Raw genomic sequence first — 72,089 nt, 5'->3', positions numbered from 1 at the left:
GTTTTTGCAAAATCTGCAGGCTGCAGCAGTAACCTGCAAAATGGAAGGAAAATATAAATACCTTTAAAAAATCTATATCTTAAACTAAAAATCCCAGGAACTTGGGGGTGCCTGGGATGGCTTGAGGCCATCCCTGCCATGCCCCCAGATCCACTTTGAGGTGCCCTGCCACCCAAATGGGGGTTCAGGGCAGCCCCAAATCCCCATTACTCCCTATGGGTTTTTTTTTAAAATCCCTGTTAATATTAGGGGCACCCAATTGCCTTGGGGTTTGGTGGGTGGTAGGCACCTCTGGGTGCCTACCACCCACCCACCCTGTTGTGCCCCTGGGCACTCCACAAAGGGAATAATGGACAATAATAATAAAATTTCAAAAATTCATAAAAAGTTGTTGGAGTGTCCGATTGCTTTGGGGGTTGGATGGTGGTTGGCACCCATGGGTGCCTACCACCCAAACCAGTTTTGGAGGCTCAAAATAGCTTGAAACAGTTTGAAATGGGTCAAAACAGTTCAAAGCTTGTTCGAATTAGAACCGAACTGGGGGTGGGGGTTGAGCAAAACCAAAACCGAACCACCCCACCCTGGTTCAAACCTGGTTCAAATTCAAACTGAACTGGGCAAACCCATTTTGTGCACACCCCTAGCCCCATCTACCTTAGCTACACCCCTGAGCCACCTCCTTCACAAAGTGGAACCAGTACACACAATATGAAAAACAATAGTTTTACCAACTGCCAGGAGGGGGAAAATGCATAATATCAAATCCTCTGCCCTTCTATGCCTGTGATGTCGGCCTGTTTTGGATTACGTGGCCACTAGCATTGCAATGTTCTGTCACCTTATCGGACTGTACCCAAGTGTTCTGCTCCTTTCCCACTAAAAGAGACTTAATGCCCTCTCCCTTACTTACATTCCTCTTTAAAAAGAACAAACTGCCCTCCAAGATGGGCTTGCAGCTTTGAGCAGCTCACTTCAGTATTCTAATTCTCATACTGCATATATTATAGTTACTTATTTTCTGTCCTGCTCTTCCTTTAGAAAACTCAGCACTGATCCGGTGGGTCACAGGTCCTCCACTTCCCAGCACTGTAAGACTAGGTGCTGTCAGATCATCCTGTGGGTCCAGTTGTTTTTGCTTGTGTCTGCTGGTGACAGAGTATTGGTGACAGTGACAGAGTATTACAGCTCATAAACAGACAATGAAGGCAAAGCTGTGGTAGACCTTTCCCTCACAATCTGTGTTTTGTGCAAAGCAAACACACACACAAACACACCCCTGCATGTTTCTTTTATGTTGGTTCAGTCCTCATGTCTCCCTTTAAGGTTACACCTAGGGCCAGCCCTGCAATAGCCTGAAGATATCCTTGGGAGTAGTGCTGAAGAGCAATCAGAGATCTAGCTCACAATTCCTTCTGCTTGTATGTTGTCCTGGTGGTGTTGGGACTAAGGTTCCCAGGCCCTGCTGCTGCTGGAGTCCTGGGTCCATGATCTCTGTTGTCTTACAATCCTGTATTAGAAGCATGGGTCCTGGGGGCATTCTGCCAGGCTGGTGAGCTGACAGATAGGCTGTGAAATGACTGCACACACAATTGTGCAGCCGCATCATCACTGGGAGAGATTTAGAAGTGGGTCAATGTCAATGACACACTGGTGCCACTAGACTGCTGCTTCTCCCCACCTGTGCCTTTTTAGCAAGTGCGTCACTTGCCAAGTCCAGAGTAATAGATGGTACCCCTCCGATGTGTGCTCTTGGTCATACGCAATCCCCTCTGCCTGGCAGGGCTTTTACCCCTACCAGCCTGGGGAGCAGGCACCATCGCCGCAGGGGAACAGCAGGCAGGAGTGTAGGTGGGACGCTTCACATCAGCCCTCAGCCTGCTGCCTCATCCCCCAAAGCAGCATAAATCCCCACTGACTTTGCCCCTCCTGGCACCTTGTGGCAAGTTGGGCACCTGGGCCCTTAACTCTTCAGGGCTGTGCTTCTGTTACAGGGATTGGTCCTCCACTGCAGTCTGTGGGCAGTGGGGCAACCTTGCCTTCTCCACCTTGGAGGAGCAGAACAGGAAGAGTTAGGGTGGGTCCTGTTGACCAGCATCCAAGGGGGTCTCATTCAGATGGGCCAACAGAAGGATGATTCAACAAGGTCCATTTAAGGCAGCCATGAACCCCCCCATATCAGTCCTCAATAGTCCTTGTATACCTCCTGCCCAGCCAGCTTCAGATAATAACAGGAAGAACCCGTTGCCATTGGGCCATAGTAGGAACTGGGGGGCTTTCATTCCTTTATTGGCTGTTGTGAACAGGGGTCTAGTTGCTGCTGCTGCTGCTGCTGCCGCCAGCTGCATACCAGCTGAAATTCCTGCAAGTGTGACCTGTCATAACGAGTGGGGGCACTGGGTGCTGAAAAAGATGCAGCTGTCTCCAATTCCTGGCAGCTCCATTGCTCTTCTCTCTCTCTCTCATTCTGCCTTTTCTCCAGTAAATGAGAGCTGCACTGCTATAGGCTGCCTATTCATCAGGTAGAGCTGTGTGGGCTGGTCAATGACTGGTCAGCCTGCAAGCACCACAGTTCTCATTAACGCCAGAGCAGGGCGAAATGAGAAAGAAAGGAGCTTTGGAGCTGCCAGGATCCGGAGGCAGCTGTGTCTTGTTCAGTCTCCACCCCACCCCAGCTCATTAGGATGGGCTGCCCTTGGATTCAGGGGCATATTGGTTTAATGTATTCAGGTTTGCTTTACACTAGTATGATTAGGTCACAGCTGATAGGTTCAACATGAAGAAGGAGAAGGAGAAGGAGAAGGAGGAGTACCCTGTCCATTGTACCCTCTACCAATTTCAAAAAAATTTCATAGAGAATAATGGGGATGTCAGCAGCCCCATAACTCTGCATGAGGGGCACTAGGGTAGCCCTGAGCAGATTGTGCTGGGTGCTGGGTGCTGGGTGGTAGTGCCCAATGGGTAGAAGGAATCGACAACACAATTTTTTGAAGTTTGAAGTTTTTGAAGTTTGCCCATCTTTAAGCTTTTTTTCATAGGAAAAAGAGGATTGTGTCCAGAGAAGGTTGTGGTGTAGTGCACAGGGGTTCCAACCACCCCCAAAACTACAAACCACCAAAGATGATGGATGAACAAAGATGAACAAAGATGTTCATCATCTCTGTTCACTATACCACATCATCTCTGTTCACTACACCACAACCCACTCTGGACCACCCAGGTGCCTCCCCATGGAGTTATGGGGCTGCTGAAATTCCCATTACTCCCCATGGGGGAAAGCTTAAAGATATGCAAACATCAGAAATTTGTTTAAAAACCACCCCTTGGCCAATTTCTCTGAAATTTGGGTGGTAGCTTCCTTTAACCCATTGGGCACTAGTACCACCACCCACCAATCTATTCTGGGCCATCCTGGTGCCTGCCACATGGAGTTATGAGGTTGCTGATATCCCCATTATTCCCTATGAGAAAAAGCTTAAAGATGTGCAAACTTCAAAAATTTGTTAAAAATAACCCTTTTGCTCAATTTCTTTGACATTTGGGTGGTAGCTTCCACCTATTGGGCACTATCACCCACCCCACTCTTTCCCCATCAGAACCCCCCTTTTTGCCCCAAATCAATTCAGACTTTTTGTTTTTGCTGCTGTTTTTTGTTTGGGGCCCAGATCCTGCTGGCTGGCCCTTTCATCACCCACCGCCAGCATGGGGCGTAATGTTAGGGCAGCCTGGCAAGTCAGGGCACCACTGTGGGCTCCTCCAAGCAGGCTGCCCATGCCATTGCTGCCACTCCTCTGGCCTGTTCGTAGCGAGCGAGTGGAAAAGATCTATTTATATCAGGCTATTTATATCAGGCCAGAGCTCCAGGATTGCTTTCAAGAGTCACCGGGGAGTTATTCACACATGGTTTCTTGCTGCGGGGTAAATGTTGAGCGAAACCTCTTCGAAGTACACTCATGGCATTGAGGGAAGCAGCCCCTCCCCTCCCCTCTGCTCTCGGGTTTGCTTTTGATACGAGTTCACGTGTTTTCCTTCTAGCCAATGGCGGTAGTGGGGAGAGGGAGAGAGTACTGAAGACCTACATCTGTATTTGTAAAGAGAGTATCCGTCTTATCATGCTAATGAGTCTATGTCAGTGCCTCTCCCTATTTAGACTGGCATTTTCAGAAAAAGCTTAAAACCAGCATTTTAAAAAACCGGAAATACCTCAAGATAAGCTAGAATTCGCAAGACAAAGCCTGACGTGTTTGGGGTGGGTCTAAGGATCTTGAGGGATCACTGGAGCAGGGGCCGATTTATGTCTGGGTTAAAAAAAACCCCCACTTTTTGCATCTTTTGTGGGTGGGGGCTAATTTGAATTTTGAGTAAAGCCTGTTGTCTGGAAAAAGCTCCTGGAGATTGGTGCTGATTCTCAGGTACTCCAGATCAGTGTTCGCTTTAAGAGGGATTTCCAGGTTTGTTGACATCAACTCCCATAATCCCCAGCCAAAGGCCTCTGCAGCTGCACAATGTGGGAGTTATAGTCAACAACATCTGGGAATCTCCTTTACAGGGAACACTGCTCCAGATCAATCCTGGAGGTCTGACAACCATAATTACTAGCAGTAGTATTTGGGAAGAAGGAAAGAGTTCTCATTATTCAGCACATGGGGCATTTCTGCAAGAGAGGCTCAAATCAATCATTAAGATGAACCAAAACTGTATGTAAGTTTCCTGTCACTGAGAAATAATATGAATATGTGCTACAGAAAGCAAAAAAGCATGAAAAGATGCTCCCCCAAGAACCAGCTCCCTTGTCCTCAGAGTAGTGATGCTGTATACATTGTATCTATTTTATTGTTGTGAGCTGCCCCGAGCAGGGGTGTACTGGAGGGAGGGACAGGGTATAAATATTTATCATCATCATCATCATCATCATCATCATCATCATCATCATTGTACAAACCAACATGAGATTACTAAAAAAGAAGAAGTCATAAAAATGGGGAATGGCAAGAGTGAAGGTTGATTTTGAATTGTAATAAAAAACCTCTTGAAATTAAGTTCTCTTAATATTACATCCGTCTTCATCTGCACTCTTAATATACAGATTATCAGAACAAAAGTCCCAATCAGAGCAACAGCTATATTCAAAACTTTGTCCAGGTCCTGGAAGTTCCCCTTTTGTTCCACATATCATGTAAGTGAAGCCGACTGGTCTGAAACATGGGGGGATGGTAGAAGTGAAGGGTAAGAAAGAAAAAGCCCCCTCCCCCAAGGAAACAACTCTTGAAATTTAATAAATTTTGAATTTTAATAAAACCTTTTTGAAATTAAGTTCACTTAATATTACATCTGTCTTCATCCGCACTTTCAGTCTACAGATTATCAGAACAAAAGTCCCAATCAGAACAACAGAAATATTCATAATTGTATTCAAGCTTTGGAGAGATCCCTACCTTTCCACATTTCTTGTATTTGTGATCATAACAGCTCATTTCTTTAATATGCAGAATATGACCTAGAATTAGGAAGAGAAAGGTGCCTGGTTATTAAACAGGGGGAAAGCAACTGCTGTCAGGACCACACAAGACTACTTGAGCTGGGTTGCCAAATGTCCCCTTTCCCGCTCAGTGGTACACAATGCCTTGCCATAGCCCATCCCACACAACAGTGTACAGCACATGGATGTCCCCACTCCCACCCAGTGGCCTAAGTGCTGACTAGCCAAGACTGCCACCCTTCCTACCATGCTCCCTCTGTTATTTGATTCCTTTAATGAGAGAATACAGGAGGGAGAGTGAACGAGGAGAGGAGAGGACTAGCACATCTCCTGGGACACACTCTAGTCCCCTCCTCTCTTCTCCTCCATACACCCTCTTCCATTCATTCAGAAGGGGAAGGAGCAGCAGCAGAGGCAATGGGCAGACGTAGCCAATGATGGCAGTAACAGCTCTAACCCAACATATCCATCACCTAAGGTGACTTCGTCAGCCATCCAGCTTCAGGATGGAATAGGCCCACCCTGATTATTGTGACAAAAGGTACGGTATGACCTCCATTTAACACGTCCCCTTTCTGTCAGCAAGGAAAAGGCCATTTTGATCTTTGACTCTTCCACTCTCTTCTTTTGCTAGGATTCTTCAGTTGTTCTGCTGGTTTTAATGATTCTTTGTTTTCATTGTTTACTGCTGTTTTAATTTGTAATCCTTTCTGGAAGTCTATGGATTGGAGAATGGGATAGTCAATGATTGGAATAAACCCACCAGTGACAGGGCTGAAGGGCAGGATTTGACCAGCGCAATAATGATCCCAGCTGATGTGCTCTACATTCCCCCACAGAAATAGAATGAGAAATGCTGTCCTTTATGGGAGAAAGCCAAGAAGTGAACACAGGAACACCACTGGGAAGGGAGGAATTCAAAGCTGGTGCCCATCCCTGTGGTGGCCTCGCCCATTAAGGACCAAGCTTGCTCCTATAACATGCATTGCATAGTCCTGATCAGTTTCTTGGTCGCACATTATCTGACGGAATGTTAGGAGCCAATCTGTGTACTGTGTGATCATTTGCATTGTGCTGGGGTGAATTTGAACTTGGACTCTTTAAAACTCTTTAAAAAACCTATTAAATACCTATTCACTTAGAAACTGAATCGAAAGTAGCAAGCATGACTTGTCCCCTCCCTTAGCTAAGTGGAGTCCACCCTCCTGGTTGCATATGAATGGGAGACTAGGGGGCTATTCTCATGAGCAGCGAAAATCGGGCTAGGAGAGCCTAGCCTGATTTTCGCTGAGCGTGTAAACCACTGGGGGCTTACAAGCAGCTAGCCCGCTTTTGTAGCCCTCCCCTAAGCCTGGGTTTGCGGAGCGAGCGCTCCGCAAACCTGGGCTTCCCAATCATGAGTAGCCACAGTGCGGCTCCACGCTAAGGCTACTCACTAGTAGACACCCAGAGGGGAAATGAAAAGCTGCCTCCCGGCTTCGAGGGTCTCCCCAGTATGCCCTGCATGCTTGCACAGGGCATACTGGAGCTTCTGGGAGGCGTGCGGCCCCCCGGGCTCCCCAGCACCCGCTGGCTCTGTCACGGAGCTGGCAATCGTGTAGGCAGCCGATCTGGCCTCGCAAGGTTCCCTCTCTGATCGTGAGCGGGGAGAGTGGGCTTAGCCCTATGTACTCCTATGTACACTTTTGAAGGAGGAAGTCTCATTGAATTTTGAGACATTTCCCCCAACTTTGCGTGCTTATAATATGCAGTGAATACCACAATTTCCTCTATTATTATTTTTAAAAGTTGTTACTATTATTACTGTCATTATTTCTATTCTGCTTTTCAAAGTGGTCCACGTAGAAGAAGAAGAAATTGTTTCCTGTTCACAAAGGGCTCAGCTCTGAAATCTGCTCTGTCAGAAAACACCTCTGAATCCCAGATAGCAACACACCCCTTAAGGAGGCAGAATCATTCTAAAGCATGAGTCTGACAGACCTTGCAGTCAGTGCTGGCCTTCAAATATACCCCCTCACCCTTGAATTTCTAGAACTGGCAACTCCTCCTTAACTATCTTTGCTGTGTGCTTAAATATGTGAAGCTATCTAAAAGGAATCCAAATACTTAATGTAATATTAGTAATAAAACCTTGTGATTGAAAACTATCCAAATTGTTTTTAGATTGTGAGCCCTTTGGGGACAGGGATCCATCTTATTTATTTATTTTTCTATGTAAACCGCTTTTAAAGGTTTTTTTTGGGGGGGGGAAACTGCACTGTTATTTGAGGGTGATTAAAAACTGCACTGTTATTTGAGGGTGATTAATCTCCCTTCGTTTCAGTCTGCTATGCTTTTTGCAATTGGCTTAATAAAGTTGTGGCCTTTTCACCCAAAGTTATGTCTCTATGTCTTTTGGGGCTGGGGGCTGGGGACAATAACCAGACACTTTTCTCTTCCTAATTCTAGGTTTTATGCCGCAGATTAAAGTGATGGGCTATTATGATCACAAATACAAGCAATGTGGAAAGAAATGGGTATTTCCAATGATAGCAGTACGTTTGGAATATACCTGTTGTTCTGGTCGGGACTTCTGTTCGGATAATCTGTAGACTGAGAGTGCAGATGAAGACGGATGTAATATTAAGAGAACTTCATTTCAAGAAGGTTTTATTAAAATGCAAAATTTATTACATTTCAAGAGTTGTTTCTTTGCGGGGTGCTTTTTCTTTGCTTTCCATTCCAATTGAAATGACTGTCATTTGCTTAGCAAACTGAACACTGGCTAAATCTTCACTTTTGCCATCACCTCATGTTTCAGACTTTAAAAAAAAAGTAATCTCATGTTGCTGTGTATGATGATGATAAAATATTTATACCCTGTCCCTCCCTCCAGTACACCACTGCTCGGGGCAGCTCACAACAATAAAATAGATACAATGTATACAGCATAACTATTCAGAAGACCAGGGAGCTGTTTATTGGGAGAGCATCTTTTCATGCTTTTTTGCTTTCTGTAGCGCATATTCATATTATTTCTCAGCGACAGGAAACTTATATACAGTTTTGGTTCATCTTATAGATTGATTTGAGCCTCTCCTGCAGAAATGCCGCATGTGCTGAATAATGAGAACCCTTCCCTTCTTCGTAAATACTACTGCTAGTAATTATGGTTGCCAGACCTCCAGGATTGATCTGGAGCAGTGTTCCCTGTAAGGGAGTTTCCCAGATGTTGTTGACTAGAACTCCCACATTGTGTAGCTGCAGAGGCCTTTGGCTGGGGATTATGGGAGTTGTAGTCAACAAATCTGGAAATCCCTCTTACAGCGAACACTGATCTGGAGTACCTGAGAATCAGCACCAATCTCCAGGAGCTTTTTCCAGACAACAGGCTTTACTGTGAGTTCAAATTTGCCCCCCACCCCCAAAACAATGCAAAAAGTGGGATTCTTTTTACCCCAGACATAAGTCAGGCCCCACTCCAATGAGCAATGAAAAACCCGAATTATGTATGAAATTGCTTCCCAATATCTCGCATGGACTCGGTGTCAATCTGGCCAATGTGTGAACACACATGCTTCATTCCAGCGGAGAAGCAAACAAAAAGTCCTCTCTGGTAATGCTCCTGCAAGCTTTACAGACAGGCTTCTACCTCGAATTGCCTTCGGGAGAGAGTGTGTGAATGTTCACACAACAGCCAAACTTACACCGAGGTCCCTTCGAGATCCTTGGACCCGCTCCACACACAAGTCGGGCTTTGTCTTGCGAATTCTAGGTTATCTCGAGGTATTTCCAGGTTTTTAAAATGCTGGTTTTAAGCTACTTTTTCTGAAAATGTCAGCCTAAATAGGGAGAGACACTGATGTAGAATCATTAGCATGATAATAAGGTTACTCTCTTTACAAATGCAGATGTAGCTCTTCAGTACTCTTATCCCTTTTCCACCCCCCCCACCCCCCCCCCCGCCATTGGCTAGAAGGAAAACCCGTTAACTTGCATCAAAAGCAAACCTGAGAGCGGAGGGGAGGGGCTGCTTCCCTCTATGCCAGGAGTGTTCTTCAAAGTGGCTTCACCCAACATTTAACCCGCAGCAAGAAGCCATGCGCGAATAACTCCCAGGTGGCTCTTGAAAGCAATTCTGGAGAGCTTAATGGCCTGATATAAATAGATCTTTTCTGCTTGCTAGCTACGAAGGGGCCAGAGCAGCGGCGGCAATGGCATGGGCAGCCTGCTTGGAGGAGTCCCCAGTGGTGCCCTGACTCACCAGGCTGCCTTAACATCACGCCCGGTGCTGGACGAGGGAGATGAAAGGGCCAGCCCGCAGGATCTCGGCCCCAAACAAAAACAGCAGCAAAAACAAAACAAAAAAGTCGGTGGTGCTCAGTGGGTCCCCACAGCCTCTGAATGGTATGGCGGGGAGAGCGCCACGTTGCAATGGACAGAAAATATGAATGGCCACCATCCTACAATGAAGCATTGAACAATCCTTAACTCTGTTTGAGACCCTTGCACTATTCTGTTTCACTTTGTGATGCTTTCGAATTAGCCCCCGCCCAAAAATGATGCAAAAAGTGGGGTTTTTAACCTCCAAAATAAATCAGGCCACACTCCAGTGCACAATGAAAACCGCAAAGCATGTGTGAAGTGCACCCCAATATCTCGCACAGACTTTGGCATGAATCCGGCCAATGTGCAAACACACACGCTCCATTGTGGAGAAGGAGCTAAAAGGGCCCTCTGAGAATTCTCCTGGTGACTCTTGAAAGCAATTCTAGAGGTTTTAATATATCTCCATTATCATCTTAATTTAAAAAGCAAGTGCAATAGGTATGGAGAGAGAGAGATATTTCCATCTGCTCTCTAAGAGGAAAGGAAGGGATTCTGACTCACTCCAAGAAATGCCTGAGGAGTCATCTCAGGGGTCATAGAGTAGAGACAGTTAGGAAGAGCTAAGGAGACCCTTACTCACTATCTCTACTCCCAATGCTCCTAGTGGGCATCAGGATAGTTGGTGCAAAAGGTTGATGCACTGGAACTCCATCGCCAACACTTCCACCTCTTGACAGTATGATATTCTGGGAATGAATCAACAGATTCAATCTTTTTAGTAGGGATGTGCAGACTGGTCCGGCAGTCCGGCAGTCCAGTCCAGGGGTTCGGGGGTTCAGGGTCAAACCGAACCACGCTCCCAGTTCCGTCGGACCGGAACTGGACCGCTGGGTCCGGCCTGGCCAGTTTGCAAACCTTTTGGGTTTTTTTTTTTTTTAAAAAAATTTAAATTACCTTTAGCCCCTTCAGGGGGCTTGCTGAGGTTCCCTCCCACCCCACCGGCCTTCTTCATCATCGCCGTGGCCCGCCATCGCCGGGTAAATGAACAATTTTTGCCCTTTTGGGCCTCAGTAGGAGTGTGCGGCGGCTGCCAGAATGGTACAACGTACATTTACCCAGCTGCGGCGGGCCACGGCAGTGATGAAGAAGGCTGGCAGGGGGAGAGGGAACCCGCACGGCCCCCCCCCCACGGCCTCAGGAAGCCCCCCAAAGGGGCTAAAGGTAATTAAAAAATAATTTATTTATTTTTTAAAAAATCTGTGGACCGGACTGGGAAATGCACCGGCTTCAATGGGGGGCCGGACCGAACCGGGCCAGATGGTTCCATGCACACCCCTACTTTTTAGTTGGATATACAGGGACTATTCTTATGAGATCCTATTGATCATTTTTCATGAACTTTGTTATGATGTATGGATCTATTTTATCAATCTTGATTAATTATATTTAATACAACTACTACAACAAATATTTATATACCACTTTTCATCAAAACTTTCCGATGTGGTTTACATAGAGAAATAATGAATAAATAAGATGGATCCCTGTCCCCAAAGGGCTCACAATCTAAAAACAATTGGGATAGTTTTCAATCACAAGGTTTTATTACTAATATTACATTAAAACATTAATATATAGCATTTGGATTCCTTTTAGATAGCTTCACATATTTAACAACACAGGAGGAGTTGCCAGTTCTAGAAAATCAAGGGTGAGTGGGTATATTTGAAGGCCAGCACTAGCTGAAAGACTATCGGCCTATGCTTTAGAATGATTCTGCCTCCTTAAGAGATGTGTTGAAATCTGGAATTTAGGGGTGTTTTCTGAGAGCGTTTTAAGAGAGCAGGGGTCATGAACCAAGAAACTTCCCACACCAGGCTTTTAGCGTGCATCTCCTCCAGCATGGAGCAGGCGCATTCACATATGGGGCAGATTTACCCCGAAGATATACATACACACACACACACACACACACTTTTTGCATCGGGTTTTTAAAAATAGTGTTGACTTTGCAGTAAAGCCTCACAGAAAGCCTGCTATGTGGAGAAGTCCCAGCTGGCTCCGGCAGCAGAACAGAGGGACCTTTGTCCCTGCACTTCCAAGACCATTATCGAGCAGAAGGAACTGTGAGATCTTTGATGATCTTGAACATTTCCCCGAAGATGCCTGCAGCTTATTGCAGCTCCAAAGTGTAGCAGGAGCAGGTGATATGAGGAACCAATAAGATCCCAGATGCATGTGGGGTGATTTGTATGACTGAACAAATTCTTCCTTGAAATTCATTGGGCTGTTAAAGGCCGCTTGCCTGTCTTCCTTTGCTGAACTGTCAGTCAGTCTGAACAAGGAATAGAAGCCAAAGGACTCATTGACGAGAGGTCAGTCCTGTGCCAAAAGGCTAACCCAGTGAGGCACAGATTCTTCCAGAGTCCACAGATGGCTCAGGCTTGGCCCCTTGCAGTTTGTGTTTTCTTCCGCCTCAGACCAGGAGGTAAGTCCTCACTGCCAGATCTAAGGAGATGATTTGAGGGATTCAGCAGTGGTAGGGCACCCACTTAGAAGATGCAGAAGATACCATGTTCAGTCCCCAGCATCTCCAGGACACTTTCCAGATTAAACCCTACAATGATGTCACTACGTGTCTGCTAAGTGTGCTTCCATAGTTCCTGTGTTGTGACACCACAGCTGACAGCAATGTGCCAGTCCCATTTCCGATGCCTTCTTTGGGATTTTATCTTTGTGATATAGTGCTACATTTTTGAAGGGCGATATACAAAATAAATAAATAAATAAATAACAAAAACAAAAGGGTACAGCCTCTGTCAGCCTTTAAGATGCTATAAGACTCCCCCTCCCCTGGGCCTCATGCTGAGGGGAGGGAGTTTGTCCCATGCCCTGCCCTGCATGAGGCCAAGAAGCGAGCCGATTGGCTGCTTTACTTTTGGGGGTGTGGTTTCGGCCGTGATCGGCCAATCCATGCCCCAGACTTATCAGTCTGGCTCAGGCTTTCGGCCAGGAAGGCGCTCTGTAGTGGGCTCCTTCCTGGGAAACGCTTTGGGTGGGGGTCACCCGATAGGGGCGAAGGCAGTATTCGGTGGTCCTTCGGGTCCCCCGCGGTCCTCAGAAGGGGGCGACGGTGGTGGCGGCGGCAGTGGCAGAGTTCGGCGGACGGAGCAGCGCTCGGGCGCTCGGCCATTTCTGCTGCGGGGGATCAATCCTCTCCTCCCTCCCTGCACACCTTCCGTCCCCCCCCCCTTTGCGGGCCTGTGCCTTTCGTCGGGGCTTTAGCCCTTCAGTTCGTTGCCTCACCCCCCCCCCACGCACCTTCTGCTTGTGGCGCTCCTCCCCCCTTTTGGGGCTTGGGCCTTTCACCAGGGCTTCGGCCCTTGGGCGGTTCCCCCCCCTTCTTTATCGCTGGGTTCCTTCCACTGTTCAGGCCCTGGGGTGGTGGCCTTTGCAGTTTGGGGGACTGCTACTCTTGCTGGGTAGGTGGGGTTGGCTTTGGGGTGCTTGCTGCAGCTGGGTGGTGTGTCTCCCATTGGTTAACGGGGGCTTTTTGTGTGAGTGTTCCTAGGGGCTTTGGGCCTGTAAGGTCTCCCATTGGGTTGTTCGGGTTTGGGGTTTCCAAGGTTTTGGGTTTCTTTGGTTTTGGGAGCTATTTTTGGTGTTTCTTCACTCATCTTGCTGTATTTGGGGCACGATAATTCTGTTTTAGGTCCACGGTGTGGCAATGCCCAGGAAAGCTAAGGAAAAGAAAGGGGGGCGGCCCATTTGGCAACCCAAGCGGCCTGCTCCTCCGCCGTCTTCATCGGACAAAGAAGATGAGGAAATGGTGCTCATTCGGGGTTTAATCAATAGAATGGAAGCGCTGGAAAAGGCCAAGGCGGTTCCTTCTGATAAAGGCGCTGGCCCATCTGGTGTGTGTGGGGGGTGCCTCCCAAGGTTCCACGTCGGACTCGGGGTTCTGCCAGGTCCCAGCTGCTGAAGTCTCTTTCCAACAGGTTGGATGAGCTTGAAAAGGAGGGGGCCCCTGCGGGCCCCTTTCCCCCCGCAGTGCCGAGTGATCCAGATGTGCCACCCCCGGCTGGTCCAGTTCCGGGGCAGCCTGCGCCAGCAGCTCCACCGCCTTCATCGCCAACCGATGCTGTTCCAGTGCTTCCTGCTCCTAATTTCCTGCTCCCACTCTACCGGTTGATCAGCTACCAGTGGACCCAGCCGCCCCTCTGGCGCCGGGTGAGCCTGCAGCACCTACACCCCCCGGCGGCACCGGCCAGTGGCCTACTGTTCCCTGGCCGATGCCTGCCATGGGGGGATGGGAACCAGCCCCGTACTGGTCCCCCTACACACAACCGTGGGGGATGGGTGTCCCCATGGCCTTTCCGGGTGTCAGAATGGACCTTCAAGGCAGTGCTGAACAGGTCTGGCTGGGCAATAGGCCCACGGCGGGTCCTCTCACATCGCCCTCGTGGGCTGTTCCCTCTACAGTTCCTAGTACAGGGGAGCAGGCAGGTTTTTACCCCATGGGTGTGTTGCCTTCTGCACAGCATGTACCCTATGGCGGCATGGGGCTACTGTTAGGTGACCATCTACTCTCTGCAATGTGGGAGAAGATACTTAACGGGGAATATGTGGACATTTTTAGTCTACTGTTTCGGGAGCCAGAGGTTAAGCACAAGGAGGGTGATTCTTGCAAGGAGCATGAGGTTACCAAGCGCAAGCCGGTCGAGAAGACCTGGAATAATTGGTTTTCTGGGTTTACCATTTATATGGGAGTCATAGTTCAGGCGCAACCGGCCCATGGTCCGGCCCTTTTGAAATACATGGACATTATTCACAGGGCGGTTTCTGACTTTGCGGGCTTCTCTTGGATCCGCTATGATGAAAGCTTCCGCATGCGGGCCGCCCTGGACCCTACTTTACCCTGGGATGCCCCTCTGCAGGAGCTGTGGCTGGTAATTATGTCCCTGGCCCATCCAGTAGAAGGGGACCGGTCGGTCAGCGGGCATTTGATTTCCAGGCCGATGGGGGTTTTGTCTGCCCCAGCTTCGGGCTACCAGTGGGTTCAACCCCACTTGGTCTGCTGGGAGTACAATAACAGCGGCAAATGCTCTAGGTCACCCTGCCGCTTTAAACACTTGTGTGGGCTCTGTGGGGCTAAGCACCTGAGTAGCTCTTGCCCCAGGGCTAGGTTTGGGAGTCCTGGATCCAGATCCAGGCCAGGTGGCAACAAGAAGGGACGTCCCCCCCCCCGCAGGTAAGGGGAACCTGTCCCATCAGACTTGAGGTTTTCGGGCGACTGCTGGTGGGCTACCCCGATAGGTCTGCCGTGGCTTATTTGTTCTTTGGTTTTAAGGAAGGGTTTAGGATTCCGTCCTCCTCTTGTTGGGAGTTTAGCAGGCCCCGCAACCTTAAGTCCGTTGTGGGCAAGGAGGCGGTAGTGTTGAAGAAGTTTAATAAAGAAGTATTGGCAGGCAGGGTTTGGGGGCCTTTTGACAGCCCCCCTTTTCCTTCTTTGCGGGTGTCACCCTTAGGTGTGGTGCTCAAGAAAGTTCCGGGTGAATTTTGCTTGATTCACCGTCTCATATCCCAGGGGGTCGTCTGTCAACGACGGCATCCCCGAAGTATTGTGTTCCGTGCAGTACACCTCATTCAACCAGGCTGTCCAGATTGTCCGGGGATGGGGAAAGGGGGCCCTGCTAGCCAAATGTGACACTGAGTCCGCTTTCCGCCTGCTGCCTGTTCATCCAGATGACCTCGATCTGCTGGCTTTCGCCTTTGCTGGAAAATTTTACTTTGACCGCACTCTGCCAATGGGCTGTTCTATTTCTTGTGCGGCCTTCGAAGCCTTTAGCACATTTTTGGAGTGGGCAGTGCGGCAGAGGGCAGGCTCAGTCTTCACCGCTCTTTTTTTAGAAGATTTTCTTTTTGTTGGGAGGGACAATTCTGAGGAATGTTTACGCCTACTACACTCCTTTACGGAGTTGGCAGCGGAGCTGGGAGTTCCCCTATCCCAGGATAAAATGGAAAGGCTGGTCACGCAGCTCTCCTTCCTGGGGATTGAATTTGACATTGTAGTTGGTTGTTCACGGTTACCACAGGCTAAGCTATTGGTCCTTTTGGACCTGGTTAGGGCTTTGGGACGGGCCCGTAAGGCTACGTGAAGGGAATTGCAGGTAGTAGCAGGGCATCTCAACTTTGCATGCAGGGTGGTAGCCCCTGGGCGTGCTTTTCTCAGGCGTCTCTGTGATTTAACAATGAGCCTTCGGGCCCCTCATCACAGGGTGCGCATCTCTGAGGGAGTTAGGGCTGATTTGGCAATGTGGGAGTCCTTTTTGTTGAACTTCAATAGGGTCACATTTTGGAGGAACAAGCAGCTCTTGGAGGCTGACTTACAAGTCCATTCCGATGCTGCTGGAGGGGTTGGCTTCGGGGTTTACTTCAGGGGCCGCTGGTGTGCTGCCCGCTGGCCTGTAGCTTGGGTACAGCAAGGAATTATCAGGGATTTGACGTTCTTGGAGCTGTTTCCCATAGTAGTTGCAGTTCACATTTGGGCTGATGAGTTTTCTAACTCGTCAGTTAGGTTCTGGTGTGATAATCAAGCAGTAGTCCAGGTCATTAACACTCAGACTTCCCATTCCCGGAGGGTTATGGGGTTAGTGAGGGCCTTTGTGCTGCAGTGCCTTCGGGCCAACATCCTGTTCCAGTCCCGACACGTGCTGGGGATTCGGAACGACGTAGCTGATGCCCTGTCTCATTTTCAGGTGCGCAGGTTCAGGGAGTTAGCGCCTGAGGCAGCACTGCACCCGGACCCCATGCTGGCCTTTCTATGGCACCTTGGCAGATAGAAGCCCAGCGGGCCATAGCGGCTTCTTTGGCACCTAGCACCAGGGCGAGCCACACGTCCAAGATTGAGGCTTTTTCCTTTTTCGGAGGGCTGAAGGCTTGGCGGAGGTTTGGCTGGTACCGGTTGGGCATTTGCAGCAGTTCCTGGTGCTCCTTCATAGGGAAGGGTGCGCGGCCTCTACCTTGGGGGGTTACCTGGCTGCACTAGCTTTTGAGGATCAGGTCAGGGGGGTTGAAGATTCCTTGATCGACCCTCAGGTGCGGCGAATGGTAGAGGGCTGGTCTAGGGAGTGTCCTGCAGGGGGTGACGGTAGACGCCCGTTTACATTGGACCTTGTAGCCACCGTACTCAGCCAGTTGCCTGGCTGCTGTACTAGCCCCGGGGAGGTTTCCCTTTTTCGTGCAGCAGTGCTGGTCGCCTTTTTCGGCGCCTTCCATCCCGGGGAGTTGTTACCCCGGAGCAAGGGCTCTCCCAGGGACTACTGCTTGCACTTCTCTGACCTGTCCTTTTCGGTGGGGGAAGCCCGCCTGTATCTACGCCGTTCCAAGACCGACCAGAGGGGTAAGGGACAGGTCGTTCGCTTGGCGGCGGCTAGAGACCCTCTGCTCTGTCCAGTAGCTGCCTTGCAGCACTATGTGGAAACGGGGCCCACCCCTGGGGGGTGCTTGTTTGTGCATATGGATCATGCCCCCCTCACTCAATACTAATTTCTGGCTGTTATTCGGAAGGCCTTGACTGCGGCCAGGGTCCCACTGGAGGGACTTACCTTGCATTCCTTTAGGATTGGGGCAGCTACCACCGCCACTCGCATGGGATTGCGAGAGGAAGTCGTTCAGCGGATTGGGTGTTGGAAGTCCACGGCGGTCAGGCACTACGTGCGCTGAATGCAGGCGGCATTCACCAATAATGACACCTTGTTTTTCTTGGCAGGTGCTGGTGGAGCAGTGGCTCCGGTCCAGATCCTGGTGTGTGGCCATTCGCTGGTCTTTTGGGCCTTCAAGCGGACCAGCACCTCCCATTGGGGTACCTAGTTGGGATTCGGAAGGAGGGCCTCTGTCTATTGGTTGGGCATGTGGGGCATGCTGTGGGGCAGCTTCTCCCCGCTATCTGGGATCATTTAGTTAGGTTCCTTGCGCCCCATGTTCTATGTCATTCATTTGGGTGAAAATGACCTGGGTAGGCGGACTGGCCTCTCTATAGTTCGGCAAGCCTCTTCCGACCTAGCAGTTTTGCAAGGGTGGTTACCAAGGGTTCGAATATTATGGGTTAACTGGTTGCAGGGCAGGGTTTGGCGCGGGGCTCAGTCTGCACTGGGCATGGAGAGGGCCCGGCAGAAAGCCTCGGCAGCAATAGGTAAACTGGTGGCAGCAGCCAGGGGGGAGGTCCTCAGGCAGCCGGGTCTGGCCGCCTGTTTTCCGGAGTTGTTTTGCCCCGACGGCGTTCATCTATCTGATGCGGGGTGCGACCTTTATCTGAGTAATATCAAGCAGGGGCTTGTTGATTTTTTAGAGAGGTGTGCGGCAGGGAGGGCAAGCCAAGGCTAACCTCCCTGTGTGGCAGCAACAGTGCGGGTCGGGTGGGTAAGTTGAGGTATAGAACATCGATGAGCACCCTTGGATATTTAAGGGTTGATTGGTCAATTGCTCCTTTGTGGCCAGTGCGGCACGGGGAGAATGGATTGCCATGAAACCTGCTGCAGGTCGGGTGGGTAAGTTGAGGTATAGAACATCGGTGAGCACCCTTGGATATTTAAGGGTTGATTGGTCAATTGCTCCTTTGTGGCCAGTGCAGCACGGGGAGAATGGATTGCCATGAAACCTGCTGCGGGACTTCACCAACCTTTGGGCTGTGCGGTCCGGGGTAGGCGAAGACCTTGAAGTATCCAGATCCCCTCTTCTAAAGGGGGGGTTGGCTTTGAAGGAATGGGGCAGGATCGTACCTGCCTGCTTCCTGAGCCAGGGTGTGTCGCCCAGTAAGGTGCTGGGTAGGACATTAGAGTCCTAACCCGGGCCTAGGGACCCGCACTGTTCTCTAATGGTGATTAATCACCTGTTGCTCCAGTCCGCCATGTTCATTGTTTCAGTTAATAAAGTTGTGGCCCTTTACCCATATCAAGTCTACGTGTCTTCTTGGGCTGGGGTCTGGGGACAATCCCCCTCCCCTGGGCCTCGTGCAGAGGGGAGGGAGTTTGTCCCATGCCCTGCCCTGCACAAGGCCAAGAAGCGAGCCGATTGGCTCCTTTAGTTTTGAGGGTGTGGTTTTGGCTGTGATCGGCCGATCCACGCCCCAGACTTATCAGTTTGGCTCAGGCTTTCCCCTCCCTCCCTTCACTGGTGCAGAGCGGGTCTAGAGACTGGTCACCCCAGGGGGCTGAGTAGAAATTTTTTGCTCACAACGCATTGGCCACTGTTGGGTTTCTTTCCGCCTACTCCGTCCTGTACCCAGGAATTTAGTTAGACTTAGGTCAGCCAAAATGGCAGCAACAGTGCGGGTCGGGTGGGTAAGTTTTGGTATAGAACATCGGTGAGCACCCTTGGATATTTAAGGGTTGATTGGTCAATTGCTCCTTTGTGTCCAGTGCGGCACGGGGAGAATGGATTGCCATGAAACCTGCTTCGGGACTTCACCAACCTTTGGGCTGTGCGGTCCGGGGTAGGCGAAAACCTTGAAGTATCCAGATCCCCTCTTCTAAAGGGGGGGTTGGCTTTGAAGGAATGGGGCAGGGTCGTACCTGCCTGCTTCCCGAGCCAGGGTGTGTCGCCCAGTAAGGTGCTGGGTAGGACATTAGAGTCCTAACCCGGGCCTAGGGACCCGCGCTGTTCTTTAAGGGTGATTAATCACCTGTTGCTCCAGTCCGCCATGTTCATTGTTTCAGTTAATAAAGTTGTGGCCCTTTACCCATATCAAGTCTACGTGTCTTCTTGGGCTGGGGTCTGGGGACAATCTGTTATTCTTGTTGCAATGGACTAAATAAAGCTAAGCTGCTCTTCTGGGAGTTGTTCCTAAGAGAGACTAAAGTGATGGAAAAAGTGACTAAGGTCCTGAGCTTCCTGGACTAAACAGAAAGCAACTTGGGCATCAGGACTTCACATGAGTTAGGGGATGGAGAGCTGTTTAGCAATAGCAATAGCACTTACATTTATATACCGCTCTATAGCCGAAGCTCTCTATGCGGTTTACAATGATTTAGCATATTGCCCCCAACATTCTGGGTACTCATTTTACCCACCTCGGAAGGATGGAAGCCTGAGTCAACCTTGAGCCCCTGGTCAGGATCGAACTTGTAACCTTCTGGTTACAGGGCGGCAGTTTTACCACTGCGCCACCAGGGGCTAGAATATTAGAATATGTTTAGAATATTAGTAGACTCATTTTTTAACAAAAGAAAGAGTTCTCAAAGCAATTTACATAACACAAAATGGAAAAAAAGGTTCCCTGTCCTAAAGGGCTCACAGTCTAAAAGGAACACAAGGGAGGCAATAGCAACAGCCATTGGAGAGATGCTCTTCTGGGATGAATAGGGACAGTTGCTCTCCCTGCTCAAAAGAAGAGAGCTGCCACTTTAAGAGCTGCTCCTTTGCCTCGTTAACAGGGAGGTTAGCCCTGCTATCTAGAGCAAGAGGCACTTTTCAAAGTGGTGATTCTTGTATTTTTAGCAGAGGGAGAGCAACTGGCCCAATTTAACCCCAGCAAAGCATTCCTCCAGTGCCTGTTGATGATGTCAGAAATTTGTGTTTCTAGACATTGTGTTTCTTGTTTTTAGACATTGAGCCCTTTGGGAACAGGAAACAATTTCTTCTTCTTCTGCATGAACCACTTTGAAAAGCAGAATATAAAAAATGACAGTAATAATAGTAACAAAGAAAATAAAATTGAGGAAATTGTGCACATTATAAGCTTGCATAGTTGGAAAAAAGGGCTTGAAATTCAGTGAGACTTACTCTTTCAAAAGCATACATAGGAATTTAGCCATATCATTAAAGGGGAATGATTAGGTAAGGGGAACAATTCACCTGGATGACAGGAAATAATTTATTAAGGGATCAGCAACCATGTCAAGTCAACTGGGACTTGCTTAAAGCCACATCAGCCATGAGTTTCTGAAAGCCACATCAGCCATGAGTTTGAATGAAAATGCCTGTCTTCCTACAACGTCTCAAAAAAGTACTTCACTACAAGATGTTATAAGAGGACATCTTCTGGCTACAACATGGCCAGATGCTACACCCTACCTTTGTTCCAAACAGGACAGAGGTCACCCCTCGACATTGCATTAGAAGTTGTTGGAGCAGAAGAAGAGAGGTTCTGCTGCCCCTATAGTGGCAAGCACCTAGGTATCTTGAACATACGACTGGGTGCAAAAGGAACATAGGAAGCTGCCTTATACTGTGTCAGACCATCGGTCCATTTAGCTCATCCCCCAGTTTCTAAGTGAATAGGTATTTAATAGGTATTTAAAAGAGTTTTAAAGAATCCAAGTTCAAATTCACCCCAGCACAATGCAAATGATCACACAGTACACAGATTGGCTCCTAACATTCCATCAGATAATGTGCGACCAAGAAACTGATCAGGACTATGCAATGCATGTTATAGGAGCAAGCTTGATCCTTAATGGGTGAGGCCACTGCAGGGATAGGTGCCAGCTTTGAATTCTTCCCATCCCAATGGTGTTCCTATGTTCACTTCTTGGCTTTCTCCCATTAAAGACAGAATTTTTCATTTATTTCTGTGCGGGAAGGTAAGGCACAGCAGCTGGGATCATTATTGTGATGAGGTCAAATCCTGCCCTTCAGTCCTGTGCAGTACTGGGCTGCAAGGAGAAAGGTCTTCTGGGCCCCAGGCAGCTCGCCCCACGGCTGAGAGCTACAAGGGCGCGAGCCTCTTGGCGCGAGCCTCTTGGCGCGAGCCGGAGAGCCACAAGGATGAGAACCCTTGTCCTCTCGCCCTTCGGCTCGCTCCCTTGGGCCAGCCTGCCCTATATAAGAGCGGGTCCCAGCCACAGGAGCAGCAACAGCAACAGCCCAAGGAGATCCTACACACCTGAGGAAAGGTGGGGCAGAGGCAAAGACAGGACAGTCAGTGCCCCACCCAAGCTGTTCCCTTCTTTCTTCTTTCTTTTAGCTTGCTTATCTGCCGGAATGCAGCATGTGTGTTCACACATTGGCCAGATACATGCCAAAGTCTGTGCGAGATATTGGGGAGCACTTCATACATGATTTGGGTTTTTCATTGCTCACTGGAGCGGGGCCTGCTTTATGTCTGAGGTAAAAAGAATCACACTTTTTGTATCATTTGACGGGGGGGGGGCTAAATGAACTCGCAGAAAAGCCTGTTGTCTGGAAAAAGCTTCTGGAGATTGGTGCTGATTCTCAGATATTAGCAATCTAGCCACCCGGCAGGGGAGTCTAGGATGTAGCTCACAAAAAACCAGTCTGGGTTGCAGAGGCTAAAGCACAGCTCAAAATCTGTCTCTGGCTCAGGCTGGAGGCTGTCAACACTATGGATGATGTACGTTGTTTTCCAGCAGCTAACTGCAAGCTGTAGACGTGCTTTATAGTCCAAGCTGATAACTCTCAGCTGGCAGGGATTCAAGGCTTATCAGCCCTCTGTAAGAGGTGTTTACTTCTCCTGATGGATTCTAGATGTGCGTGCTGTCTTGTGACCCGTCTTTGCTGTGGAGTCAGTGCGTGTTGCCTGCACAACTCATCCTCCGGGTCATCAGTCCCTGTCTCTGCTGCCTCAGACTGCTATGCCTGCTCTAGGACATCAGCCGAACCTGCCTCAGCCATCTCTTGGGAACTTGCAGTCCGGCTCTGCCCCTCAGGCACCTCTGCATCAGCTGGAGGGCTGTCAGCATCCCCTTCCTTCTCACTATCTGAGACCGAGGGCATGCCACCAGGTACTCCAGATCAGTGTTCCTTGTAAGAGAGATTTCCAGGTTTGTTGACTACAACTCCCATAATCCCCAGCCATAGGCCACTGCAGCTACACAATGTGGGATTTCTAGTCAACAACATCTGGGAAACTCCCTTACAGGGAACACTGCTCCAGATCAATCCTGGAGGGCTGGCAACCATAATTACTAGCAGTAGTATTTGGGAAGAAGGGAAGGGTTCTCATTATTCAGCACATGCGGCATTTCTGCAGGAGAGGCTCAAATCAATCTATAAGATGAACCAAAACTGTATGTAAGTTTCCTGTCGCTGAGAAATAATATGAATATGTGCTACAAAAAGCACAAAAGCATGAAAAGATGCTCCCCTAATAAACAGCTCCCCAGTCCCCAAAGTAGTTTTGCTGTATACATTGTATCTATTTTATTGTTGCGAGCTGCCATGAGCAGTGGTGTACTGGAGGGAGGGACAGGGTCTAAATATTTCATCATCATCACACACCAACATGAGATTACTTTTTTTAAAAAGTCTGAAACATGGGGTGATGGCAAAAGTGAAGGTTTAGTCAGTGTTCAGTTTGCTAAGCAAATGGCAGTCATTTCAATTGGAAAGCAAAGAAAAAACACACACCAGCAAAGTAACAACTCTTGAAATGTAATAAATTTTGCATTTTAATAAAACCTTATTGAAATGAAGTTCTCTTAAGATTACTTCTGTCTTCATCCACACTTTCAGTCTACAGATTATCAGAACATCGGTCCCGATCAGAACAACAGGTATATTCAAAATCACAATCAAGCACTGGAGATAGCCCTTTCATTCCACATTTTTTGAATTTGTTATCATTACACCTCATTTGCTTAAGACGCAGCTTAGGACCTATTATTAGGAAGAGAAAGGTGTCTGGTTATTCTTAATATTAAATAGGGGAAAAGCCACTGCTGTCAGGACAGCTCAAGACTACCCCATACCTGAGGTGGGGTGCCAGATGTCCCCCTTCCTGCTCAGTGGTACACAATGCCTTGCCATAGCCCATCCCACCCAACAGTGTACAGCACATGGCTGTCCCACTCCCACCCAGTGGCCTAAGTGCTGACTAGCCAAGACTGCCACCCTTCCCCTCATGCTCCCTCTGTTTTTTGATGTATTTAATGAGAGAATACAGGAGAAAGTGTGGAGGAGGAGAGAGGAGAGGACTAGCACATCTCCTGGGACACACTCTAGCCCCCTCCTCTCTTCTCCTCCACACCCCCTCCTCCATTATGTTACAGAGGGGAAGGAGCAGCAGGAGAGGCAGTGGGCAGAGGTCGCCAATGACGGCAATAGTTGGGCCTGATCCAGCAGGGCTGTTTTTATGTTCTGGAAGTCTATGGATTGGAGAATGGGATATTAAATGATTGGAATAAAGAGTCCTCTGTGGAGGACTCCAGTCCACCTAGGTTTTCCAGCTTGTTAGATCCTATGCCTTCTTTAACATACAGGTGAAACTCGGAAAATAAGAATATCGTGCAAAAGTCCATTAATTTCAGTAATGCAAATTAAAAGGTGAAACTGATATATGAGACAGACGCATTACATGCAAAGCGAGATAAGTCAAGCCTTAATTTGTTATAATTGTGATGATCATGGCGTATAGCTCATGAAAACCCCAAATCCACAATCCCAGAAAATTAGAACATTACATGGAACCAATAAGACAAGGATTGTAGAATAGAACAATATCGGACCTCTGAAAAGTATACAGTGTACTGTGCTTGATTGGGGTCAGGTCAGGCGAGTTTGCTGGCCATAGAGAATCTATGGGGCATTGCCAAGAGAAGGATGAGAGACATGAGACCAAACAATGCAGAAGAACTGAAGGCCGCTAATGAAGCATCCTGGTCTTCCATAACACCTCATCAGTGCCACAGGCTGATAGCATCCATGCTACGCCGCATTGAGGCAGTAATTGCTGCAAAAGGGGCCCAAACCAAGTACTGAATACATATGCATGCTTATACTTTTCAGAGGTCCAATATTGTTCTATTCTACAATCCTTGTCTTCTTGGTTCCATGTAATATTCTGATTTTCTGGGATTGTGGATTTGGGGTTTTCATGATCATGTACGCCATGATCATCACAATTATAACAAATTAAGGCTCAGAACTCCTGGAGTTCTGAACCTTGGGTCCCCAGATGTTGTTGGACTCCAACTACCATCACCCCCGACACAATGGCCAAAGGAACTCAAGGTTAAAAGCCCTGCAGTAAGGCCATCAGCGCTCAAGAGTGCTCCCTCTTTCAGGTTTCCCTGGGCTGGTATGCTGTGAGAGGTTGCTTGCTCCCTTAATAACTCTGATGACTTACCATTGTACCCTGTACAATGTACAGGTACCCTTCTCCTCCTCCTTCTTTCTTCTTCTTCTGCCTGATCTCCCCTGCAGCTGTCTGAGAAAGCATCCTGTTCCCTATCTGCCCAGTTGCTTCTGTGTACTGTGTGGCTGTAATCCCCCGAGGCAGTCCTGTCCTTAGGATTAACTGAAAGCAAAGGGTTCCCAAAGCTGTCTGCTGACCAGTAGCTTTTGGTGATGGTGTAAAAGTGAGAGTGGCACCAGTAGCAACAGAGAGTAACAAGAGTGTTATTAGGATCGACATGAGCCAGATTTAGAGTTCACAAGGACTCTTCTGAAACAAACAAACCAAAGGGCCAAAGAGAGAAAGGCTGCTGGGTTTTCGCAGCAGCTTTTCTATCTCGCCCACCAACATCGTTCTCTCCCCGCCCCTTTCCTTGTTGAAGAGAACTGGAAGGCTGGCTGCGATCTTTCAGCAGGTCCTAATGATAGTATACAGAACGATTAGTGCTCTGATTTGAGTTCTATGGAAGGCATGCCGTCTGTAGCCAAGGGTTTGCATACATCGCAAGAAAGTTCATGAAAAATGATCAATAGGATCTCATAAGAGTTGTCCCTGTATCTAGAACTAAAAAGATTAAGTCAAATTATTCATTCCCAGAATATCATGCTGCCGATAGAGGGAAGAAGCATAGACAAATATCCCCATGTGGTTGCAATATTATGTTTTGATTGAAAGAAAATATTAGGTCAATCTTGAAACATCTCCACCTTGCAATTTTACCACACAGTTTCGACTGAACTGAATCTTCTTAGCTGAAGGGAGAGGTTAGTGCCAGTTTAATCCCCATGCTGGGACTGGAGACTACTAGTGGAAGTGGAGAATTTTTCTGATAATTGGCACTGAAGAAGACTTAGTTCAGCCAACACGTGTTTGGCAAAATTGTAAGGTGGGCCTGATATTGGCAAATCTACAAGGGTGACCTGATATTTTATCTTTTAAACATAGCGTGGCATTGCAACTGCATGGGAATATCTGTCTATACTTCTCCCAGCTCTTGACATCATGATATTCTGGGAATGAATCCTCTATCTATATCATTCTCCTAAACATATCCGTCGCTAATCCCATGTATGGAAACTTTCACGAGGGTTGGTGAGTGAGCTTCCGATTAGTGACAGCGATAGGCAGCTAGAAACTCCTGGCTAGGAGAATGGCCAAGCAGCCAAGGAGGAGAAGTGGCGGCCCGGCCGGCCGGCTGCCAAGAGAGGAGAAGCAGTGGCCTGGTCACCTGGCCCCCAAGGGAGCAAGAAATGGGGCTGAAAGGGAGGAGCATGAAATGAAGGTGGGGGGGATATAGGGAGAACTACGGGCACAGATGCTCTGTGCCAGATCAGCTAATTGGATTTAATCTTTTTAGTTGGATATACAGGCACTATTCTTATGAGATTCTATTGATCATTTTTCATGAACTTCGTTATGATGTATGGATATATTTTATTTGTCAGTTAATTATAACAGTAAAATAAAGATTCTTCCTTCTCATTTTAATTCCAGGTAATCATGTGGAGAAATTTATACAAGGCTGTTTGAAGGAAGAAGATAAGAAATGTGGAGTTATATGGAAGAATCCAAAGACTCAACATCGCTATGAATTTAGCTGCTGTTCTGACTGGACCTTGATACGTCCATGACAGCCATTTGCTCTGGAATTGCCATAATTTGCTAGATCACTCTTTAGAATCTAGACATTGTTATCATTAGATTGTTGCACTCCAGTGCCTGCTGTCATCTTCTGTGTTTACAGACTTATTCATGGGTGGTTTTTTGTTTTTTTTTGCATTAAAATACAATTAAAGTACCAGCCTGTCCAGTGTGGAGATTCAGAATGCCATTGAAGCTTGTTCCCACACTTGCTTGTACATCTGTACACTACCCACATTTGTATCTTTGCTTTTAGAATAAACAGGGAATTAGTCCGAAAACCAAATTTGCAAGTGTGCATAACAAATGGACTAGAGGCTGAGCACAAGCAAATGCCAGTGGCTGGCTACCCCAGAGGAACAACCGACTTAGAGAAAAGACTTTTGAAACAAACAAAGTTTATTGATGAGCAGAAACTCAATGCAAATGGTGATATTTGGCAACCCTGATAGTGTCACAGTTGTACAGGAAAGAAGGCAACTCCTAGAGACTATATAAGGAGGGAAGATGGGGAGGCTGTAACAGCCCAACAACTGGCAGACTGTAGAATGTGTGCAGAAAGAAGAGGGAGGGGAGATAGAGCAAAGTATGGAGAGGAAAGAGCAGTTTGTTACTTGTCCATATCTCTTGTTCCAGGAATGATGCCAAAAGGGAGGATTTCCCACCCCTGGGAAGATTTGGGGTCCCTTGCAAAGGTTTTGCCAAAAGGGGGCAAGGCTCCTGCCACCACGACCACCTGGCATCCCACCTGGCCAACCAGCTGTGTGCCCCGGCCCTGTTCTTGCCTCTCATTTGGCCGACGTGCATGTGTGACGGCCATTTGAGGGATCAGCATGCTGTTAACGGCTGTTACAAGTGCATATCAGCCAGCTGAGTGGCAAGGCGTGCAGCCTAATCCCAAAATTCCCCACAGCCTAACTGTTCAGGCTGTCCTGTTGAAAAAGTGGGTAGCTCAGTGTGGCAGTTTAAAACGGTGGTGCACCAGAAAATCAAGCTTAGGAATAGGGATCAGGAATAGAAGAAAAGACCAGACATATAAGAAACTAAAACAATTGCAAATTAGCTTCAAGATCTAGAGGGCTAATTTTCAGGAACACTTACAGGTTACAGTCTTTCTAGGCCATCTTAACAAGGGAGGAACATACAGGGCTGGCTGCATTTCACAAGGAGAGGGAACAATGTGGGAGAGAGATGTGACTTCACCAAACCAGCCTGGAGTAAGTGGGGCCAAAGTTATCCTTACAGCCAATAGGCTATGACATCACTCAGATTCATAGAGCTAGGAACACAGTTGCTGGGGATGGAAATCCTTGGTGGCTTCACTGATGAGTCTCTCTTGGTCTCCTGCTTATATCTCCAAACACAAGGGCTGAAAGAAAGGCCAGCCCAAAACAGATTGGCTTTGGCACACCAGGGCTGATAGACTGAAAGAAAAATGTAAAAGGTCTAATTTTGTCAGCACATGATTTGTAAATAAACAGGATCCAGGAGGAAGGAATGAGTTTAGCTACCAGCACTAGAACCAGAGGTCATCCTATGAAACTGATGGCCAGGAAATGTAGGACCAATGAAATGTAGGACCAATGAAAGGAAGTACTTTTTTAATCTATGGAATTCTTTTCCACAGGATGTGGTGATGGCCACCAGCTTGGGTGGCTTTAAAAGGGGCTTAGACACATTCATGGAGACAGGTCTATCAGTGGCTACTAGTCTTGATGGCTATAAGCTACCAGGCTCAGAGGCAGGATGACTCTGAATATCAGTTGCAGCACAGAAGATGGCTGAGTTATCGAATGCTAACTTAGTCCTATTGGGAGATTTTAATGGGGTTGTCTCTACAACTTTAGATAGAAAATCTGATACGTGTGAAAGGATTTTGGAAGGTAGGCTACCAAAAGCCTTTTTTGATTTAGTAGAACGCATGGATCTCTATGATTTGTGGAGAATTAAAAATTCAAACGCGAAGGAATATACCTATTCTCTGAAAGATACAAATCCCACTCAAGGATAGATATGGTCTGGACATCCAAATCTATCATGTCATCTATGAAAAGAATCGATATTATGCCTAGAACTTTATCAGATCATAATGCAATTTGCTTTACATGGAAGAAGACGGGAATGGAATCCTTTCGTTGGAGACTCAATGAATATTTGCTGAAAAAAGCGGAAATTGTGGAGAAAGCCAAAAGAAAGTTAAAGGACTATTTTGAACTGAATTTAAACCAAGGAATGGACATAAAACAGTTTGGGATGCAGGAAAAGCAGTTATGAGAGGCTTTTTTATACAACAGAACGCATGTCTTAAGAAACAAAGGGGATTGAAAAAAGAGGGACTACTGATGGAGATTTCTAAAAAAGAAAGAACTGCTATGGACTAAGGACAAGACTAGTCAAGTTATTAAATTGCTTCAGCAGCAGCTCTCTGCATATTTTAAACTCCGTTCAATTTCATTTAATAGCAACATAAAGCAAAAGTCATTTGAATTTGCAAACAAACCAGGCAAGTTATTGGCTTGGAAAATGAGAAATGAGAAAAAGAATAAGCACATATCCAAGATATCAACAAAAAATGGGCTTTCCTATGAGGAAAGGGAAATAAAAAGGGAATTATTTAGATACTACTCTGAACTATATAAAGGAAACAAAGTAGAAGATATAAAAATTGATAAATTTCTGAAGACACAAAATATCCCACAACTTTCCAAGGATCATATAGAAATTATGAATGCACCAATATCAATAATGGAAATAATGTAAGTAATTAACTCAAGCAAATCCAATAAAGCGCCAGGGCCCGACGGCCTACCAGCTTCATACTACAAATCCTTTAAAGATCAATTATTACAGCCTTTGCAATGGACGATGAATGATATTTTACAAAGAGGTAATATGCCAGAGTCTTGGAAGTATACCAACACTGCAGTAATTCCAAAACCGGATCAAGACTTAACGCAAGTTAAGAATTACAGGCCAATCTCACTGTTAAATAATGATTACAAAATTTTTGCTGCCATTTTGGCAAGGAGAATGAAGGTTGTACTAAGAGCTTTTTTTCATGAAGATCAAGCAGGCTTTTTGCCAAAAAGGCAATTTAGAGACAATGTGAGAACAGTCCTGAATGCCCTGGAGTAATATGAAAAATACAACGATAAACAAATAGCTATGATCTTTCTGGATTCAGATAAAGCATTTGACAATGTTTCCTGGTAGTTTATGTGGAGGCTACTGGATGCAATGGGAGTTGGCAAGAATTTCACTAGAGCCGTTAAGACAATATATTCGGAGCAATATGCTAAAATTATTATAAATGGGGAACTATCAAATAATTGCAAAATACAAAAAGGAACCAGACAAGGTTGTCCACTTTCCCCATTGCTTTTTATATTAATTCTGGAAGTCCTTTGTAGAAATATCAGAGAAGATGATCAAATACAAGGCTTGAAAATAGGGAAGCAGGAGTATAAACTTAGAGCCTTTGCGGATGATGTCCCCCCCCCCCCTTGAAAATCCATTAGAGAAGATCGGAAGTCTCTTGGAAAAAATAGAACAATTCGGCCAACTGGCTGGGTTTTATATGAATAGAACTAAAACAAAGGTGTTGACAAAGAATATGGACCAGACATCTGACTTTAAATTAAATATTTGGGTGTCTGGCTGACAAATAAAAATTCTTTGTTGATTTCAAATAATTATTTCAAAATACGGAATGCACTAAAAACTGATTTGCAAAGATGGACTAGAATGAACTTATCTTTAATGGGAAGAATTTCAGTTGTCAAGATGAATGTTTTACCTAAAATGTTGTTTCTTTTTCAGATGATTCCTATAATTAATACGTTAATTTGTTTTAAGCAATGGCAAAAGGACATAACTAAATTTGTTTGGCAAGGGAAAAGACCAAGAATTAAATTTAAAAATTTAACAGATGCTAAAGAAAGAGGTGGTCTTACCTTGCCAGATTTAAGGTTGTATTTTGATGCTGTTTGTTTGACGTGGTTAAAGGAATGGATAACATTCAGAAATCCCAGAATACTTGATTTGGAAGGATTTGATAGAAGGTTTGGATGGCATTCTTATTTGTGGTAGGCTCAAACTAAAGTGCATAAAGATTTTCCTAATCACCGTGTAAGAAGGAGCCTAATGCGAGTGTGGGTAAAATATAAAACATAGATGGAACCTAAAACTCCATTATGGGTATCCCCGATTGAAGCATTGTCACGTAAAGAGATAAATATGCAGTCTGAGTGGGGTACCTATAGAGATTTGCTATGTTTTCAAGATAAGGGCTGTAAATTAAAAAATCTAGCCAGAGGCGTAACTATGGGGGGGCAGGGGGGGCACGTGCCCCGGGCGCCATCTTTTCTGGTCACATGGGGGGCGCCGCAATGACCAATTTTTAAAAAAAATTTTTTAAATTTTTTGTTAATACAAATGTTTCCTGCTCAGTGCAGCAGCGCTGCAGCAGTCAAGGGAGCGCATCGGTGCCCCCTTCCCCACAAGCGGTCCCTTCCGTGCTGCCTGCAACCCCCCCCCCATTGCTTTGCTGCCGCCTGGCAGCCAGTCAGTGGCCTGGCTTGGCGGCGGCAGCGGGCACTTGTGAGGAAAAACCTAAGTATAATGTAGTATGTTGGGGGGCGGGGGGGGGCGCCATTTCCGTGCTTGCCCTGGGCACTGTTTTCCCTAGTTACGCCTCTGAATCTAGCTGAAGTCCAAAATTTGGTTAGCAACTGGTTTCAGTACCATCAGCTAAACAAAATTTACAAGAAGGATCTTAAAGCTGCATTTGAGGATCAGATGTCGAGATCTGAAAAGGAGCTGTGTGAAAATGATGAAAAATTAGTCTCTAAGATGTATAGGTTGTTGCTCTCGGAGGAGACAAGACACGAAGTGGTTAAAACGACTATGATAAAATGGGCTCAAGATGTGGGTCACAATATAGAGATGTCAGCTTGGGAAAAATTATGGAAAACTGATTTAAAGTTTACTGCCTGTTACACTTCAAAAGAAAATTGTTATAAGATGTTGTACAGGTGGTATCTGACACCGAAAAAATTAGCATTAATGTATAAAAATGTTTCAAACAAATGTTGGAAATGTGGACAATGTGAAGGAACTTTCTTCCATATATGGTGGTCATGCGGGAGGGCAAAGGCCTTTTGGGATATAATATATAATGAGTTGAAGAAAATTTTTAAAATGACATTTCCTAAGAGGCCAGAATCCTTCTTGCTGGGAATAACTCAAGGAGAAGGAGAGTTCTCTAGAAGAAACTTAACTTTTTTAATGTATGCAACCACGGCGGCTAGAATAGCATACGCACAGAAATGGAAAGACAATAAAATGCCTTCAAAAGAAGACTGGTGGATAAAAATTCTGGAATATGCGGAGATGGCAAAACTTACAACACTTATAAGGGATGAAAACTTGGAATTTTTCAAAGATTGAGAAGATTTCTTGCTTTACTTAAAGAACTATTTTTCTAACATGGACCTCTCAACAGGGTTTGAAATTTAGTAATTACAGCAGTTTGAGTAGGGTAAAATAGAACTGTAAGATGGAATATATATGTTTTGTATTATTATAGCAATGGCTTATATGTAACAAGAACCACGCAGACTGGTAAGCGGGAAGTCAATATTTACTTAAGTGTGACTGATTGTTGAGGTATTGTAAAAACCAATAACATTTTAAAATGCGGAATATCAGTTGCAGCAGGGCCAGGAGCAGATCTACCAGGATTCCAGGGTGTCCCTAGAACATGGGCCAATCCGACCTTGGGAGCCAGCGCCCTCCCTTGCCTCCCCTCTCTCTGGCTGGCTGGTGGGTCACTCCTGCTCTTGCTGCCTCTCCCATCACCTTGCACAAACTCAGCAGTCTGCCACACGTATGCCTATCTGTCTGCCTGCCTCTGCCATCCATCCATCCATCCATCCCTTCCTGTAGGGGCGTAGCAAGGTTGGAGTGGGCCCAGAGACAAGATTTTAAAATGGGGCCCCCCCACTCAAAGTCCAGGGCCTCCGCACACCCCAGGCCCCCAAGTATTTAAGTCTGATATTCCAAAATAAGTATGCTGCCTGGAAATACATTTCACTGAATACACACACGCACACGTCACAATATATAGTGATATACATTGAGTACTATACATTGGTTTTACTTTTAATGCCTAGAACACACTAGAAAGATGAATGATTAAAATGGACCCCTCGCTGCAGATTAGCAAAGGAGACTTTCAACCATGCAGGGTGAGCCTATGTTTGTTTTCTCAGAATTCTGAACAAATTCAGTCAAGTTTGATTCCAGGAGGTTTTTCACAGGAGGCTTTTAAAGCCCTTTAACACACATCTCCTCTGGAATGGAGGTGCTGCATTCACATGTTGGCCAGATTTACCCTGAAGTCCCTGCAAGTTATTGGGGAGCAGTTCACACACAAGAATAATAAAATAAAATAAAAGCACAAGACATGCTTCACAGTTCTCACTCAGACCTTCTGGGTTGCAAAACAACTTGAACATAAGTGCATTTATAAATGAATGAATGAATGAATAAAATAAATATAATACTGTTTCTTCCAGAAGTTTTTGTAATTTTCTGCCATGAAACAAGCCACTTATAGGACTTTTTAGATAGTTTTTTTTAAGCCAGCAAATTTTCCAAGCTGTTTAAAAATAAATATTCAGAGACTTCTCAGTCCCTCCCCCCCATATCAAAGCCCTATGGCAAGCAGATGCCTATATATCCCGGGGGGGTGGGGGGGACCGGGGAAGGTAACCACAAAAAGGAGTTCACACTCTACCTTGCAAATCCTGGGTTCAGCAGGGCAGCAAGGGGTCTTCTGCTGCAGAGAACAGTGGTGGCCACTCTGGCTGCCTCCTCCTTCCTGGCTGGCTTGGGCCCTACTGGAGTTCAGGCTTCACAGAGGCCTACACCAGGCCTCCATGGAAGCCCCGCCCACCCGCCGATCAGCTGAGAGGCGGGAGAAAAGGAGCTCCTTGCAGCTTGTCTGCTGCCTCGATTGCCGGCCAGGAGAACAAGCTGGAGAGACGGCGAACAGGGCAAGTGGCTGAGGGGCCTTGGGGCTGGGCAGGGGGCAATGGGGAGTCACATGAGGTGCCTCTGGGGGGCCCCTCCAGGCAGTGGGGCCCCCAGACAACTGTCTCCCCTTGCCCTATCGTTGTTACGCGCCTGCCTTCCTGCCTCCACCTTAGTAGCTGCCATCCAGTATTCTAATTTTTTTCATCTCTGTGTGTAATGAGTTTTGCTCTGGGCAGCAGTATCAAGGCAGTGCGTGCGCATGTGCATTCAGAGTGGAACCTTCCTGATTCAATCTGAGCGGAATCTAAAATTAACTGAGCAGACATCAAAAAACTTGTGAGCGGGTGCACACCTTAGAGGGAACACCGCTGCCATTCCTTCCACCCATCTCCACCCACCCACTATCCCTTCCTGCTCTGTCCCTTCTCCATCCTTCACCCTTCTGTCCCCTAGACATCCCTTCCTCCACCCGTCCTTCCACCTCTTCTGGCAAGGTGCCTCTGCAGCGAGGCGGGTCACACACTACTGGGGGAAGAACTGCATGACACTGTGGGGGATGCCTGCACACTGGGAGGTGAATGCAGCCACCCACCTCAGTGCTAGCTATGCTATGGCGGGAGCGGGGGAGGCAACAGCAAGAGAGACGGCGTTCCTTCATCTCTTGACTCGTGGGCCACTGTGGGAAACAGAATGCTTGAACAAATAGGCCAGATCCAGCAGAGCTGCTCTTATGTTTTTAGAAACTAAAATGTTGAAATTAGTAGTGTACATGGCCTACCAGGCACTATTGTAGCTATGCTGATGGCTCAGAGGCTAACCAAGGAAGGGCATTACAATGACAATTTTTGTACTAGAGTTACACAGAACAGCCAAGTGACACAGTATCATTCATTCATTCATTTAGATGTCTACACCGCCCTTCCAAAAATGGCTCAGGGCGGTTTACACAGAGAAATAATAAATAAATAAGATGGATCCCTGTCCCCAAAGGGCTCACAATCTAAAAGAAACATAAGATACAAACCAGCAACAGTCACTGGAGTTAATGTGCTGGGGGTGTAGAGGGCCAGTTACTCTCCCCCTGCTAAATAAAGAGAATCACTATGTGAAAAGGTGCCTCTTTGCTAAGTTAGCAGGGGTTGACAAAAGAAATGAAAACAAAAGTTAGATAGCACTCTTTTAAAAGGAGTTCACAGAATGGTTTGAGATGCCAGGAACAAATATGGCCAGATATCACTGTTTGCATCACCAAAAATATAGGCTAGTTGCATCACACTTGTGCCACCACATTCTATACAGTAAGCACAATGGCAAGATTAGATTCTGGAGGAAGCATCTTATCTTCCCGGGTACAAAACATTTAGTTTTATGTGCCCAGAACAACTAAGACACCTTCGACAGAAGGGTAAACTTAAAAGGAGATATGAGGACTGAACCAACATGAAAGAAACATGCAGGGTTGTGTGTTTGTGTGTTTAGCACAAAACAGATTGTAAGGAAAGGTCTATTGCAGCTTTGCCTTCATTGTCTGTTTATGAGCTGTAATACTCTGTCATCCATCACCAGCAGACACAAGCAAAAATAACTGGACCCAGGGCTGTCCTTAGAGAGCCCTGGTGGGGTGCGGGGCCCAGGGCAAATCAGTCAGTGCGGGACCCCTTCCAGTTAATTCTAATGGGGGTTAAAAGAGCGGGGCCCGGGGCAGTCGCCCTGCTTGCCATCCCTAAGGACAGTCCAGACTGGAGCCACAGGACGATCTGAGAGCACCTAGTCTGACAGTGCTGGGAAGCGGAGGAGGTGTGACCCACCTGAGCAGTGCTGCTTGGGTGGGAGTCTCATGTGAGCTGCTTTGAGTTTTCTAAAGGAAGAGCAGGACAGAGCTGTAATAAGTCACTATAATATATGCAGTATGAGAACTAGAATACTGTAGTGAGCTGCTCAAAGCTGCAAGCGCATGTCGGAGGGCAGTTTGTTCCTTTTAAAGAGGAATGTAAATAGGGGAGAGGGCATTAAATCTCTTTTAGTGGAAAAGGAGCAGAACTCTTGGGTACAGTCCGATAAGGTGACAGAACATTGCAACGCTAATGGCCACGTAATCCAAAACAGGCTGACCATGCAGGCACAGAAAGGGAGAGGCTGTGATATTATGGATTCTCCCCCTTCTGGCAGTTGGTAAAACTATAGTTTTGCATTGCATATTGTGCATACCCGTTCCACTTTGTGAAGGAGGAGGCTCTATTGAGCCCCGAAACCCATAGAGCAATGAGTGGCATGCAAGAAGGGGCATGCCCTCATCTCCTACCTGTGGCTTCCAGCGGCATCTGGTGGGCCACTGTGTGAAACAGGAGGCTGAACTAGATGGGCCTTCCTGGGCCTGATCCAGCAGGGCTGTTCTTGTGTTCTTATGTACTGATGGAAGGAACGAGGTTGTATGATAACATCTGGGCTCCCACTATCCCTGTCTCTTCTCTGCTAAATCCAAGAACCTGTTTCTCTATGACTTTTCTCTCTGGCCAGCCTAGAAGCTACTTTAATTCGGATATTAATCTAAATTTCCTCTTAGCAGTTGTATGGTTGATTTGTAATGTATTTTTAGTAATAATATAACTTTTAGTGACTCTTGCATTCCATTATACCCCTCTATTCTGATGTGGAACTGCTCCACTCTGAGCTAATTTCCCCACACAAAGCACAAATGCAATTTTTGAGGTGTTTACCAATCACCCTGGGGCAGTTCCATTAACAATGTCCCCATGGCAAGGAACATCATGGGCTATCAAATCTCCTTGCTTGCTTTTTGGTGTTAAAACTGCCATACACATAATTATCCTGTAAACCAGAGTTCCCCCCCCCCCTTTAATAGAGTATCTTCTATAAATTTCTAACTTTCAAGAGACCTACATTGATCGCATGATACATCAACCATGTTCTTGATCCACCTCCAAAAGGGCAGGTTGTAGGTGTGTTTTATGATAGGCATAAAAACTCACCTGACCACTGAGGAGAGGTTAGTCTCAGTCTCTCTCCCTCTCCCTCTCTCTCCATGTCAAACGGCCATCCAATGGGGGGCAGGTTCTTCTTGGTGATCCAGCAGCCTTCTGTGGTTCAGGTCTGGCTTCTTGCAGTCTCTATTTTCCTCTCCCTTGGACCCGGAGGTAAGTCCCACCTCCATGAGGTAAGGAGAGATATGACACTAGTGTGTATTTGCTATTCTTTCTTTTTAATTCAAAAGTGCTAAACTCCCAAACAGCATTATGAATTAGAATGGAAATTCGAAAGGAGTTCGAGGGGTTCTCCCAGGACCAGGGGTGTAGCAAGGTTGGATTGGGCCCAGAGACAAGATTTTAAAATGCACCCCCTCAGAAAAACTTCTGAGGTGTGAATTCTCATTCTATCATAGCAAATGAGATTTTTTTTAATTAAACAACTCTCATGACCCCACTTTCACTTTTTCACACTCTCAATTATTATGAATATGAGGAAGTAATCAATTTAGCACACTTCACCTTATGAAGACAAACCTCAGAAATTCACCAAAATTCACCCCTCTGCCCAATCACTCTGAAATTGGGGACGGGTGGTAGCCTTCACCCATTAGGCACTTCACCCATTAGGCACCAGCCCACCCCACTCCTTTGGGGCAGATCCACTTTCTGCCCCCAATCTGCCCCAAGACACCAAAACTTCAAATATTCCTAAAAAATCAACCCTCTGCCCAATCCCCCTGAAATTGGGGTGGTAGACTCCACCCATTGGGCACTACCACCCCACCCCAAAATTTTGCCCCTGGGCCCCTTTACCCCCCCTGAATCGATTTGGATTTGGATTAAATCCGAATCCGAACCGAATCAAGGGTGATTCGGGTGGCCCATATTCGGGCACAAAACAGAACAGGGGTGATTCGGTTCGGGTCCCAAACCGAATCACCGAATACCCGAATTGCACACCCCTAATACACACACACACACACACACTTCACAATATATAGTGATATACATTGAATACTATATATTTGTGCTGCTTTTAATGCCTAGAACACACTAGAAACACTAATTATTAAAATGGGCCCCTCGCTGCAGATTAGCAAAGGAGACTTTCAACCATGCAGTGTGAGCCTGAGTGCCGGATCTCATGATCAGTGAGACCCAGTTTCTGAAGCTAAGCATGGAGAGTGGGCTAAGCCTGCTCTCCCCGCAGACAAGCAGGGCAGGAGCCCTGGGTGGCTGGATCGGCCGCCCACAAGACTGCTGGCTCTGTGACGGAGCCAGTGGGGACTGGGGAGTTCGGAGGTTGTGCGGCCCCCAGAAGCTCCAGTATGTCCTGCGTGAGTGCACAGGGCATACTGGGGAGACCCCCGAACCGGGAGGCTGCGGAGCCGCGGCACAGCTACTCACGATTTTTAAAACTGGATTTGTGGAGTGCTCGCTCCGCAAACCCGGTTTAAGGGGAGGGCTACTTTGGCGGGTTAACCACCAGGAGGCAACCAGGCTCACCTGCGAGCCCGGTGGCTCACAAGATCAGCTGAAAACGGGCTAGGCTCCCCTAGCCCAATTTCGGCTGATTGTGGGAATAGCCTTTATGTATGTTTTCTCAGAATTCGGAACCAATTCAATAAGGTTTGATTCCAGAAGGTTTTTCACAAAGGGCTTTTAAAGCCCTTTAACACACATCTCCTCTGGAATAGAGGTGCTTCATTCACATGTTGGCCAGATTTACCCTGAAGTCCCTTCGGGTTATTGGGGAGAGGTTAACACACAATTCAGGTTTCTCACTGCTCGTTAGAGTGTAGCCTGATTTATATCCGGAGTAAAAAACAACTGTTTTGCAGGGGACAACTTCAATTTCGCAGTAAAGCCTCCCAGTAAACTTGCAGTAAAGCCTGCTGTGTGCAAAAGTCCCAGATAAGTATGTGGAGAATTGCAGCCTCAGGCAGCAAATCTAACCACATTTAGCTGGAAGTACTTTTCATTGAAACTTAAAGGACTTACTAGCAAGGAAAGCATGTCTACTTTAAAATAAACTCAATTGCATTCAACTGTCTGAGATCCTTCCCTGGTAAGTGCATATAGGATTGCACGTGCTCAGGGATGTAAACCAAATCAAACTAATTTGTGCTCCCAGCATATTTTGCTCCCTATAGGAGACCAGTAAGTCCCACTGAAGCAAGGAAGATAGGTGGGGAGAAATAGAGAAAAAAGCAAGAATTAGCACCATTCCTCAGGAGAGAAAAAAGGGAGGGGGGATGAATAATCTGCCTCTTCTTGGTAAAATTTTAAGATAGATGAGACATGCCAGGGCTCAAGTTGCTCCTGAAGTTACACCCTAGTCTGTTCTAAAAGTCATTCTCCCTTATCCCCTATGTGGAAGTAGGGCTGGTTGTGGTCTCTTACTGTACTGAGATAAAAACCACTCTCTGCAGGTGCTCAGAAACAGGGTCATCCCTAGTGGGGTGAGGGGCTGGGGGGCAAATCAGCATGTGCAGGGCCTCCTTAACATTTCATATCATTACAGAATCATACTGACTGATGACATACAGTGTAAATAGAGTGAGTGAGGGTTTTGGACATGTCCAACCAGCTTGGCATTTCTAAAGAAAAATAAAATAAAAGCACAACACATGCTTCACAGTTCTCACTCAAACCTACTGGGTTGCAAAACAACTTGAACATAAGTGCATTTATGAATGAATGAATATCATATTGGTTGTTCCATAAGTTTTTGTAATTTTCTGCCATGAAACAAGCCACTTATAGGACGTTTTAGATAGGTTAAAAAAAAAGCCATCAAATTTTCAAATCTGTTTCAAATTAAATATTCAGAGACTTCTCAGACTCCCCCCACCCCCCAATATCAAAGCCCTACAGCAAGCAAGCAGATTCCTAAATATGGGGGAGGGAGTAACCACAAAAATGACATTCTACATAAAAACACACATTCTACCTCCATTTCTGGCAAAGGCTGGGCTGGCTGGCCTGGGCAGAGGGTCTGCAAAGAATTCTGCCTGCCTCCTTCCTTCCTTCCTTGCTGCCTGCTGGCCTACTCGAGTTCAGGCTTCAGGGAGGCCTGCAAGAGGCTTCTCTGGAAGCCCCGCCTACCCACCAATCAGCTGAGAGGTGGAGAGAGAAGAAGCTCTAGTCTATCAGCTTGCAGGCTGCTGAGATTGCGGGCCGGGAGGGCAAGCAGGAGAGAGGATGAACAGGGCAAGGGGGACTGGCTGAGTGAGGGGCCCTGGGGCTGGGAGGGTGGGCAATGGGGAGTCATGTGACATGTCTCAGGGGGCCCTCCAGGCAGTGAGGCCCCCAGATGAATGCCTCCCCTTGCCAGATCGTAGTGACACCCCTGCCCAGGACACATTAATTATCACAAATGAGCTTATAAGAAAAGCACATGGTGCGTGCACACACGGGCGTGCACACACACACACACACACACACACACCCCTCTGGAATGTGGTCACTGTTATGATGATCTGAATTAACCAATACACTAATTGTTATGAAGTGTGTAAGAGAAAGGTTTTACGGGATCCATAGGTATGAAATACACCCCTCTCTGTGCTCAGATATACAATGAGCCTCTTGGGCTTTCTAGTAGTAATGGCTACAGGGGTGTGGAAAGTCAAGGAGGCTATTCACATGTTTTAACTAATGTTTTAACTGATGTTTTAATGCTGTTTTTATCTGTTGTGAACCGCCCAGAGACGTAAGTTTTGGGCGGTATAGAAATATGTAAAATAAATAAATAAATAAATGATGGGAGAACCACCGAGCTCGGCTGCGAGCCCTGTGGTTCTTCAGTGGATAACCTGCTAAACTACCCCTGACCCCAGAGCAAGTGCTCTGAAAACCTAGTTTTTTAAATTGTGCGTTGCTGCGGTGCGGCTCCGCTCTGTGAGAACTCATGAGAAGACCCCCGACTGGGTGGCTTAAAAGCAGCCTCCCAGCTCGGGGATCTGTCCAGCATGCCCTGCGCACTTGTGCAGGCATGCTGGAGCTTCCAGGGGCCGTGGGGCCCCCAATGGCTCCAGGAAGTTCCAGGATACCACACATGAGCGAGTGGGCCATTCCGGAGAGCCTCCCAAGCCTGGGAGGCTGCTTGCAGCCTCCTGGTGGTGGTCTCTTCATGTGTTGCCACGGTACGGAGCCACACTGTGGCAATACACGATTTAAAAAACCACGGTTAACGGAGCGCTCGCTCGGTTAACCTCGTTTCAGGTGAGGGCTACTTAAGCGGGTTACCCGCTTTGAGGAAACCACAGTGGTTCTCACAATCGTGCAAAAGCGGGCTAATCTCTCTTAGCCTGCTTTTGGCCGATTGTGAAAATAGCCTCATTAAATCATTTTAAAATTTCATTTAAAAACCTGAGAAAACAGGTATGTCTTGAGGGTCTTCCTAAAAGCAAATTGACAAGGGGGTACTCTTTTTTTTCCAACCAAGAGCATATTCAGAGCCCCGGGGCAGCCACAGAGAAGGCCCGGTTCCGGGTTGCCACCAAACGAGCTGGTAGCAACCATAACCAGACCTCTCCAGATGATCTTAATAGATGATAGGGTTTATGACAAAGAAGGCACTTTCTTAAGTATCCTGGACCAAAGCCGTTGAGGGCTCTATAGGAATAAGAGCTTCCCCATCTCTTACAACCTTTAAAAAGGCAGCCAAGACACATTTGTTCACCCAGGCTTTTAATTAGATACTGCTGTAATAGTTTGATGGTTTTTAATAGTTTTAACGTTGTTTAAAATTTTAAACTGTTGTAATGTTTCAACCTTTCCCCTTGTTTTTATTGTTTTGTTGTAAACCGCCTAGAGACTTGCGTTTTGGGCGGTATTAAAATATTTCAAATAAATGAATAAATGAATGAATGAATGAATAAATAAATAAATAAATAAATAAAACAACCAGCACTTTGTATTTCATTCGGAAACATATTGGCAGGCAGTGCAATTATTTCAAAATTGGTGTTATATGGTCCCTTTGTGTTGGGACCATATAACACCAATATATATATTGGTGTTATATGGTCCCAGAGACCTGTCCTGCTGACACATTCTGTCCCAGATCAACCAGTTTCTACATACATACATACTACATACAAAAGCAGCGCCACGCAGGGTGCATTATAGAAGTCAAACCTAGGGGTTACCAGCATATGCACCACTGTCCTAAGGTGATTTACCTCCAGAAATGCAGGTAAATTTATCAGCCATAAATTTATCATTCAAAGCTGATAAAAAGCGCTCCAGAGGCACCACTTCCTCAACCTGAGAAAGTGGAGAGAGTTTGGGATCCAGAAGCACTCCCAGGCTCCATAGCTGATCTTTCAGGGAAGTGTAACCCCAGCTGGAACAGACAGTTCTAAACAGGCAGATAGGACAGCACACTTGTTCATTTAGAGAGGAGAGAACTGCTGTGCAGACCACTCCAATAAGAGCAATGTGTATAACAACTACCGTTTAAAAACCCTGTCTCTTTAATAGCAGATGCCTTGACCTGCCGACGATGTGCCTCTGTAAAACCAGAGTTGCCATGCTATCCACCTGAAAAGGTGTGTGAAGCCAATGAAAATATCTGCTTCACCTTTAAGATTTTTACAGGTAAGTTGCCCTTCCTGTATGGCACTACTTATTATAGGGTTGCCATATTCAAGCTTCCCAAATCCAGGAGGCCTAACTTACATACTATGCAAGAGCTTAAACCCCAGATAATTGGGCAAAGAGACACCTTTTAAAGTGGTGGCCTTCTTACATGTACTAGGTGGAGTGTAACTGTCCTTCCTTAGCCCAAAACAACTCTCCACCAGCTTGTGGTGGAGGAAGTGGTGTGTGTGTGTGTGTGTGTGTGTGTGTGTGTGTGTGTAAGAATGTCAGCCCCTGTGTGTACCTTTTCTTGTACCTTTTGCTATGTAAACCATTTTGAGATCTCTATACGAATACCTGAAGTGGTGTGTACATATATATATATATATATATATATATATATATATATATGGCTCCTTGTCCCATGAGTTCGCTCGCTCTCTCTCTCGCTCTCTCTCTCTCTCACACACACACACACACACACACACACACACACACACACAGAGAATATTGTTTTATTTACAAAGTATAAAAAATCAGGAGTGAAGAATAAAAATTAGTCTTTAACAGCAACTTTAAAAGTCAGCATACAGGCAGAGTTACTTCTGTTTCTCCTGCCTTAGTTGTGCTTCTTTCATTTGCAGAGCAGAGTTGTTGTTGTTGTTGTTGTTTTTGGTATTCCAGTCACAGTTGTGACCATAGTGGGTTTTTCTTTAAACCACTTATGTTTACATTCAAAAAATACTTGTTAGGTTCTCATTAACACTCTTCAAAAAAAGAGAAGGATAACATGTATGGACAATTTGTAAGATCATTCTAATTGTAAACGCAAGACTCTCCTTTATTTCCCCAATATCAGACAATCAGATCCAGAAAGTAATCCGAGGCTGCTGGGAGTCTGGAAAGAAGATATGCGGGAAAAAGTGGGAGAATCAAAAGACTAATCGCCAATATGATTTTAGTTGCTGTTCTGATGAAGACAACTGCAACAGTGACAACTAGTTGTGTCAGGGCTTTTTAAAGGACAATTTGGAACTGCACAATAGTATATGAATGTAATCCGCATGTGCATACCTACACATTTTCTTTGTATGCACACACATACTTTGTTTCCTAGAGTCAAATTCCATGACATTTAGAAGCTGACACAGAGTGGGGAAAAATCCTCAGAACTGGGGATTTGACAGCACTATTGCAGAAGAATGTTATATTCATTGGTGAAGACACCCCCCACCCCCCGAGAACTGCACATATTGTGACTGATTACATATTTTAAAAAATGGTCCGTGTGCATGTGTGTCTCCATTTTGTGTGTCTATTATTATTTTACTAATTTGTGGGTTAATATGGGAAGTAGCACATCTGCAAGAAATATCTTTGATGGGGGAGGAGAAATGGGGGCACTTAATCAAGGTCTGGGTTAGGGATATGGACGAATCGATTTGGTGTGCCCAGTTCGGCATGTCCATTTGGCACATTTCCTGGTGCACTGTTGAGAAGTCCATGCATGGCTGTGACGCTACACCCAGCAGCCTGCACGCTGCATTGTTGCTAGCTTTACTTTTGCTTCAAGGTACCAAAAAAATCCATCCCTCCGAAAAAATTCATGCACATCCTAAGTCGGGGTTCTAGAGGAGCTAGGTCTACTCACTTTACTTTTCTCATATTCAATCACTTTTATTTACATCATCTAACATAACACAACTTTTGCATGACTTGAATTGTTGAACTGCACAAATTTTTCTTCAAAAATTCACACACACACACACACACACACACACACATACCAAGAACTGCACATGTTGTGACTGATAGCATATTTTAAAAAATGGTTCATGTGCATGTGTGACTCCATTTTGGGTGTCTATTATTGTTTTACTAATTTGTGGGTTAATGTCAGTTTGGTGTAGTGGTTAGTGTGTGCTGGATTAGGAATGGAGAAGGCCTGGTTCAAATACCCAGGCCATGATGCTCATTCGGTGACTCTGTGCCACTCACTGTCTCTCAGCCTATCCCACCTCACAGGTTTGTTGTGAGGAAAAGATGAGGAAGGAAAGGAGATCATGTCTGCTACCTTAAGCTCAGAACAGGTGTAATAATAATTACATTGGCTGACATGATGCTCAATGATACAAGGCAGGAAGTAATTGATTCCACCACTGCTGCGTATACAGAAGCAGCAGCATCACTGTGTGTAACTTGTGGTTGAGAAATCTGCATCCCTGTTGTTTCCCTTATTGTGGCGTGTGGGAAAGATACATACCTCTTAGAAACAAGTTTTGCATATTGTATGAAGTATATAGCCTGCATGTGCTCACAAGTCTCCTGCCACCAAGGAATTCATCCATACTTGTGAGCAGACCAACACAGGCCATCCTTACACAAGCCAACTGTGTTATGAGCACAAAGAACTAGAAAGCACAATTGGAGCAGGTGAGCCCAACCTACCCAGGGATCCCCTCTCCCCAGCCACACAGCACCCAGTGGGCAGAAAAGGCAAATGGCAGCAGCTGAAATGTCGCAACACATAGAGATGAGTCAATCTGCTATGGTTGTAACAACTGCAACGTTGTAGGAGAACCCAGCCAGCTGAAGATGAGTCTGCTGGGATGTGTGGTTCCATTCCTGGACAACATGGATATGACTCCGAGGCCACCTGTAACACAGGAACATAGCATAGGGAGCTGCCTTCTACCGAATCAGACCACTGGTCCATCTAGCTCGGTATTGTCCACATGGACTGGCAGGGGCTCTCCAAGGTTACAGGCAGGAGTTTCTTCCAGCCTTGCCCGCTGGAGATGCCAGGGAGTGAACCTAGGACCTTCTGATGCTCTTCCATTGAGCTACGGCCCCATCTCTTGACTTAAGGGATTCTCTTACAGAGCTCACATGTAGTCAACCAATCAAATGCAAACCAGGGCGGACCCTGGCAAAGGGGGCAATTCATGCTCACCACCACAAGACCAGTTCTTCTGTAGCTCGGCAGAGTGGGGGAGGGGGCTTACCCCCACTTTCTTTTAACCATCACACCTGCAGAAGGAATGGCAGGAATTTCACACGTCAAAACACACATCATGCTAGAAAGCTGAATCATTACAGCTTCAAAAAAACCATTAAAAGAGCACCCACAGTAGGCCTGATTAGATCAGTTTGAGAGTCAGTTTGGTGGAGTGGTTAGTGTGTGCTGGCTTAGGAATGGAGAAGTCCTGGTTCAAATACCTGGCCATGCTGCTCACTTGGTGACTCTGGGCCATTCACTGTCTCTCAGGGAGGGAGCACTCATGGGAGCTTCCCTTCTGAGGCTAATAGCAGCTTTGGGAAGTTCACAGCAGCTGTGGTACAAGCTGAAAGGATTAAACAGCCCCTCCCTGTGCACCAAAGTCCCAGCTCTAATCAAGCTCCACCCTCACAGTTGCCATTTAATCTTAATAGAAGCTCTAATGATGCTTTTAGCATAACATGCGACAATCTTTAGCACCTTGAAGCTTGCATTTTCTTCTGTGTATATCTGACTTGACATGGAAATAAACATGAAAATAAATATGGTTTAATAATTTTCTTTAAATGATTCCTAACCCATTCTTGGAGCAACATCCTCTCAGAGAGATTAATACAGATTGAAAACTAACAATTATATAAATACATAACAAGAGTAAAGGAGAGACAGAAAAAGCCAGGGCGCTTTCCAAATTACCAACTCTTCAGCGGACATTTACTTTGGCTTGGCAAGATAGTCTTCAAACCAGAAATATTTATTTATTTTATTTATTTATTTGATTTTTATACTGCCCTTCCAAAATGGCTCAGGGCAGTTTACAATTAAAACAAACCAATAAAACAGTAAAGAGCTAAAACAAAAATTAAAAACAATATAACAACAATTAACAATTTAAAAACATTTTAAAACAACAATTAAACAATAGCAATAATTAAAAACCCTGAAACCAGGTTAAAATATTAAAACCGATTTTAAAACCCTGGTAAGCCAGGCCAAAGAAATACGTTTTAAGGGCTTTCCTAAAGGCTAATAGAGAATTCAAATTACGAATTTCCACAGGGAGCGCATTCCACAGCCCCGGAGCAGTTATAGAGAAGGCCTGAGTCACCACCAGATGAGCTGGTGGTAACTGGAGATGAACCACCTCAGATGACCCTAATGTGCGGTGGGGATCGCGCAGAAGAAAACGCTCTCTGAGGTAACTCAGGCCTAAGCCGTTCAGGGCTTTAAAGGTAATAACCAGCACTTTGTATTTTGCCCGGAAACATATTGGCAGCCAGTGCAATTGTTTCAAAACAGGCGTAATATGGTCTCTCCAGATTACCCCAGAGACCAATCTGGCTGCCACATTCTGAACTAATTGAAGTAAAGGGTGTTGTGTGAAGCCACTAGCAGGGGGAGCAGTCTTTTCTAGCTTGCACGAACCTCCTGCAATGGGAAAATACAGCTATTGTTTTACAACAATGTAGCACTGTATCACAAAGATACAACCTGAAGGCATCGGAAATGTGAACTGCACCTTGCCAACAGTGCAGCGACTGTGCTGACGAAACACAGGCAGTACAGAAGTACACTTGGGGACAAGTAGTGACACTGTTGTAGGGTGTAATCTGGAAAGCGCCCCAATGAAATTATTAATAAAAGTGCAACATCTTAAATCTTAGAGCTGCAAAATGTTTGCTTCAGCAGATCTTATAATATCAAGTTGGTTTCTACAACCAAATTTGGGACTAACTGCAAATTATTGCTTTAAAGAAATATTTTACTAAATTGAAAGGTCTTATTCAACTTCTGCAGAATATTTGCATGTAGATATACCATATTACAAACCTAGCCTTTAGTGAGTACACCATAAAGAACAGATGGTTCCAAGAACTAATGGAGCCTATGTTCTACTTCTTTCAACATGTTGACTCTTACCTAGGCCCCCTTCCCATGTGCTGTGGATTTGGTTTGTATCCAACTGTCAGTGTCTGAGATACAAAGGGGAGTTGCCTTGCCTAATGGATGCCATCTTGAAAGAACATGGCAGATTAGCAAGAACAAACAAACAAAAAACCATCAGGGCCCTAGGACAACCTCGTATGTGCTATGAATTTGGTTTCTATCAGACAGTAAATAGAAAAGCTATTAGAGGGGGACAGACGGATTCATACACAGACATGGTCATATCATAAGCCTTCTTCTCTTGAGAAAATAGGCTAAAAACAAATTCAGTCAGGGCAGAGCTACCAGTGTTTACACAACTCTGGAGAAAGGAACAGAACTGGGCCTCACTAGTGGTGGGGTGGGGCAGTGGCTGTCACTGGGGGAAGTCGAAGCACTGCTGTGGGATGCACACTCCACTTGGGGGCGGGAGAACAGAGACCCCCTGTGCCCTAGCTACATCATTGATTTCAGTCCTATATAAGCAGCATTCAGAAGGAGCTCAGCACAATTAGTACAAAAGATGTAGGAACAAGGGTTTTTTTAGCTGTTAAATGGCTCTTGAACCAGGAAGTTTTCCACACTAGGCTTTTAGCGTGCATCTCCTCCAGAATGGAGCGGGCACGTTCACATATTGGGCAGATTTACCCTGAAGTCCCTTCGAGCTATCAGGGAGCACTTCACACACGATTCAGGTTTTTCACTGCTCCTTAGAGTGCAAGCTGATTTCTATCTGGGGTTAAAAAAATAATCACTTATTTCATTGAGTTTTTTTGGATAGCGTTGACTTCGCAGTAAAGCCTCGCAGAAAGTCTGCTGTGTGGAGAACTACCAGCCAGCTCTAGCAGCAGGACCCAGAGACCTTCGTCCCTGCACTTCCAAGACCATTAACAAGCAGAAGGAACTGTTAGATCTTCGATTATCTTGAACATGTCCCCTGCAGATGCCTGCAGGTTATTGCAGCTCCTAAGTGCAGCAGGAGCAGGTGATATGAGGAGCCAATAAGTTCCCAGCTGTGTGTGGGGTAATTTGTACAACTGAATAAATTCTTCCTTGAAATTCATTGGGCTGTTAAAAGCTGCTTGCCTGTCTTCCTTTGCTGAACTGCCAGTCAGTCTGAACAAGAAATAGAAGCCAAATGACTCATTGACGAGAGGTCAGTCCCTGTGCCAAAAGGCTAACCCAGTGAGGCACAGATTCTTCCAGAGTCCACAGATGGCTCAGGCTTGGCTCCTTGCAGTTTGTGTTTTCTTCTGCCTCAGACCAGGAGGTAAGTCCTCACTGCCAGATCTAAGGAGATGATTTGAGGGATTCAGCAGTGGTAGGGCACCCACTTAGAAGATGCAGAGGATACCAAGTTCAGTCCCCAGCATTTCCAGGGTGTTATTCATGAGCGATCGGGCTTGATGTTTAATTTGCAGGATTAATTTGACAATTCACATAGCTGTCGGCTCATTCCCGCCCATCCATTTGTTCCAGGTTTTTCCTCCAACCAATCTATTCAAAATATTAGAAATTACCAAGGAATGACAGTATTTGTTTATAAGCTGGGAATTGTTTAAAGCTCAGTGAATTTCTAGTTCATATTTTTTAAAAATTAAATATTTTTTATTGTTTAACTGGTTAATTGTTTTATATTGTTCTAAATGTTTTATAAACCACCTTGGGATTGTTTTAATGAAAAGCGGTATATAAATCTAACAGCAACAAAAAAATCTAACAATAAAATCACAAATCACACCGCAGAGGAAGAGGCGAGAGAGTTTTCTTCTTCTTCTTTGTTTGACAGCTAAGAGCGGAAGACCGGCAGGAGGAGTTGCCAAACAGCTGGCTCAAACAGCAGGATGCTTAACCCTTGCCTTTTTGTGTGACTGCCTCCATCACTTAATATTTCGCACCCCCCCACCGCCCTCACACACACCTAATATAATCAGATTAGATGAAAAAGGGCTCATGTTACATCCATTCTGCACATCTAAAGCCTATGTAAAAAATAGGAAGACACACATTTTGCAGTTTGTGCTCGTGTTTAATTCAGGAATTTCTCCCTCCCCTTCTGGACTACCTCAACAGAGTATCACCAGTCTGCAACAATACCCAGTGCTTGCAATTGCAAATCACTTAGAGCAGACCATACTCCAAACAGCTGCCAAACTCTCTTTCATTGAGTTTTGAAAAATGCTGATTTACTGGCATGGCCACCCAAAACATAACAGAGAAACTGCGGGGCATAACAGAAGTCCAGGGTTTTTATTTTTTCCAAAAGCCTCTGAAACTAGAGGATTTTTAAAAGCCAGACATACTTTGGGCTAAGCCAGAATGTGCACCCTCCATTTGGGGGAAAACAGAGTCCTGTCAGTCCTGCTCCCTGAGAGCCTGCAGGGACTTCAGGGTAAATCCAACTAATATGTGGACTGGCACACTCCATTCCCAAGGAGATTTGAAATTAAAGCCCTGTGTGTAAAGCCTCCAGGGCATGTTCCAGATTAAACCATACAACAGTGTCAATACGGATCTGCTAAGTATGCTTCCATACTTTCTGTGTTGTGTCCCTGCAGTCCCTGCACAGAAATCAAGGTGCTGTTCACTTTTCTGATGCCTTCTTTTGGATTTTATCATTGTGCTATAGTGCTACAACATTGCATGTGCATCGCAAAAGAGCACAACCTTTGTCAGCAAGGCTCTTGGTTGTTTTTGTTGCAATGGACTAAATAGTAGGGATGGGTCCGGACCGGTCCGGAGGCCATTGTAAAGGCCTCCGACCGTCCGGACCGGTTCGGACCTGGCCAGTTCGGTTCAGGTGGAGGGGGTTTCTTTAAGGGCAGGGAGGGTTTACTTACCCCTCCTGCCGCTTTCCCCCCTCCAGGGCTCGTATATATTGTAATAATTGTCCCTCTGAATGCAGCCTTGTCCCTCTGAATGCAGCCTCCAGGACAGGGGTGGGCGCGCGCGCGCTGCTCTGCAAAGGGAAGATCCTGAGGACTCATGTTTTAAAAGTTAACTAGTGATGGCCATCGTAAACCCCAACGAGAAGCCGGCACAGCACCGAGTCGGCCTCCGGTGCCTCTCCGCTCGGCAGCTCCCTCATTCTGAGCTGCCGCCAGCAGCCACTGAGAAGAGCTCTGCCAGGGAGGACGAGCCGACGCGCCCAGCCCACCCTCACTTCCGGCTCCCAGGCGACTTCCCCTCACATACAGCGTGGCTGCCTTCCTTCTCCTCCTCCCATCGGGCCACGCTGTATGTGGGGGGAAGTCGCCTGGGAGCCAGAAGTGAGGGTGGGCTGGGCGCGTCGGCGCATCCTCCCTGGCGGAGCTCTTCTCAGTGGCTGCTGGCGGCAGCTCAGAATGAGGGAGCCGCCGAGCGGAGAGGCGCCGGAGGCCGACTCGGTGCTGTGCCGGCTTCTCGTTGGGGTTTACGATGGCCATCACTAGTTAACTTTTAAAACATGAGTCCTCAGGATCTTCCCTTTGCAGAGCAGCGCGCGCGCGCCCACCCCTGTCCTGGAGGCTGCATTCAGAGGGACAATTATTACAATATATGCGAGCCCTGGAGGGGGGAAAGCGGCGGGAGGGGTAAGTAAACCCTCCCCACCCTTAAAGAAACCCACCCCACAGTGCTGGACCACAGCTCTGCGGGTCCGTGCAGACCCCTACTAAATAGAGCTAAGCTGCTCTTCTGGGAGTTGTTACTAAGAGGACTAACGTGATGTACAGCCCTGAACTTCCAGGACTAAATTGAAAGCATTTTGGGTATCAGGACTTCACATGAATTAGGGGAGGAAGAGCTGTTTAGAATATTAGTAGACTGCTTATTTTTAACAAAAGAAAGAGTTCTCAAAGCAATTTACATAACAAAAGGAATGAAAAAATGGTCCCCTGTCCTAAAGGACTCACAGTCTAAAAAGAAACACAAGGGAGGCAATAGCAACAGCCACTGGAGAGGCGCTCTTCTGGGCTGAATAGGGACAGTTGCTCTCCCTGATCAAAAGAAGAGAGCTGCCACTTTAAGAGGTGCCCCTTTGCCCCTGTTAACAGGGAGTTTAGCCCTGCTATCTAGATTAAGAGGCACTTTTCAAAGTGGCAATTCTCATATTTTTAGCAGGGGGAGAGCAATTGGCCCAGCAAAGCATTCCTCCAGTGTCTGTTGATGTCAGAAATTTGTGTTTCTGTTTAGACATTGAGCCCTTTGGGAACAGGAACAACTTGAAACTTCAAACTTCTTCCAACTGCCATTCATGGTACAAACCTACAGACTGCTAAAATGACACCTGAAAACATCCACCTGGAAACAATGCTGCTGAATTTGCGGGGAGGACTGAGCCTAGGGCTGAAAGTCCAGGTGGCTGAAAGCAGTGCTCTTTTTCTCAACCTTTTTGGAGTCAAGGACCGCCAAATTCCTTGTGCAGAGTTTCAAGGACCGCTACATGTTTCATGTGCAGTTTCCCAGACCAGCAGTTAGTAAAGGGGTTTCAAGTTTAAGTTCATCTATCTATCTATCTATCTATCTATCTGACTTCTATACTGCCCAAAACTTGTATCTCTGGGCAGTTTACAATTAAAATAATATAAGCATTAAAATAATTAAATTTGGAATCTTTTGCAAACATGGAATATTAGGGGTTCTCAACCTTGGGTCCCCAGATGTTGGTGGACTTCAACTCCCATAACCCCCAATCACAGTGGCATTTGTCCATTATGGCTGGGGATTATGGGAGTTGAAGTCCACCAACATCTGGGGACCCAAGGTTGAGAACCCCTGAATCTAAAAGCCTGGGTGAACAAATATGTCTCCAGTATGTCTTCAGTATGTGCGGGGTGGGGGTGCTTGTGATTACTCAGTGGAGAGGGGATGTTGGGCTATTAGAAAAATTCAAAAACTATGAAACCAACATACAAGCAAGCTTTTGAATTCCCCCAAACTCTCCATCAGGCTGGATGTCAAGCAAAGCAAAAAGGAGGAGAGGAGAGGAGAACTGAGCAAGTTGTCAGTAGAGCCCGAAGTCTACAGTTTAACCGTCTCTTGATGGAGGTGGAGTTTTAGCTGGAGTTGTGTAGTTGCAGGGCCGGATCCAGACCACGTTAGTCAGGACCACCCACTGAAATTAATTTAGTCATCTCTCATTTGTGTCAATGCTGCTTGGTCATGATCACCTGGCTTGATCTGGATCCTGCTCTTAATTGTGCACTTCGTGAGGCAGAGCTAATGAAACCCGTGAAGCTCCTCCAAAACTCCTTAGAAACAGTTACGTGGCAGGCGCTGGTAATGGGTTATTTTTATGGTGAAAGAAAACGTGAAGAAGAGCGGTGGGGACCTGGTGTTAAAGGGAAGGGGGCGATTCTGAGATGGTGTGGGGCGTGGGCATTGTAGTGGTGGATGGCTGTCTTCCTTGCTGGGGAGACGAGGCACTGTTCAGGGTGGGCGAGGCAATGGTGCACCGGACTGCGCTTGGAAAGTTGCCTGGGTCCAAGCGCTGCTGCTGCTGTGCTTGCGCACCAGAGTGTAGCAAGTGTTTCCCCATTCTCTCTCACAGCACACGCTTCTGTGCCCCCTCCCAACTCCTCTGCATGTGCCAATCACACCAGCCTGCCTTTGGGGCCACGCAGCTCACATGGCCCCACATGTTGCCCGTGCGTCGCTGCGAGGCAAGCCAAGGCAGCCCTCCTCCCTCCCTCCACTGCTTAGCCCTCACTGTGGTGTAATCTCGGCCAGAGGTTGTCCCCCCCGCTCGGCGAGGTCATAAAGGGGACCACTGTCTTCCACCAGCGGTGTGACCAGGGGGTTATAGGGGGCTGAGGGACCACAGTGCCCCACCAATGCAAGAGGAAAACAGTGTTTCTTCTCAAGGTACCTTGGCTGCAACAGGCAGCTGGTTTTAAATCGGTTGGGATCGGACACGAACCGCGCTGGGCATCAAATCCCCAGGATCACTTCATTCCAGTGCCATTCATCCAAAGACCCTTCTGCATGAATGCACAAAATGGTCTCTTGCCTCTCCCCTGCACCATGCCACCTCCCTCCACCACTTAGCCCTCCTTGGTACGTGTGCTTGCTCCCCCTCCCTGAGGAACGTCCACTTGCACTCCCTTTCTGTAAAGCCTGAGCCAAGGTGGCCCTCCTCCCTCCCTCCACCGCTTAGCCCTCACGATGGCATGATCCCAGCCAGAGGTTCCACCCCCTGGCGAGGTCACAAAGGGGACCGCCATTTTCCACTGGTGGTGCAGACCAGGTGGTTACAGGGGGCCGAGGGACCAGAACACCCCACCAATGCAAGAGGGAAACTGGGTTTCCTCTCAAGGTGCCTTGGCCGCAACAGGCAGCTGGGTTTCAATCAACCAACCTTTGGCTGCAAATAATGAGCATGCAAGAACCAGCAACCCTTCAAGTGGCACCCACTGCTATACCTTTTCCTCGATGCCTCCATGCCACATACAGTTTGAAGTTGTAAATATAAAGATAGCTGTAGGAAGATCTCAGCAGCACATGGAGGCAAGGCGGAAGCAGGGTCCCGTGCCTCCATGATACTCCTCCTCTCCCTCTTCCGTGCCATGTGCAAAATTGAGGAAGTGAGTGCCTTGATTGCAGTTGTTTTTTGGGGGGAGGGTTGACTCCCAGTCAGGGACCGGCACTCAACCCTTCGGGCACCGGCAGCGGTCCAGGGACCGGTGGTTGAGAAACTGTGGTCTAGAGGATTTGGCTATCACTTGAACAAGGAAAAAGCTTGTTTTGTTACCATTTCACTATCATGATGTTTCAGGAAGCAGTTTGAATGAAAATGCCTGTCTTTTACAGTAGATGCCATTAGATGCAAAATGTGCTCAAGCTGGAGTAATCCAACCGATCCATGTGACAATCTTGCAAAGACATGTGACGATCAAGGCTGCATTGTTACAAAACTATATAACGGTAAGGAATGGCTTGTGGGAGGAATATGAGCTAGGCTTGTGCATTTCGATTCAGGCACAAATCGATTTGTGCCTGAAAATGGCAATTTTGGATTATTTGTCTACAAATTGAAACCAGAATTAGACCTCTGATAATTTTTGTTTAGAAACTGAAATGACTTCCTCTCTGATCCGAATTTTGTTTACTTCAGGAAAAACTCTTTGGAGCTCCATTTCAGCATTGCATTGCAAATTGTCCTTTTTGTCTCTCCAGCAGCAACTGACTGAGTGTTTGTCAGAAGGATTAGCATAGCAGAAGATAAGATATGCAAAAATGAAAACAATGACATTCCATTGGGCGATTTAGTTAAGAGAAATGCACTGTATTTTGATGCAATTGTGTGCTGAGAGCAGCCAATCCATTGTCAACTCTGTGTGGGCTGCTGAGATTGCAAGACTTCCTTTCCTCCCCGCCCCCGCAGCCACCCGTTTTGTCCCTCTTTATTATTCTGTGTGTAGTGATTAAGATTCCACATGCCCTGTCCTGTTTGCATTTAAAATATCTAAACCCTTGCAGAAAACAAAATGAATTAACAAAATGCCAGCAAGGACACCTCTCTTCAAGTCTCTTTCAAGGTATATGGGAGGCACAAGCAATTATGCTTGGTTAAAACAAAAAGCATACACTTGCTGCTGGGTTATTATTAACACACTGGGAAGTAGCTCTTCTTTTACAATTGGACCAGCTCAGAGTGCGCACAGTAATATTTTAATTTCTGAGCTCTGATGAGCTTAATTCCAAGCAGGTATTCAGTTTCTACACTTACAAGTGGGGCTACCAGATGTTCGAGGCCAATGGACTCAAAGGGGCAGCCCTAGAAATATAATATTTAATATGAAATGTCAGTTTGGGTGTTCCACTCAATTTCTTGGAGAGCTCTTGAAAAACCTTCTTATTTAGTTTGAAGACCCAATCAGTTCCATACTTCGGATCCTGCCCTGTGGCTATGTAATTCCACATAACTAAGTTCTCTAATTGCCTGCCACCACCCAGACTCCCATGGAATTGGCCTAAAGGCTGCTTTCTTAGGAATTGTCAATATTGGAGTGTCTTTGGGGCAGAAAGGGGTCTGCTGGGGCAGACCAGTGGGTTGGGTGGAAGTGCCCCAAGGGGTGCCTGCCACCACCAAGATTCCCATGGAATTGGCCTCAGGGCTGCTTTCTTAGGAATTTTTTTTACATTTTATATCGTGCTCTTCCTCCAAGGAACCCAGAGCAGTGTACTACATACTTAAGTTTCTCCTCACAACAACCCTGTGAAGTAGGCTAGGCCAAGAGAGAAGTGACTGGCCCAGAGTCACCCAGCTAGTATCATGGCTGAATGGGGATTTGAACTCGGGTCTCCCCAGTCCTAGTCCAGCAATCTAACCACTGCATCACTCTGTGTAGTGTGGAGTGTCTTTGGGGCAGAAAGGGGTCTGCTGGGGCAGAAGAGTGGTTTGGGTGGAAGTGCCCCAAGGGGTCCCTGCCACAACCCAGACTCCTATGGAATTGGCCTAAGGGCTGCTTTCTTAGGAATTGTGAAAGCTGGAGTGTTTGGGGGGCAGATTTGAGGCAGAAAGGGGTCTGCTGGGGCAAAACAGTGGGTTGGGAGGAAGTGCCCCAAGAGTGGCTGCCACCACCCAGACTCCCATGGAATTGGCCTGCTTTCTTAGGAATTGTCAATGTTGGAGTGTCCTTGGGGCAGATTTGGGACAGAAAGGGGTCTGCTGTGAGAGCCAGTGTGGGGTAGTGATTAGAGTGCTGGACTAGGACCGGGGAGACTCGAGTTCAAGTCCCCATTCAGCCATGATACTAGCTGGGTGATTCTGGGCCAGTCACTTCTCTCTCGGCCTATCCTACTTCATAGTGTTGTTGTGAAAAAAGAAACTTAAGTATGTAGTACACCGCTCCGGGCTCCTTGGAGGAAGAGCGGGATATAAATGTAATAATAATAACTAGCCAACCCTGCACAGAGCACCTGTGCTGCGCTTTGGGGCCGGCTGTTTTCCGCTCCCTCTTCCTCCTTCCCCCGGTCTCTCCTCTCTTCCCCTTCCCTCTGGACCGCTTTCTCCAGCCCTCCTCCTCTCCTGTTCCTCCCCTCACACAGAGCTGTGGCGGCCGGCCAAGAAGGTCCCCACCGCCGCTGTTTTTTCTCCCACCAGTCCGCCCGCAGCTGCCTTTCTCTCCCACGCCCACTGCCCACCGCCGCCTTTCTCTCCCACGCCCGCTGCCCACCGCCACCTTTCTCTCCCCCCTTCTCCACTTGCTGGCTGGCCGGAGGCCACTGCCAGCACTTTCTTCCCCCTCTCCTCCTCAGTCCTCACTTCGGAACTCTCGCAGTTTGTTGCGAGAGTTTCGCCGCCAAATCCTGGGCACGCATGTCCCAAGAGAATTAAATATATAGATAGATAATAATAACAGTGGGTTGGGTGGAAGTGCCCCAAGGGGTGCCTGCCACAACCCAGACTCCCATGGAATTGGCCTAAGGGCTGCTTTCTTAGGAATTGTCAATGTTGGAGTGCCTTTGGGGCAGATTTGGGGCAGACAAGTGGGTTGGGTGGAAGTGTCCCAAGGGGTGCCTGCCACAACCCAGATTCCAAAGGAATAGGGCAAAGGGCTGATTTTTTTGTGATTTGGGGAAGTTTGAGTGTCTTTAAGCTTTTCCCGCAGAGGGAATAATGGTGGTTTCAGCAGCCCCATAACTGCACTTGGGAGGCACTGTGTTTCTGTTGGTCCTTTTGGATCTCTCGGTGGCTTTCGATACTATTGACCATAGTATCCTTCTAGAACGTCTGAGGGTGTTGTGGGTGAGAGGCACTGTTTTACAGTGGTTCCACTCCTACCTCTCAGACAGATTTCAGATGGTGTCAATTGGAGATAGTTGCTCTTCGAAATTTGAGCTTAAGTATGGTGTCCCTCAAGGCTCCATACTCTCTCCAATGCTTTTTAACATCTACATGACACTGCTGGGAGAGATCAGGGGATTTGGAGCTAGGTGTTACCAGTACGCTGATGACACCCAGATCTACTTCTCCATGTCAACTTCTTCAGGAGCTGGCATATCCTCCCTAAATGCCTGCCTGGAAGCAGTAATGGGCTGGATGAGGGAGAATAAACTGAAGCTGAATCCAGATAAGACGGAGGTACTTACTGTGCGGGGTCAGACTCCAGAGATGATTTTGATCTACCTGTTCTAGATGGGGGTCACACTTCTCCTGACCCTGAAATCTCCCATTGTGTCACTGAAACCCTGCACCTTGGTGAAAAAGGCAATAGCACCAAGGTAACCTGTCATGGCTCTGGGTGACAAACCCTTGCTCCTCAGGTGCACCAACTACTGCATAAGCTGCTCTGCCTTTGGGGGCCAGTCAAGACCCACTCCTACCTGCTCCCTAAATTCCTGGAAGTCCCTGCACTGCCTAGTGTATGCAGCCCGTGTGCTTGGGGCCAGAGAGACCAAGACCACTCTATGTGCCTGTAGGCGCCAAGGCTCCACAGGCAAGTGGGCATCTTATCGGGCAGTGCTTCGGCCTCCAGTGCCAGCTGACAAAAGCGATGCACCTGGAAATGAGACAGCACATCTGCCAAGCTATTCTGGACGCCCGGCACATGCACACAACAAAAAGGGTATTATTGTTAAGACATGCTAGGACGAATGCCCTAACTAGAACCATGACCCTTGGGGATCTGGATGTCTGCTGGTTAATGACTTGCACAGTGGCCTGGTTGCCACACCAGAAGTGTACTGTTTTGTCCCTAAATGAGTAAGTGTCATGCCCTCGCTCTCAGATAGCGAGGAGGAAGGGGATGCTGACAGCCCTTCAGCTGATGCACGGGTGCCTGAGGGGCAGATCCTGGCTGTCGGTTCCCAAGAGACAGCTGAGGCAGGTCCGGCTGATGTCTCAGAGCAGGCACAGCAGTCTGAGGCAGCAGAGACAGGGACTGACGAACCGGAGGATGAGCTGTGCAGGCAACCCCCATTGACTCCACAGCAGAGACGGGTCACAAGATGGCAGGCACAGCTAGAATCAATCAGGAGAAGTAAGTGCCTCTTTCAGAGGGCTGATAAGCCTTGGATCCCTGCCAGTTGAGAGTTGTCAGCTTGAAATATAAAGCACGTCTACAGCTTGCAGTTAGCTGCTGGAAGGCAACATATGTCATCCCTAGTGTCAACAGCTTTCAGCCTGAGCCAGAGAGAAGAAATATTTCCGAGCCGTGTTTCACTTCTGCAACCCAGTTTGGTCTTTTGTGAACTATCACCCTAGACTTCCCTACCGGGTGGCCAGAGTACTGACAGTAAGCCCAGCTGTGTACGGCTACCACTATGGGAAAAACTCTAGGAAGCTTAAATCCCTGGTAGCGCCAGCTGACACCCAAGCTGCAGGCCACTTCTCAACATACCAGCGCCCCCTGAAATACACTCCAAAGCCCAGCCCACCTGCAGCATCGGACAGTACTTGGAGCTCGGCCTCTAGCAGTAGCAAGTCCCTCCAGAAACACACCCCATTGTAGGATTCCATGAAGGATGCCCACATTACTAGGTCATCCCGCATGGGGGCAGTGATCCTGATTCAATGGTGCACCTCCACCCCGATAGTGGCATCACAAAGCTGTCTTAAGAAGGGGCAGCCAGGCACCACCACCCAACATGCAAAGTTAAGATGACCTAAGAGTTGTTGCAGCTGGCACAGCGTTACCTTGCACGCCCGAGTCCAGTCTTGTAATAATGCTCTCAGGAGAGCCAGTTTAGCTTCTGGCAGCCTGGGGCTGCCTGACCGAGTGTCCAGCTCTATAGTCAGGAATGTGAGCAATGTGGCGGGACCTTTGGTCTTATCACCCGCAAGCGGGACCCCTAGCTCTGAACACAAGGCCTGAAAGGACTCCGACAACCACCCCCTAGCAGGTTAAAGTCAACAGGGTACACAGGAAGCAGATGGAATGCCGTCTCTATGTCGCACTTCGCCAAGAGTTCAGCTGGGATGCCGTCATTCACTGAAGCACTCCTGGGGAAGGAAAGGTGGTGAATACTCCCCCATGGCCTTCTTGGGTACCAGCCCCAAAAGGGAGATGCGCAGGTTGGGTATAAGTGGTTCCTTGAAGGAGCCAAGCACCCGCCCCGGACCCACCTCCTTGTGAATCTTCTAACTGACCACTGCCTCCATGCCCAGAACAGACTTCAGATTTGGGGTGGAATAACTAACTCTAGGACTGGAACAAGGAATACGAAACCCATAACTGAAACAAGATAACAAATAGGCTGCTTGATCCTTAAGGGGGCACTCCTGCAGAATGTGAGACAGCACCAGGAGCCTAAGTGGGCTGGGGCCCTTTGGCAGCATTGTTGCCTTTTGGGGCACCACCTCCTTTACTATTGCCACCTGGCCAGTATATGGCAGTTTCCTATGTTCCTAAGATTCAAAGATCAAAATGGCCTTTTCCTTGCTGTCAGAAAGGGAATTCTCCCCACAAACCCCATTCCTTGATGGGGTTCCTTGATGGGGTTTGTGGGGAGAGTGGGCTAAGCCTGCTGTCCCCGCAGACCAGCAGTCAGTCTGCTCCAGGTGGCTGAACCAGCCGCCCACACAAGTGCTCGCTCCACTAACCGGGGCTTAGGGGAGGGTTACTTAAGTGGGTTAACCACTTGGAGGCCACTGGGCTTGCATGTGAGCCTGGTGGTTCTCACAGTCAAGCAATATCGGGCTAGGCTCCCCTAGCCCAATTTTGCCTGATCGTGGGAATAGCCTCTATGTGTTAAATGGAGGACATACCACACCTCTGTCTCAATAATCAGGGTGGGCCTATTCCATCCTGAAGTTGGATGGCTGAGGAGGTCACTTTAGATGATGGATGTGTTGGGTTAGAGCTGTTACTGCCTTCATTGGCTACCTCTGCCCATTGCCTCTGCTGCTGCTCCTTCCCCTTCTGTAAGAGAATGGAGGAGGGGGTGCGGAGGAGAAGAGAGGAGGGGACTAGAGTGTGTCCCAGGAGATGAGCTAGTCCTCTCCTCTCCTCCTTCACTCTCCCTCCTGTATTCTCTCATTAAAGGAATCAAATAACAGAGGGAGCTTGAGAGGAAGGGTGGTAGTCTTGGCTAGTCAGCACTTAGGCCACTGGGTGGGAGTGGGACAGCCATGTGCTGTACACTGTTGGGTGGGATGGGCTCTGGCAAGGCATTGTGTACCACTGAGCAGGAAGGGAGACATTTGGCACCCCAGCTCAGGAGCAGGGTAGTCTTGCACTGTCCTGACAGCAGTGGCTTTTCCCATAGTTGATATTAAGAATAACCAGACACCTTTCTTTTCCTAATTCCAGATCATATCATGGTTAGAAAAATGATGGACTGTTATTATGACAAACACAAATGTGGAAAGAAAGGGCTACTTCCATTGGCTGTATTGGGATATGAAAATACCTGTTGTTCTGATCAGGACTTTTGTTCTGATAATCTGTAGACTGAAAGTGTGGATGAAGACAGATGTAATCTTAAGAGAACTTAATTTCAAGAGGGTTTTATTAAAATTCAAAATTTATTCAATTTCAAGTGTGGTTTTTTTGGGGGGGGGGCTTTTTCTTTGACTGTCATTTGCTTAGCAAACTGAACACTGGCTCAACCTTCACTTTTGCCATCCCCCCATGTTTCAGACCGGTGGGCCACATTAAAAAAAAAAAGTAATCTCATGTTGATGTGTATATTTATTATTATTACTGTTTACACAGCTGTTATTATTATAGATATTATTATAGATAATAATAATGATAATGATAGTGATAATTTAAATTATTTATACCCCACTCTCCAGTACACTGCTCACAACTATAACATAGATACAATGTATAAAATAGATACAATTCATACAGCAAAACTACTTTAGGAACTGAGGAGCTGGTTATTGGGGGAGCATGCTTTTGTGCTCTTTGTGGCTCAAGGTTGACTCAGCCTTCCATCCTTCCGAGGTCGGTAAAATGAGTACCCAGAAATGTTGGGGGCAATATGCTAAATCATTGTAAACCGCTTAGAGAGCTCCAGCTATAGAGCGGTATATAAATGTAAGTGCTATTGCTATTGCTATTACTAATTTGTGGGTTAATGTCAGTTTGGTGTAGTGGTTAGTGTGTGCTGGATTAGGAATGGAGAAGGACTGGTTCAGATATCCAGGCGATGATGCTCATTCGGTGATTCTGGGCCACTTACTGTTTCTCAGCCTATCCCACCTCATAGGTTTGTTGTGAGGAAAAGATGAGGGAGGAAAGGAGATCATGTCTGCTACCTTAAGCTCAGGTGAAATAATAATTACATTGGCTGACATGATGCGCAATGATACAAGGCAGGAAGTAATTGATTCCACAGCTGCTGCATACACAGAAGCAGCAGCATCACTGTGTGTCACTTGTGGCTGTGCAAGCTGCATCCCTGTTGTTTCCCCCATTGTGGCGAGTGGGTTGGGGGGCCGTGCCCTGCAAGAGAACACACTGTGCATTGATAACCTTAATTGCTGAATGACTGACCTTAGGTCAAAAATTAGATCAGTGAAAGTGTTTTTGCAAAATCTGCAGGCTGCAGCAGTAACCTGCAAAATGGAAGGAAAATATAAATACCTTTTAAAAACCCATATCTTAAGAACAAAAATCCCAGGAGCTTGGGGGTGCCTGAGATGGTTTGAGGCCATCCCTGCCATGCCCCCAGACCCACTTTGGGGTGCCCTGCCACCCAAAGGGGGGGGGTCAGGGCAGCCCCAAATCCCCATTATTCCCTATGGGGATTTAAAAAAAAATCCCTATTAATAGTAGGGGCACCCAACTGCCTTAGGGTTTGGTGGGTGGTAGGCACCTCTGGGTGCCTACCACCCACCCACCCTTTTGTGACCCTGGGCACTCCACAAAGGGAATAATAGACAATAATAATAAAATTTCAAAAAATCATAAAAAGTTATAGGCATGTCTACTCATGGGTGCCTACCACCCAAAACAGTTTGGGAGGCTCAAACTAGTTTGAACCAGTTTGAACTGGTTTGAAATAGTTCAAAGCTGGTTTGAATTTGAACCAAACTGGGGTGGGGGGGTTTCGAGCAAAACCAAAACCTAACCACCCCACCACGGTTCGAACCTGGTTCAAATTCAAAACGAACTGGGCAAACCAGTTTTGTGCACACCCCTAGCCCCATCTACTTTAGCTACACCCCTGAGCCACCTCCTTCACAAAGTGGAACCAGTGCACACAATATGAAAAACAATAGTTTTACCAACTGCCAGAAGGGGGGAAATGCATAATATCAAATCCTCTCCCCTTCTATGCCTGTGATGTCGGCCTGTTTTGGATTACGTGGCCACTAGCAGCACTTTGTTCTGTCACCTTATCGGACAGTACCCAAGTGTCTGCTCCTTTCCCACTAAAAGAGATTTAATGCCCTCTCCCCCACTTACATTCCTCTTTAAAAGGAACAAACTGCCCTCCAAGATGGGCTTGCAGCTTTGAGCAGCTCACTACAGTATTCTAGTTCTCATACTGCATATATTATAGTTACTTATTACATTTCTGTCCTGCTCTTCCTTTAGAAAACTCAAAGCAGCTCACATGAGACTCCCACCCAAGCACTGATCAGGTGGGTCACACCTCTGCCACTTCCTAGCACTGTAAGACTAGGTGCTCTCAGATCGTTCTGTGGTCCAGTTGTTTTTGCTTGTGTCTGCTGGTGATCAGTGACAGACTATTACAGCTCATAAACAGACAATGAAGGCAAAGCTGTGGTAGACCTTTCCCTCACAATCTGTGTTTTCTGCAAACACACACACACACACACACACACACACACACACACAACCCTGCATGTTTCTTTCATGTTGGTTCAGTCCTCATGTCTCCCTTTAAGGTTACACTTAGAGCCAGCCCTGCAATAGCCTGAAGATATCCTTGAGAGTAGTGCTGAAGAGCAATCAGAGATCTGGCTCACAATTCCTTCTGCTTGTAAGTTGTCCTGGTGGTGTGGAGACTGAGGTTCCCACGCCCTGCTGCTGGAGTCCTGGGTCCATGATCTCTGTTGTCTTACAATCCTGTATTAGAAGCATGGGTCCCTGGGTCATTTTGCCACGCTGGTGAGCTGTCAGATAGGCTGTGAAATGACTGCACACACAATTGTGCAGCCGCATCGTCACTGGGGGAGATTTAGAAGTGGGTCAATATCAATGACACACTGGTGCCACTAGACTGCTGCTTCTCCCCACCTGTGCCTTTTTAGCAAATTTTTAAGCAAGAACAGAGCACTTGCCAAGTCCAGAGTAATAGATGGCACCCCTCCGATGTGTGCTCTTGGTCATACGCAATCGCCTCTGCCTGGCAGGGCTTTTGCCCCTACCAGTCTGGGGAGCAAGCACCATCGCCGCAGGGGATCGGCAGGCAAGAGTGTAGGTGTGATGCTTCACATCAGCCCTCAGCCTGCCGCCTCATTCCCAAAAGCAGCATAAATCCGCACTGACTTTGCCCCTCCTGGCACCTTGTGGCAAGTTGGGCACCTGGGCCCTTAACTCTTCAGGGCTGTTCTTCTGTTACAGGGATTGGTTCTCCACTGCAGTCTGTGGGCAGTGGGGCAACCTTGCCGTCTCCAGGTTGAAGGCGCAGAACAGGAAGAGTTAGGGTGGGTCCTGTTGACCAGCATCCAAGGGGGCCTCATTCAGATGGGCCAACAGAAGGATGATTCAACAAGGCCCATTTAAGGCAGCCATGAACCCCCCCATATCAGTCCTCAATAGTCCTTGTATACCTCCTGCCCAGCCAGCTTCAGATAATAACAGGAAGAACCCGTTGCCATTGGGCCATAGTAGGAACTGGGGGGCTTTCATTCCTTTATTGGCTGGTGTGAACAGGGGTCTTGTTGCTGCTCCGGCTGTGGCTGCCGCCGCCGCTAGATGGATATCAGCTGAAATTCCTGCAAGTGTGACCTGTCATAACGAGTGGGGGCACTGGGTGCTGAAAAAGATGCAGCTGTCTCCAATTCCTGGCAGCTTCATTGCTCCTCTCTCATTCTCCCCCCCCCTCCGGTAATGAGAGCTGCACTGCTTGTAGGCTGGCAATTCATCAGGTAGAGCTGTGTGGGCTGGTCAATGATTCACACATCTCTACCTGATGGTCAGCCTGCAAGCACCACAGTTCTCATTAGCACCAGAGCAGGGTGAAATGATAGCGCAAGGAGCTATGGAGCTGCCAGGAACCGGAGATAGCTGTGTCTTGTTCAGTCCCTACCCCAGCTCATTAGGATGAGCTGCACCTGGATTCAGGGGCATCTTGGTTTAATATATTCAGCTTTGCTTTACACCAGTATGATTAGGTCACAGCTGGTAGTTTCAACATGAAGGAGAAAGAGTACCCTGTACCTTGTACACTCTACAAATTCCAAAGAAATTGGGCTAAGTGGTGATATAACAATTTTTTGAAGTTTCTGTGTCTTTAAGCTTCCCCCCGTAGAGAATAATGGGGATTTCAGCAGCCCCATAACTCTGTGTGTGGGGCACCAGGCTGGTCCAGAGCAGGCTGTGGTGGGTAGTAGTGCCCAATGAGTGGAAGGAATCAATCGCACAAATTTCAAGGAATTTGTCCAAAGGGATGATTTCTAATAAATTTTTGAAGTTTGCCCATTTTAATGCTTTTTCCCATAGGAAAAAGAGGGTTATGTCCTGAGAGGGTTGTGGTGTAGTGTACAGCATTGCCAACCACCCCCAAAACTACAAACCAAAATGATGCAAAATGATGAATGACCAAAGAATCCACTATAATTTTGCACCAAAGAATCCACTCTCAGAACACCTCAAAAATTGAAAATAACCAAATTCATTACCCAATGGGCTTGTGGTTTTCGTTCACACCCCTGTTCACTACACCACAACCCTCTATGGACCACCCTGGTGCCCCTACATGGAGTTATGGGGCTGCTGATATCCCCATTATTCCCTATGGGGAAAAGCTTAAAGGCGCACAAAATTCAATTAAAAAACAAAACAAAACACCCCTTTGCCCAATTTCTTTGAAATTTGGGTGGTAGCTTCCACCCATTGGGCACTATCTCCCACCCCATTCTTTTGCCCGCAGAACCCCCTTAATGCCACAAATCAATTCAGATTTGGATTCAGATTGATTCTGATGCAAATCAAATCTGAGGTGATGGGGAGTGGAGATTTGCACCCAAAGCAAATTGGGGATGATTTGATTCAGGTACAAATTGAAGCAAAAAAAATTGATTCATGCATATCCCCATTCTTAACCTTGGGTTCCTTTGGGCATTGTATCTGGGGCTGATGGGAGTTGGAGTCCAACAACATCTGGAGACCCAAGGTTCAGAACTCTAGCCTTAGTGGCTGGGAACAGATGACACCAGGGACTTTTTCACACCTGGCTTTTAGTTCGCGTCTCCTCCGGAATGGGGGTGCATTCACATATCGGCCAAATTTACCCCGAAGTCCCTGCGAGCTATCAGGGAGCACTTCACACACAATACAGGTTTCACATTCCACGTTAGAGTGTCACCTGATTTATATCCAGAGTTTTAAAGTCCACTTTTTGCGTTGGGTTTTGGGGGCAACTTCAAACTTGCAGTAAAATCTCACAGAAAACTGGCGGTATAACCTGCTGTATGGGAAAGCTCCAGGGGTGTCTTCTCAGCAGATAAAAGGACTCTTTTGCCACCTCGGCATCAGCAAATTAGTTGGAAACTGCAACCGTATGGTTTTACTATCGATTCCATATCTGGTAAACTGAATACAGTTGATTCACAGTCATATACTGTATAACAATAGATATATTGGGGCTCTCATTCCATTATTTACAGCTTTCAACAGAGCTTTTCATTGGTGGTTCTTGTTGTTCCTGAGTGGCATTTGAGACTGTGGGGCTTATTGATTCAGCATATTCAGTCTTGCCTGCACCATTGCAATTAGATCATAACCGGCAGGTTCAGGGTGGGTGGAGAGGAAGAACTGCAGGACAGAATAGCCCTATTCAGACATTATATCCAACGCACATACAATCTGTTTTCAGCATACACATGTGCAGATTGGAATGCACGTACAGTTCTCCATACGTTATGTTCAGCACACCTGCAGTGGTACACATCCTGTCTGTCCTCTGCATTTGAAGGGGCCTGTACTCAAGTTCCCACTGAAAATGAACACATATACAGTCTTTCACACAAAACAATATACATGTATATGTACACCCATGCAGGCCAAGGGGAGGGGCATTCTTAATATTAACTAGGCGAAAAGCCACTGCTGTCAGGACAGCACAAGACTACCCTGCACCTGAGGTGGGGTGCCAAATGTCCCCCTTCCCGCTCAGTGGTACACAATGCCTTGCCAGAGCCCATCCCACCCAACAGTGTACAGCACATGGCTGTCCCACTCCCACCCAGTGGCCTAAGTGCTGACTAGCCAAGACTGCCACCCTTCGCCTCATGCTCCCTCTGTTATTTGATGTATTTAATGAGAGAATACAGGAGGAAGAGTGGAGGAGGAGAGGAGAGGACTAGCACATCTCCTTGGACACACTCTAGTCCCCTACTCTCTTCTCCTCCGCACCCCCTCCTCCATTCTCTTACAGAAGGGGAAGGAGCAGCAGCAGAGGCAATGGGCAGAGGTAGCCAATGAAGGCAGTAACAGCTCTAACCCAACACATCCATCACCTAAGGTGACCTCCTCAGCCATCCAGCTTCAGGATGGAATAGGCCCACCCTGATTATTGAGACAGAGGTGTGGTATGTCCTCCATTTAACACATAGAGGCTATTCCCACGATCAGGCAAAATTGGGCTAGGGGAGCCTAGCCCGATATTGCTTGACTGTGAGAACCACCAGGCTCACATGCAAGCCCAGTGGCCTCCAAGTGGTTAACCCACTTAAGTAACCCTCCCCTAAGCCCAGGTTAGTGGAGCGAGCACTTGTGTGGGCGGCTGGTTCAGCCACCTGGAGCAGACTGACTGCTGGTCTGCGGGGAGAGCAGGCTTAGCCCACTCTCCCCACAAACCCCATCAAGGCTCTTCTCACTGATCGTGAGAAGAGCCTCATTCCCTTTTGGACAGCCAGGAAAAGGCCATTTTGATCTTTGAATCTTCCACTCTGTTCTTTTGCTAGTATTCTTTGGCTATTCTGCTGGTTCTAATAATTCTTTGTTTTTATTGTTTACTGCTGTTTTAATTTGTTTTAATTTAATCCTTTCTGGAAGTCTATGGATTGGAGAATGGGATATTAAGTGATTGGATTAAACCAACCAGTGACAGTGACAACCAGTGAATAAACCAACCAGTGGCTGAAGGGCAAGTTGTGACTTCATCGCAATAACGATCCCATGTGCTGTGCTTTTCTTCCCGTCCCCATGAAATAAATGAGAAATTCTGTCTTTTATGGGAGAATGCCAAGAAATGAAAACAGGAACACCACTACGGTGGGAAGAATTCAAAGTGGGTGCCCATCCCTGTGGTGGCCTTGCCCATTAAGGACCAAACTTGCTCCTATAACATGCATTGCATAGTCCTGATCAGTTTCTTGGTCGTACATTATCTGATGGAATGTTAGGAGCCAATCTGTGTACTGTGTGATCATTTGCATTGTGCTGCGGTGAATCTGAACTTGAACTCTTTAAAACTCTTTTAAATACCTAATAATACCTATTCACTTAGAAACTGAGGGATGAACTAAATTGACCGATGGTCTGACACAGTGTAAGGCAGTTTCCTATGTTCCCTTTGCACCCTGTCTTATGTTCAGGATACCTAGGTGCTTGCCACTAGAGGCCATGGCACTGGGGCAGCAGAATTTCTCTTCTTCTGCTCCCACAGCTTCTAATGCGATGTCAAGGGGTTACCCTGTGTCCTGTCTGGAACAAAGGTAGGATGTAGCATCTGGCCACGTTGTAGCCAGGAGATGTCTTCTTATAACATCTTATAGTGAAGCACTATTCTGGGACATTGTATGAAAACATGGCAGCTTACACTGGTGGTCCCCACTTTTTGGGGCGGAAGGAATTATTGCCCCTTCAGAACAATGCTACATATAGAGCACTGGGGGTGGGGGGAGGCAGCCACCAGCCACCAAGAAGAGCTTCATTCCCACTGCCATCAAAGTAGGTTAAAAGCAAAAAAGTTCCCCTTGCCCAAAGTTCCTTCTTCCCTATAACCAGTAAAGATACAGGATCCGAGCCCTCTCTTGCATGCATCTGGTCGTCTGAGGCATGGGCAAAAATCATGGTACAAACAATGCTCATATTCTTCCCACGAGCCATTCCTTACCGTTATATATTCTGAGAATTACACAGCCTAGATCACCACATGTCTCTACAGAATTTTCACATGGATCTTTTTGACGAATCAAGGCAGTGCACCGTCTGCATCTAATGGCATCTACTGTAAAAGACAGGCATTTTCATTCAAACTCCTTCCTGACAACATCATGACAGTGAAATGGTAACAAAACCAGATTTTTCCTTGTTCAAGTGATAGCCACATCCTGTATGGTATAAAAAGAGCACGGCTTTCAGCCACCTGGACTTTCTGCCCTAGGCTCAGTCCTCCCCCCAAATTCAGCAAGATTGTTTCCAGGTGGATGTTTCCAGGTGTCCTTTTAGCAGCCTGTACGTTTGTACATTGAATGGCATTTAGAGTCATTGTTGGCTGCCTACATCAAGGAGTTCTTCTCCTAGCTCATTCTGCTGTTTTCTATTGGTATCAGAGACAGAGCATTAGGGATGTGCAAAACTATTTGTACCCAAAATGATTCGTCCCTGAAATTGGCCGTTTCAGGTGATTTGTTGACAGAACGAATTGCCTGATGGCCAATCCTAAATGTTTTGGAGCCGAAAAAAATTACCCTTCTTTCGGCTCCGACAGATTTGTTGTTTCGGCCCCTCCTTTTTGTGATTGGCAAGTCTCTCTAGTGATGGAATATTCTTTTAGTTCCTCCTCTTCTGACCTCTCTTTGAATTTCTCACCCTTTTGGGCGGAAGTGGGGCCGGATGTGGAAGGGAGTTTCTTTCTGGAGCTTGCTGGCCGAGAGACTCTACTTTTGCGGGCGGTGGCAGTGGGCACAGTCACGGCCACGGCCGCGACAGGGGATGTGGCAGAGGAGGCGGAAGGATGGGTATGGAGATGGCAGTTGTGAGGCGGGTGGGTGAAAATGGTGAGGTGGGAAATAGGGAGCCTGGCACTGGGGAAAGAACGTGCTGCTGGGGGGCAGGGAGGTGAAGCTGCCGGTGGCGGGAGGAGGACGGGGACGGATTGGAAATGGGAAGGAGAACAGAAGGTGCAAGACGGGGAACGGAGAACAGAGAGCAACAGGGAACTGACTGGGGCAGAAGGGAGGGGGGAAGCAACGCTGGCAGGTGACATAGATTGCAGCCCACAATTAAGATTTGGTTTTGGAGCAAGTTGGCTCCGAAACTGAAAATTGGGGGTTTCCGGAGGGTTGATTTCGGACCCCCCCCTGAATGGGGGGGGACTTCGGATTTGGTCAAAGCCGAAATAGAAGAAGTCCGACATGTGCACCCCTACAAAGCAGAGGTCTCTCCTCTGTCACTGCTCCCCAAGTGTGTGTGTGTGTGTGTGTGTATATATAATTTATTTATTTATTTATTTATTTATTTATTTATTCACTCATTCATTCATTCAATTTCTATACCACCCTTCCAAAAATGGCTCAGGGCAGTTTACACAGAGAAATAACAAATAAATAAGATGGATCCCTGTCCCCAAAGGGCTCACAATCTAAAAGAAACATAAAATAGACACCAGCAACAGTCATTGGAGGTACTGTGCTGGGGTGGATAGAGCCAGTTACTCTCCCCCTGCTAAATAAAGAGAATCACCACGTTGAAAGGTGCCTCTTTGCCAAGTTAGCAGGGGAAATATGCGGAAAATGGATCTTTTAATGTGAAAAATGGATTTTTTCCAGGTTTAAATTTAAACTATTTTATTGCTATACACTTCCAGATTAGCGCAATCCCATTTGAGCAAATTTCTGAAGCATTTCCCCCTCTTCTGTCAATACTCCCATTGAACTAGGAATGGAAGAAACTCATGGCTGATGTGGCTTTAAGCAAGTCCTGGTTGACTTGACATTGTTACTGATCTCTTAATAAATTATTTCCTGTCATCTAGCTGAATTGTTCCCCTTACCCAATCATACCCCTTTAATGATATGGCTAAATTCCTATGTATGTTTTTGAAGGAGTAAATCTCATTGGATTTTGAGATCTTTTTTTCCTTCTATGCATGTTTATAATGTGCAGTTAAGACCACAATTTCCTCTATTTTATTGTTACTATTATTAGTGTCATAACTTATATTCTGCTTTCAAAGTAGTTCATGTAGAAGAAGAAGAAGAAGAAGAAATTGTTTCTTTTGTTAAAAAGCAGTATACAAATATTCTAAACAGCTCTCCATCCCCTAACTCATGTGAAGTCCTGGTGCCCAAGTTGCTTTCAGTTTAGTCCTGGAAGTTCAGGACCTTAGTCATTTTTTTCATCACTTTAAACTCCCTTAGGAGCAACTCCCAGAAGAGCAGCTTAGCTGTATTTAGTCCATTGCAACAAAAACAGCAAAGTCTTGTAGCATCTTAAAGGCTGACAGAGGCTGTACTCTTTTGCGATGCACATGCAATGTTGTAGCACTATATCCCAAAGATAGAAATCCCCCAAAAGACATTGGAAATGGGACTGGCACTTTGCTGTCAGCTGCGGTGTCACACACAGGAAGTATGGAAGCACACTTAGCAGATACATAGTGACACTGTTGCAGGGTTTAATCTGGAAAATGCCATGGAGATGCTGAGGACTGAACTTGGTATCCTCTGCATCTTCTAAGTGGGTGCCCTACCACTGCTGAATCCCTCAAATCATCTCCTCAGATCTGGCAGTGAGGACTTACCTCCTGGTCTGAGGCAGAAGAAAACACAAACTGCAAGGAGCCAAGCCTGAGCCATCTGTGGACTCTGGAAGAATCTGTGCCTCACTGGGGTAGCCTTTTGGCACAGGGACTGACCTCTCGTCAATGAGTCTGAGTCGTTTGGCTTCTATTTCTTGTTCAGACTGACTGGCAGTTCTGCAAAGGAGGACAGGCAAGCAGCTTTTAACAGCCCAATGAACTGCACGGAAGAATGTGTTCAGTTGTACAAATTACCCCACATGCATCTGGGATCTTATTGGCTCCTCATATCACCTGCTCCTGCTGCACTTAGGAGCTGCAATAACCTGCAGGCACCTTTGGAGAAATGTTCAAGATGATCAAAGATCTAACAGTTCCTTCTGCTTGTTAATGGTCTTGGAAATGCAGGAATGAAGGTCCCTGGGTTCTGCTGCTAGAGCTAGCTGAGAGTTCTCCACACAGCAGGCTTTCTGCGAGGCTTTACTGAGAAGTCAACGCTATCCAAAAAAGCCCGATGCAAAAAGTGGTTTTTTGCTTTTTTTTTTAACCCCAGATATAAATCAGCTTGCACTCTAAGGAGCACTGAAAAACCGGAATCGTGTGTGAAGTGCTCCCTGATAGCTCGCAGGGTCTTCGGGGTAAATCTGCCCCATATGTAAATGCACCCACCTCATTCTGGAGGAGATGCATGCTAAAAGCCTGGTCTGGAAAATGTCCTGGTTCATGACCCCTGAACTTCTTAACTAATAGAACTTTCGCCGGAGGCCCGGTCTACCCGCCAGGAAGAGGCTGGGTAGACCGGGCCTCCGGCGATCGGAGGCCTGGTCTACCCGGCCTCCTCCCGGCGGGTAGACTGGGCCTCCAGCGAAAGTTCTATTAGTTAAGAAGCTCTATCGCGCGTGCGCGCGCGCCCAAGGCCCCAGTTGGGCCGGAGACTTTGGCAAGAGAGGAGCTCTGCGTGAGCTCCTCTCTATTTTTCCGCAAATGTGGTGAGCACTCGGGGGGGCGGCGGGGGGTGGGTGGGAGGGAGGGCGGGGGGGCGGCATTAGCTTTTCTTTGCCCCTAATCCGCACGCGGGGGTGGGGGTGGGGCGGCGGAGGCGGCTGGGGTGGCTGGTTTCCAGCGCCCCAATTATACTATAGAATATGGGCGCTGGAGGGGGCAAAGAGGCGGGAG

At 46.9% G+C, this 72,089-nt stretch overlaps 2 long non-coding RNA genes across 2 annotated transcripts; one reads left to right on the top strand and one right to left on the bottom strand.

Annotated features, from left to right (window-relative positions):
- Positions 1-27,458: 27,458 nt before the first annotated feature.
- On the bottom strand, positions 27,459-39,638 carry LOC128342931 (uncharacterized). Its single transcript, XR_008315262.1, has 3 exons — positions 39,537-39,638; positions 36,587-36,762; positions 27,459-27,982 (listed from the first exon to the last, which is right to left on the bottom strand). It is a non-coding gene; the product is annotated as an uncharacterized LOC128342931 (long non-coding RNA).
- An 8,541-nt stretch (positions 39,639-48,179) lies between these two features.
- LOC128342927 (uncharacterized) lies at positions 48,180-60,554 on the top strand. The gene is made up of 3 exons (XR_008315256.1): positions 48,180-48,366; positions 53,886-53,999; positions 60,332-60,554. It is a non-coding gene; the product is annotated as an uncharacterized LOC128342927 (long non-coding RNA).
- Positions 60,555-72,089: the final 11,535 nt, after the last annotated feature.

The sequence above is a fragment of the Hemicordylus capensis genome, chromosome 2, assembly GCF_027244095.1.
Source record: "Hemicordylus capensis ecotype Gifberg chromosome 2, rHemCap1.1.pri, whole genome shotgun sequence".
Taxonomy (NCBI): Eukaryota; Metazoa; Chordata; class Lepidosauria; order Squamata; family Cordylidae; genus Hemicordylus; species Hemicordylus capensis.
The sequence above is the reverse complement of the archived record's forward strand: the minus strand, read 5'-3'. Positions and strand labels throughout refer to the sequence as shown.